Raw genomic sequence first — 72,089 nt, forward strand, 5'->3', positions numbered from 1 at the left:
GCGGCGGAATGAAAGAGTCCTTCCTTCAGTTTATCGAACTCTTGTATCCTTTCTATCGCAGAGTATTATCAAGAAACTGAACCGTTCTTCTAATTTCTTCACAGTCTTCCAATGTATCCTTAGAATTACCTAGACTAGTGTGGGCAATTCTTAACACATGAGATAGATATAGGGAGAAGAAGAGAAAAGAATAATAAAGAGGCTTAGAAAAGGACTTATGTTTAGAGAGAATCTAAAATCTATCAGAAAATCTGACTTGTGACTTGTTAAACTTGTGTTTTGACTTCTCTCTAAGCACTCCTTTTATAGACTCAATTAGGTCATTTAATTTAATTAAAAAATCAATAAAATAATAGCCAATTAACAGCCCTAAGTCAAAATTATCATAGGCTTTAGGCCCGTGAAATTTCCTATTTGATTATAAGCCCATTGGACTTAAAATCAAGGTCTGTATTATTTTCTATTAATTTAATTAATTAAAAAATTATTTAAATACTTTATCAAATTAATTATTTATACTTTGAACCTTGATTTAAACTTATTTATTAATTTAGATACAAATTTACCTTAAGTAATAAATCTGCCATAATTTATCTTTTCTTCTCAAAATTACATAACTCTGTGAAACTATCCAAAATTGACCTGGTGAACTTTAATAATTAAATCAATTAATTGAGACTATCTAGATAATTTTATCCAAGGTACAATGGGGACCATGGGCCTATGAAATCAAGCTCCAATAAGTTATCATAAATCTAACAAATAAATTTACTGACTTATTAATTCCTCGTGACTCCACTATAGACTCGGAATTGCACACTTGAATTCATAGAATGCTCTATAACAAATATAGAGATGCTATTAATTATCCATTGTTATAACAATAATTTTCACTTAATCCTCTATAGATGGTCTACAATGAGATAGGACTAAAATACCGTTTTACCCCTCATTGTATTTTATCCTTAAAACACTTAGTTCCTTGTAAATGATATTTCAGTAAACTAATTTAATTACTGAAATGAGATCTCTATCATTTAACACCTTGAACCAAACTAAAAGGAAACCATCGTTTCACTTCTTCATCAGAAGCTATAGATGTTCATATCTATGATTAACACTCCCACTCAATTATACTACCGAGTTCCTAAGATGTAAGTATGGGCTAGTCCGTAGGGTAAGCTGGTAACGAACAAGTCAAAGAACTCAAATAATACAATCAGTTAGAATACTAACCACTCAGAATTGAGATTGAATTGACCTATGATCAACTATATGATATGACTAGAATAGATAATAACGGTATGTTTACTTATCTTATCAACTGTCAATATCGGTCTTGTGCGATGTAACAAATACATCCGATCTTATCTACTTTGCTAATGTTCTGGAAAGAACATAACACCACAATGTGTAAGTAGATCATATCGTAGATTGGCAAGTCAGTGTAAATCCTGTGCACTGACTAATCTTAGGACTAACTTATTTTGAACATATAATCATATTTATATTCCACTGTGATTACGTCACTTTAAATAAGATTAGCTATATGCTCGGGATTTAATAGAAGTTTATATTAAACAAATAATAATGAAAATAAAATATGTGAGCAAAGTGATTGACCAAGTCAAAAAATGATTTCTATTCTTTTATTGATAATAAAATGAGATTACAAAGAATTTGGGTTTTAATTAGGGCATAAAACCCCAACAAAAACTTGCACTAATTGAAACTAATGCCTTAATTATCCTAATCTCATTTCCTTGATATGCTTATCAAATGTAGCTTCTAGTAGTGTCTTTGTAAACGGATCTGCAAGATTGTATTCAGATGCAATCTTCATAACCTTCACATCTCCCCTAGCCACATATTCTCGAATAATGTGATACTTCCTTTCTATATGCTTACTCCTCTTGTGACTTCGAGGTTCTTTCGAGTTGGCTATCGCTCATGTGTTGTCACAAAACAACACAAGCAGTTTATCCATTTATGGAATAACACCAAGATCTGAATAGAACTTCTTTAGCCAGACTATTTCCTTAGCTGCTTCTGACGCGACTATGTACTCAACCTCCATGGTGGAATCTGAGATTACAGACTGCTTTACGCTTCTCCAAATCATAGCTCCACCCCCAAGAGTAAACACCATTCAAGAAGTAGACTTCCTGTCATCGACATCAGTCTGAAAATCTAAATCGATGTAGCCTACAGGGTACAGAACACCACCCTTGTAGACTAAAATATAATCCTTAGTACGTCTCAAATACTTCAGGATATGCTTAACTGCTATCCAATGTTCCAGTCCTGGGTTCGACTGATACCTGCTCACTACTCCCACTACATAGCAGATATCTGGTCTAGTACACATGTCATACATCAGACTTCCAACTATAGATGCATAAGGAACTTTTCTCATTGCATCTTCCTCTTCAAGAGTCTGGGGAGACTGCTTCTTTGAAAGATGGATTCCATGGCGGGACGGTAGATGCCCTTTCTTTGAATTTTTCATTGAGAAATGTTCAAGCACTTTATCAATGTAAGCTGCTTGAGAAAGAGCTAAGAGTCTGTTCTTTCTATCCCTAGTAATCTGGATACCTAGAACATAACTTGCTTCACCCAAATCCTTCATCTGGAATTGAGTGCTCAGCCAATACTTCACATCTAATAATTTCTTAACATTGTTTCCAATGAGTAAGATATCATCCACATATACAGTGGATTAGTATGCAGAGTTATATGTGAGGGAGATCGTACGTCTCCATGGGGTTCCTAAGTCCATAGTGTCAAACCGAGATCCTACTTTACCTTCAAGTTTTGGGATAGTTTGCAGAAGGCTATGGGGACTCAGTTGAAGTTCAACACGGCCTTTCATCCTCAGACTGATGGACAGTCTGAGAGGACGATTCAGGTGTTGGAGGATATGCTTCGAGCGTGCGTGATTGATTTTGAGGGAACGTGGAGTAAGTATCTCTCATTGATTGAGTTTTCATACAACAACAGTTACCAATCAATGATTGGAGTGGCTCCCTATGAGATGTTATATGGGAGGAAATGTAGATCACCCATTCATTGGGATGAGATGGGTGAGAGGAGGTATTTTGGGCCGGACATGGTTCAGAAGACAAATGAAGCTATTGAGAAGATCCAAGCTTGAATGCTCGCCTCACAGAGCAGACAGAAAAGCTATGCTGATCCTAAGCGTAGAGACATGGAGTTCCAAGTTGGGGACCACGTGTTTCTGCGAGTTTCACCACTGCGAGGGGTGAGAAGATTTGGGAAGAAGGGCAAGTTGAGCCCTAGATTCATTGGACCTTTTGAGATCCTGGACAGGATCAGACAGGTAGCTTACAAGTTAGCTTTGCCACCGTCATTGTCGGGAGTTCATGACGTATTCCATGTTTCTATACTCCAAAAATACGTCTCTGATACGACACATGTGTTGAAGTATGAATACTTGGAATTGCAGACATATTTCTCTTATGAGGAACGACCGGTTCAGATTTTAGACCAAAAGGATAAGGTTATACGGAATAAGACGATTCCTCTGGTTAAGGTATTATGGAGGAATAGTAGGGTCGAGGAGGCGACCTGGGAGCTTGAGTCAGCGATGCGGGATCAGTATCCCGAATTATTCAGGTAAATTTCGAGGACAAAATTCTCATTAGGAGGGGATAGTTGTAACAACCCAAAATTACTAATGAGGCTTAAGGGCCTTGATTAGTGTGCCGGGAGTGCATAATTGATTTATGTGTTATTTAAATGATTAAATGCATGATTATGTGATAAGCATGCCTATATGATTATTTGGATATATGAGATGCATGATTATGAGTATTAGTATGCATGTAGGCCCTATTTAGATTATAAGGGCATATTTTTAATTTTGGCCTGTTGAGGGCATAAACATGATTATCTATGATAAATTGTTGAGACCACATTATTATGTGGATATATTTGCAGCTTATGGCACGAGGCAATCTTTGTGAGTGGTTTAGCGAAATAGTCACAGCGGGGTTTATACTCGGTTTGGGGGGAGCCTAGGGGTATTTCTGGGAATTTGGGAAATATATTGGAGACTATTTGACATTGGGAAAAATAATTGGTGATTAGTTAGATTACAAGGTTTAAGCGGTAATTATTAGGGACACTCGAGGAATTAGCGGGAATTGGGAACAAATGACCAAAATTCCCTTGGAATGTTTAAAGGCTTAGGTTTTAATGGGAGGGCAAAATGTTCATTTGATAGTAAGAAAAGGATAAGTGTTACTCTGCCATTTAGCCTTAGTGGAAGTTGTAGAATATGTTGAAAGCTGAAAGAAAAGAAAATAAGAAGGAAAGAAAAAAAAAATAGAACACTTGAGTTACCTCTCTCTTTCTCCCTCACGGTTTGCCTATCCCTCACCATTTCTTGTGGACTTTTAAGCTGTAAACTCAGAGGAAGCTTAGGCTAGAGCTTGGGGCTTTAGTTCTTGGAGAAGTTAGGAGGTTCAGCTGGAGTTAGTGTCCAATTAAGGTAAAATTTACAAAGTTTGGTTTGAATTTTCTGTCTTGGATGAAGTTGTTTCTGAATTTGAGTTTTGAATGGAAACCAAGGGGCTTGAGCTTGGGGAATTGAGGAGCTAAATGCTGGAAGGGTACTAAAGGCAACCTAGGATCGAATTCTCCATTAAAGGTAAGGATTTATGGGTTTGATCATTTGGATTTCTAGGTAGTTTCTGGTTTTTCTGATGAAGTTCTTGAGCTTCAATCTCAATTCTTATTTTCTATGTTTGATGGTGCATGTGGCCAAATTTGATGTTGTTGGGCCATGTGGGATGAGATGTAGTGGATGGTAGGCTTATTTTGAAGTGTAGTGGAAATTTGAAGGAAGAAGTCAGAGTACTAATGGCGTTGTTTGTAGCATTGTAGTGCTAGCCTTAGAGCGCTACAACACTATGCTTGGTTCTGGGGGGCGTTTTTGCTTTTGTTTGTAGCGCTGTAGCACCCACCTTGTGGCGCTGTAGCGCTACCCTGCCTCCAGAATAGGGTTTTGGATATTTTTCTTAGGGTTTTCCCTTGGGGGCTCGGGGGTCGATTCCACCACCCCGTTTGGTCGAATTGGGGCTTCCCGAGGGCTCGGGATTGGTCCTGAGGTTAGGTTACATAATTGAATGTTAATGAGGGTACTATGTTACGTTTGTGGCTTGGTGTACGCTAGGGCTCAGACGGGATCGTGCTCGAGGATCATTTCAACTAACCGAAGCACTCGGAATCAAAGGTAAGAAACTACACCTGGTTATGTGATTGTATTGGGACTAAGGGTTCCCTATATTTGTATGTGATGTCATGAGATAGTATTATGCCATGGGGACATATGATAAACGGCCTAAGAGTCCCGGAATCAATATTTGTGCACAGGGCGCGGCTCGGCCACTGGTAGCCGAGGTTAAGTACATAAACACTGAGCTCAACCTAAGTGAGCCAGAGTCAGTGGGCTAATCAGAGGGTGCGGCCTAAGGGCGTCGACCCTGGATTTGGGTGTGATATGTTTATTGTTGTTTAAACTGATGATTATGACGAGTTTGTTATCTGAATAACTGATTGATGACTTGTAGGTTGTAGTCATTGTTTATGTGAGCAATATGTCCTGTTGTATATCTGATTAATGATTTGTGAATTATCTGTCTGTTGGTTGTCTCTTATGCTATGCATTATAGTTTTCTTGATGGGCCTTGGATCAAAGGTGCTATGTGGTGCAAGTAAAGGCAAGGGCAAGGTGGACCAGTCTTGAGTTGGAGAGCTTTGAGGCTAAATGTACATAGTCAGCTGATCGACCGTCGCGACCGAGGAGTGGTACAGGCAGGAGAACCTTAAATGTCTATTTTTCCCTTAGAGAGGCCAGTAGCTGTATATAACCTGGAATTTTTTTGTAAACTGTCTTTTAGACTCTATTTCTTTTGGGATCCCATGTACGAAATGTTTATTTAAAGGAAATGTATCTTTTATGACCAAAATCTTTTAACCCTAGTTAAATTATAGTTTCGGTAACACGTTTCTAATTAAATGACTTGATTAGCAAGTCTTGTACCTTTATAAACACACAATATAACGGTCTTGGCTACCCAGGGCATTACAAATATACTACTAAAGAATTCCCTACAAGTAAAAGGAGTTGGATCAACAACACTAGAATAATTACAGTTGAAAATATTTCTTATGTATAATATCATATCAGACAATATTTCTTACAAAATTCCAATCTCTTTCTTCTTTTGATCTCTGCATTTGTTAAAGTTGAAACAAACAAAACCTTTTTCCAGAAACTTGTTGTTTTTCACTAAGAGAATAAAGCAACTTTTTATTTTTTCACTTGGCCCAATTTTGAGAGATTTAACATCAGAAATTAATAAATGAAAATAGAGATCATTTCCATATGCATGAGATTGTTCAATAGGATTTTATGATCATGTTATGTACTCTTAAGCAAATTTAGTTATAAAAAAAGGAAATAAACAAGTACGTTGCTTCCATTGAGTCCCTAAGTATAACCGATATATATCCCATTGTATCCAAATAGTACTAGGTTTCGAATAAAAACACCAATTGGAACCTAGGACTCCAAATTATATTAAGCACCAAATTTATATCTTCATCAGGTGGTATGTCCAAGAGTAAACTATAAAGTAATAAAATATATGATACTTTAATACACATCTAAATTCGAAAAATTTCCCAACGGGAGTCAGGAATAAGAAATAAGATTAGGTGATGGAACGAGAGGAATATGTCTAGGGATCTATCGGTAGCGAGAACGGAGATCACACTTCTTTTTTGAGCAATTCTTTCAAAAAAAAAAATCAAGTAGATAATTGATGAATAATAAGACAATTCATGGTTCAAGTGATTATTAAGAATAGGAAAGGATAACCGAATCGAGTTAACTTGGTCGGGTTACAGACCAATAATTTTTTTTATATATTAGAAACCCATTCGAAAAAAAAAATCATACAAAAATAATAGAAGCCTCAACCACTCTGAAAACAAAATCGAGTGTTTGAAAATGAAATGGTTGAAGCAGTTAAATAGGAGGATCACTATGACTATAGCTCTTGGTAAATTTACCAAAGACGAAAATGATTTATTTGATATTATGGATGACTGGTTAAGTATGCACTATAATCAACCATAATATACATCAAATACTAACATACAACATAGATATTAGTTTATTTTATAGAAGATAAATAAAAAGGATGAAAGAAAAGTATATTAACCGTGATGCATACCAAACACAAAAGTGAGCACGAATTGATTAAAAAATAAATAAATCTTTTGGTCTAAATCATCATCTTGATTACTTAGTCATTCATTAGTCATGGAACCTAAGCACTTCAGTTACCCTAAAACACAGGTTAAAGTCGCATCTTTTTCAGGGAAAATCAAAGCAAAACATTTACTCTCTAGTTTTTTCCCCATAGCGTCACGGATATGCCAAAGGAAAACATTAAAAATGTAGAAAATAGATAAAAAAATGGGGATTAGAGAGAGAAAATAGAACAAAAGAATGGGTTTCATATATATATATATATATATATAGGGTATTTCTTCTGTGCGAGCGTACGGAACGCCCGCACATATACGGTTTAATTTTTTTTTTTATATCTGACACACTATCAGTCTAAAAAATATTTTTATATATATTATATCACATGTGAGACTGACACACTTTTTTTCTTTCTATTAAATTATAATTTTTTTTTCTAAAGTCTCAGCACATCTAATAGCCTAAAAGCTAATGCAGTTGGTTCAAGATATCTGACCACAATATTTGACTCAAACCACTGCTCTAGACTACCATGTGTGCTCTATTCAAAAGACACGTGGAGAATTCTACTGTGGTTAAAAAAAGTGAATATATTTTATATTTTAATTTGTTAAATATAATAAATTAAAATTTTGTTAAAATAATAAATTAAAAATTACTATTTTTGTTTTACGTGATTATTTATTTGATAAAATCTACCAAAATTAATCTATTATTTGATTTGCTCAACAAAAAAAAATATAAGTTCTATGTTTTTTTAGTTATTTTTAATCCAATATTTAAAAAAAAAAAAAATCTTATATGGCACTTTTTACTCAAAATTATTTTTAGTTATTATTTTAATTTTAGTTTCAAAAAATAAAATAAAATATAATTAATTAATTAAATTATATTAGTCATAATAAAACATAAGTAAAATATAAAAAATGTGTAGATAACAGAAATTGTTTGTTTTAACGGTTTTTTAGTTTTTTTCTATTAACTTTAACATAATATTTTTATTTTTAACATAATATTTTTATAATTAATGGCAGATTGTAAACATGACTTAAACTTAAATAAAATTAAATAAATTAATAATTAAACAAATTAAAATATAATATTTTTGAGATATTTTACAATGATAATTATTTAAAAATAATAAAATCATATATTTTATAACTTAAATAAAATCTAATTAAACTTAAACTTAATATTATATTAAACATATAATATATAATTTTTTGTTGTCACTGCCAAAATAAAAAACTAGAACAAATCATATTTCGTTACCCTTTAATTCCCGGCAACGTTCTAATCACCAAATTACCCCGACACTCACCTTGAGCCCCGAACTTAATCTCATTATGACCAAACCGCTAACTTACACTCAAAGATTTTCTCGTGCCGAATGGCTCGAACAAATCCACATTATAATGTGGCTTCATCAATGATTCACCAACATGCATACAAATATACAATTACGCCCTCAACGGGCCAAATTACCAAAATGCCCCTATCATGAAATGTGGACCCGCATCCATGCATTTAACATCATATTATAATATAATTCACATAAACATGCACATAATCATTTAATGGCATACTAAATCAATTATGGCCCTCCCAACCTACTCATCCAACCATTAAACCTCATTAGGGATTTTGGGGCATTGCAGGTGTGTTATGTTTTAGAGTTAATTGAATGTATTTTATTTTAGTAGTGTAATATTTAAATAGGAAAATGTAATGTGTTATTGTAATTTGTCAAGTTTTAATACTTATGAAATAAGTTTCATGTAATTAATAATAGCATTTTTACTTAATAGATTAATTAAATAAATAAATGATAAAATAATATATAAAAAGAATATACTTTTTGGTATTGTGGTTGGAATGTGAAAAAAATATGGTGCTAAGATTCCTTAGTTTTAGTGTTGGTGCAACACCATTTATGGTTTTATAGGTTGTTGTCTGGATGACTGATTATTGGCTTGTAGATTGATGTCTTTAATTATGTGAGCAATATGACCTGTTGTATATCTGAGTGCTGATTTGTGAAATATCTGACTGTTGATTATCGTTTATGCTCTGTATTATGGATTTCTTGCTGGGCCTTGGCTCACGGGTGCTACGTGGTGCAGGTAAAGGCAAGGGCAAGGTGGAGTAGCCCTGAGTTGGAGAGCTCTGGGGCTGAATGTACTTAGTCAGCTGATCAGCCGCCACGGCCGAGGGATGGTACAGGGATATGAGAACCTAAAATGTCTATTTTTCCCTTAGAGTGGCCAGTAGTTGTATATATCCTGGAATTTTGTAAATTTTCCTTTAAACTCTATTTTGTTTGGGATCCCATGTATGAAATGTTTATTTAAATGAAATGTATCTTTTATGACCAAAATCTTTTAACCCTAGTTCAATTATAGTTTTTGTAATGCCCCAAATTTCCTAATAAGGTTTAGGACCTTGATTAGGAGGCATGGAGGACCATAATTGATTTATTATGCAATTAAATGATAATAAGCATGTTTAGGTATATTAAATATGCATGTGAACCCATTTCTGATTAATTGGGTGATTTTCATATTTTGGCCATTTTGGACATATTTGACATATGTGTGTGGTGCTTCATTATTATTTGGTTATGCTAGGGTTACTCAGCACGAGATGATCCTAGGAGGTAAGCTAGTGAAAAAGTCACAACGGGATTTGTACTTGACTCGGAGTCAGTCAAGGGATATTTAGCACATTACCGAGATATTGGGTAATTGGAATAAATATTTGATGATAAATTGGGAGTTAGTAAGATCAGGGGGAAATTCTGGGAGTTTTGACTAGTTTACCCCCGGGGGCATTTTCAGGACCCTGAGCATTAGGATTTGCTTGAGGCTACTTAAGCTTGAAGTAACCTGTTAAGAAATAAAAGAACGTTCAAAACATTGTCTCTCCCTCAAAGTTCCATTTTCGACACCCGGTCACATTTTCGAAGGAAACTTGAGTTCTAGGACTCAGATTCAAGCGATGATCGAAGCATAGCGATTCTAGAGAAGATTAGAAGCTTATTAGCCGGAAGATTTAGTTGTGAAACAACTCAATCAGAGGTAATCCAAGTTTTAAGTTCTAAGTTTTTAAGCTTGAATTGGATTTTATGTTTTGACGAGTTTTTGATTGAATTGAAGCTTGAGCTTTGTTGGTTTTGGATCATGGGAATGTTTGGGAACTTTGATTTTGGAATTTGGAGATGTTTGGGTAAGTTTTTGGAAGGTTTTAAAATGGTAAAAATGAGGGAAAATGGTTGGTTCGTGGTTGGGCCGCTGCCCTATTCTTGGGCGCCACGGCCCAGGCTCGATGAAGAAGGTGGAGGTTGCTGATGGGCTGTTAGGGCCACGACGCAAGGTGGTGCGTCGCGGCGCTAGGCTCAGGTAGAGAAGGGTTCTGCCTCTGTTTGGAGGCAGGCCACATCGCTTGGGAGGTGGGGCTGCGGTGCTAGAGGGCATTTTTGCCCAGATTTGGTTTTTAGTCGTGGGAACTCATACCTTAGGCATCGGGATCGTTCCTACTACCTGTTTTAGTAGGATTCGGTGTCCCAGAGGCTAGGTCTTGGTCCGGGAACCTTTTGTTACTCATTTTGATGAGGTTTTATATTATGGTTGTGACTAGGTTATCGCTAGGGGATTAGAATCAAGATTGTGCTTATGGCTCGTTTATTGGTAACCTGTGCTTGGACCAAAGGTAAGAAAACTGCACCCAGTATGTGATGCATGTGATGCATAAGAGACATTAGATTAGGGCATGTCATGAATGTTGAAATTAAAATTGATCAGAGCTTGAGTCTCTGTATTTGTACATGATTATAATTATGCTTTTGATTATTGATTAAGCATGCTAAATGCCTTATATATGAATATTTGACATATGATATATGTCTGTTTGCATTATCTCATTGAGGAAGCACTGACTTATTAGTCAGGGATCGACATTAGTGTCAGTATTGACTGTGAAGCTGTGACTTACTAGTCAAGTTCGGCAGTAGTACCGAGCACTGGTCGTATAGCACTGACTTATGAGTCAATGAAAATTTTAGCATGTTTAATGCAAGCTGATAAAGATTAGATCTAATCGACATCTGCATTGAATGACTCATCATGAGCATTAATGCCGGACCGACCTTAAGTTTGATGAAAACTAAAAGCGCTTGTGTAGTCTAAAGGCTAGTTACTTAGAGCCAAAGCTGGAAAGGCTAAGGTGACCTACACGTCATATGGCTAGGAGGGTATGGGACCTCTGAGATAGACTTATTAGGCATCTGACCGAGATAGACTTATTAGTCATCTGACCGAGATAGATAGACTTATTAGTCTTCTAATTGGGATAGACTTATCAGTCATCTGACCGAGATAGACTTATTAGTCATCTGACCAAGATAGACTTATTAGTCATCTGACCGAGATGGACTTATCAGTCATCTATTTAGAGAGTGACTTATTTGTCAACTGATCAAGGAATGACTTATTAGTCATCTACCTCAGAGCGAGAGATTTAGTTACATGATTATGGCCAAATGACTCGATTAGCGAGTTTAGCACTATTTAAAATGCACACCGTAACGATCCCTGGAGTTTAGGGCGTTACAGTTTTAGTAACACGTTTTCAACTAAATGACTTGATTAGCAAGTCTTGCACCTTTATAAACACACAGTGTAATGGTCTTGGCTACTCAGGGCGTTACAAAATTATTCTAATACATAAAGTTTAAGTTCAATTAAATTTGATTTAAGTTATAAAATGTATGGTTTTATTATTTTGAAATAATTATCCTTGTAAAATATCTTATTTTAATTTGTTTAGTTAATTATTTATTTATATTTAAGTCATGTTTACAATCTATTGTTAAATATAAGCATATTCTATTAAATATAAGAATATTCCGTTAAAGTTAACAGAAAAAAATAAAAAATTGTCAAAATCAAGAATTTCCGTTATTTACACATTTTTTATATATACTAGGTGCAAGCAACGTGCAATTGACGTTTACCTAGTTTTAAAGTTGTAAATAATGTCTACATTTTTAATAAAAACGGGTTCACTATTTAAAAAATATATATATATAATAGAATGAATTATAATTCTATAGTATATATAAATATTTATATCAATAATATCTACATATATGATATCTAAACACAACGTTGACATAGATATATATTTATATGGCTACACGGCATATATATAAAATACAATAATATTTTAAAAGAAATTAATAATAGAAATAAAATAAGGATAGAAAAAGTCATAGTGTAGATAGTAGTATATATGCATCAACTATTTTTAATTTATAATGTATCTCACAATGTCCTTTGGTGAATTTGATGAAGAAAAAGAGTTTCAATCACATGATAAAAAACAAACTATCACACAAATTTGTAAGATAAAAAAAAATGATATGTATGCCTTTATTATTTTTAAATAAATATGAATTAATTATTTAAATTATCATAAAATATCTTAAAAATATCATATTTTAATTATTATTTTTTGTTTAAGTTTATGTTTGTTCTAGTTTTTATTTTGGCAGTGACAACAAAAGATTATATATTATATGTTTAATATAATATTAATTTTAAGTTTAATTAGATTTTATTTAAGTTATAAAATATATTATTTTATTATTTTTAAATAATTATTATTGTAAAATATCTCAAAAATATTATATTTTAATTTGTTTAATTATTAATTTATTTAATTTTATTTAAGTTTAAGTCATGTTTACAATCTACCATTAATTATAAAAATATTATGTTAAAGTTAATGGAAAAAAAATAAAAAACCGTTAAAACAAACAATTTCTGTTATCTACACATTTTTTATATTTTACTTATGTTTTATTATGACTAATATAATTTAATTAATTTATTATATTTTATTTTTGAAACTAAAATTAAAATAATAACTAAAAATAATTTTGAGTAAAAAGTGCCATATAAGATTTTTTTTTAAAAGAAATATTGGATTAAAAATAACTAAAAAAACATAGAACTTATTGAATTTTTTTTTTTGTTGAGCAAATCAAATAATAGATTAATTTTGGTAGATTTTATCAAATAAATAATCACGTAAAACAAAATTAGTAATTTTTAATTTATTATTTTAACAAAATTTTAATTTATTATATTTAACAAATTAAAATATAAAAGATATTCACTTTTTTTAACTATAGTAGAATTCTCCACGTGTCTTTTGAATAGAGCACACACGGTAGTCTAGAGCAGTGGTTTGAGTCAAATATTGTGGTCAGATATCTTGAACCAACTGCATTAGTTTTTAGGCTATTAGATGTGCTGAGACTTTAGAAAAAAAATTTGATAATTTAATAGAAAGAAAAAATGTGTGGCAGTCTCACATGTGATATAATACATATAAAAATATTTTTTAGACTGATAGTGTGTCAGATATAAAAAAAAATTGTAAACCGTATCTATACGGGCGTAGGGCGTTCTGTACGCCCGCACAGAAGAAATACCTCATATATATATATATATATTAGATACAAACAAGGTGTAATAGACTTTTGTTTACTTTTATTTATATAATTTATTAATTATATTTATTAAATTTGTATTATTGTCTTATAAATATTTCAAATAAATAAACAATATTATATATAAAAAAATAGCATAAACATATTAAATGAAAAATTAAACCTTACAATTTTTTTTTAAATATATATAATATGATAACATTTTTAAACACAAATGATAATTTTTTTAATAAAAATTAAGATTATGTATTATATATTACTATTATAATAATATGTTATAATATTTAAATTTATATTGATATAAGTATTAGATATCTAGTCTTGTATTAAATATTATTATAATAATAATTTATAATATTTAAATTCATATTAATATATTTAATAAAAAATATGATTATATATTATTATCATAATAATATTTTATAATATTTAAATTTAGGGTAAATACCATTTTGGTCACTATGTTTTACAAAAGTTACCGATCAGACCATGTGCTTTGTTAAATGACAATTTTGACCCTACGTTTGCAACAAAAGAGTACCTTGGACTAGATTTTGGTCAAACTTTTTTTAAATATGACCAAAATGCCCCTTGTTTTATAAATTAATGAATTTAATAATCTCAAATAAAATATTATTAAATTAAAAATTAATAAAATACTGATATGAATTTTAAAAAATAAAAAATCATATTTTAATGAATTAAACATAAATTATAACATTAATCAAAATCAAACCAAATAATCAAAACATATTCACCCAAATTTAAGACCCAAAAATAAATCAAAACACGTTCTTGAGTTCATATACTAAACCCAGATTCAAGTATCAGCACAACAACTTCTATCAAAAAGTTAAAATTCAGAAATCATTACAGATCCAAACACCAATTTTCAATCCAAACTAGAAACCATTACAGAATTAAACCCAGATTTATTCGAAGCTTTTCCTTTTACTTCTAACAACAAAATCAAATTAGAAACATCAATTTTTCAACACAAAGAACCCATATATCATAATATATACCATCTTTAAATATTCATCAACATGTATACAAATAAACTCCAAATCAATATACTTTACTCAATAATTTCAGGAAAAGAAAAAATCAGAATTAGAAAGGGAGATTTACTCCAAAACTATGGTAGTCCTCACGAGCCCCAATGTCAATCAGTCCTGCCATGTTTGAGGCTTGGACTTCCGTCCTCGTTCTTGAAGCCCAAACCCACACGTCCTCGTCCTTGAAGCCCAGAACCTTTGTCCTCGAAGCCACGAAATCATATCTGAAACAACACCCACAACCCAATCAAAACCCACACCCATAGTCGCCGGTTGTAGCAGATCCACCCCATCCATCAGTCTGTCATCGCCTGCACATCCCTTGCACCCCCAAGTTCTAGACCTGCACCATTTCCTCCGTGTCTGACCATCTGCAACGAAAAAGATGAGGAGTGCCTCACATCGTTTCGCCTCCCCCATGCTGCCCCAAGCTTCGGATCTGTGTCTCTAAGATGCCCCTGTGCTGCCTCACGTCTAGAAGCAAGAAGAAGAAGAAGAAGGAGACGGAGAAGAAGATGAAGAGGGTGAAGATGAGTTTAGGGTATTTAGTTTTTTTTTTATTTTGTTTAAGTTTTTTCTTTTTAATTTTAATGTTGTTTGATTTTGTTTTAGAATTTTAGAAAAAATAGGTTTTAGGTTTTTTAATTTTTTAAATTAAAATTTTTAATATTTTTTGATTGATTAAAATAATTTTTATTATTTACTATTTTCAAAATAATTTATATATTTTTATAATTTATTTAATTCATTAATTAATAAAATATGAGGGCATTTTGGTCATATTTAAAAAAAAAATTGACTGAAATCTAGTCCATGGTACTCTTTTGTTCCATTTTGCAAAATTTAGGGTATTAAATATTATTATAATAATAATTTATAATATTTAAATTCATATTAATATATTTAATAAAAAATATGATTATATATTATTATCATAATAATATTTTATAATATTTAAATTTAGGGTAAATACCATTTTGGTCACTATGTTTTACAAAAGTTACCGATCAGACCATGTGCTTTGTTAAATGACAATTTTGACCCTACGTTTGCAACAAAAGAGTACCTTGGACTAGATTTTGGTCAAACTTTTTTTAAATATGACCAAAATGCCCCTTGTTTTATAAATTAATGAATTTAATAATCTCAAATAAAATATTATTAAATTAAAAATTAATAAAATACTGATATGAATTTTAAAAAATAAAAAATCATATTTTAATGAATTAAACATAAATTATAACATTAATCAAAATCAAACCAAATAATCAAAACATATTCACCCAAATTTAAGACCCAAAAATAAATCAAAACACGTTCTTGAGTTCATATACTAAACCCAGATTCAAGTATCAGCACAACAACTTCTATCAAAAAGTTAAAATTCAGAAATCATTACAGATCCAAACACCAATTTTCAATCCAAACTAGAAACCATTACAGAATTAAACCCAGATTTATTCGAAGCTTTTCCTTTTACTTCTAACAACAAAATCAAATTAGAAACATCAATTTTTCAACACAAAGAACCCATATATCATAATATATACCATCTTTAAATATTCATCAACATGTATACAAATAAACTCCAAATCAATATACTTTACTCAATAATTTCAGGAAAAGAAAAAATCAGAATTAGAAAGGGAGATTTACTCCAAAACTATGGTAGTCCTCACGAGCCCCAATGTCAATCAGTCCTGCCATGTTTGAGGCTTGGACTTCCGTCCTCGTTCTTGAAGCCCAAACCCACACGTCCTCGTCCTTGAAGCCCAGAACCTTTGTCCTCGAAGCCACGAAATCATATCTGAAACAACACCCACAACCCAATCAAAACCCACACCCATAGTCGCCGGTTGTAGCAGATCCACCCCATCCATCAGTCTGTCATCGCCTGCACATCCCTTGCACCCCCAAGTTCTAGACCTGCACCATTTCCTCCGTGTCTGACCATCTGCAACGAAAAAGATGAGGAGTGCCTCACATCGTTTCGCCTCCCCCATGCTGCCCCAAGCTTCGGATCTGTGTCTCTAAGATGCCCCTGTGCTGCCTCACGTCTAGAAGCAAGAAGAAGAAGAAGAAGGAGACGGAGAAGAAGATGAAGAGGGTGAAGATGAGTTTAGGGTATTTAGTTTTTTTTTTATTTTGTTTAAGTTTTTTCTTTTTAATTTTAATGTTGTTTGATTTTGTTTTAGAATTTTAGAAAAAATAGGTTTTAGGTTTTTTAATTTTTTAAATTAAAATTTTTAATATTTTTTGATTGATTAAAATAATTTTTATTATTTACTATTTTCAAAATAATTTATATATTTTTATAATTTATTTAATTCATTAATTAATAAAATATGAGGGCATTTTGGTCATATTTAAAAAAAAAATTGACTGAAATCTAGTCCATGGTACTCTTTTGTTCCATTTTGCAAAATTTAGGGTATTAAATATTATTATAATAATAATTTATAATATTTAAATTCATATTAATATATTTAATAAAAAATATGATTATATATTATTATCATAATAATATTTTATAATATTTAAATTTAGGGTAAATACCATTTTGGTCACTATGTTTTACAAAAGTTACCGATCAGACCATGTGCTTTGTTAAATGACAATTTTGACCCTACGTTTGCAACAAAAGAGTACCTTGGACTAGATTTTGGTCAAACTTTTTTTAAATATGACCAAAATGCCCCTTGTTTTATAAATTAATGAATTTAATAATCTCAAATAAAATATTATTAAATTAAAAATTAATAAAATACTGATATGAATTTTAAAAAATAAAAAATCATATTTTAATGAATTAAACATAAATTATAACATTAATCAAAATCAAACCAAATAATCAAAACATATTCACCCAAATTTAAGACCCAAAAATAAATCAAAACACGTTCTTGAGTTCATATACTAAACCCAGATTCAAGTATCAGCACAACAACTTCTATCAAAAAGTTAAAATTCAGAAATCATTACAGATCCAAACACCAATTTTCAATCCAAACTAGAAACCATTACAGAATTAAACCCAGATTTATTCGAAGCTTTTCCTTTTACTTCTAACAACAAAATCAAATTAGAAACATCAATTTTTCAACACAAAGAACCCATATATCATAATATATACCATCTTTAAATATTCATCAACATGTATACAAATAAACTCCAAATCAATATACTTTACTCAATAATTTCAGGAAAAGAAAAAATCAGAATTAGAAAGGGAGATTTACTCCAAAACTATGGTAGTCCTCACGAGCCCCAATGTCAATCAGTCCTGCCATGTTTGAGGCTTGGACTTCCGTCCTCGTTCTTGAAGCCCAAACCCACACGTCCTCGTCCTTGAAGCCCAGAACCTTTGTCCTCGAAGCCACGAAATCATATCTGAAACAACACCCACAACCCAATCAAAACCCACACCCATAGTCGCCGGTTGTAGCAGATCCACCCCATCCATCAGTCTGTCATCGCCTGCACATCCCTTGCACCCCCAAGTTCTAGACCTGCACCATTTCCTCCGTGTCTGACCATCTGCAACGAAAAAGATGAGGAGTGCCTCACATCGTTTCGCCTCCCCCATGCTGCCCCAAGCTTCGGATCTGTGTCTCTAAGATGCCCCTGTGCTGCCTCACGTCTAGAAGCAAGAAGAAGAAGAAGAAGGAGACGGAGAAGAAGATGAAGAGGGTGAAGATGAGTTTAGGGTATTTAGTTTTTTTTTTATTTTGTTTAAGTTTTTTCTTTTTAATTTTAATGTTGTTTGATTTTGTTTTAGAATTTTAGAAAAAATAGGTTTTAGGTTTTTTAATTTTTTAAATTAAAATTTTTAATATTTTTTGATTGATTAAAATAATTTTTATTATTTACTATTTTCAAAATAATTTATATATTTTTATAATTTATTTAATTCATTAATTAATAAAATATGAGGGCATTTTGGTCATATTTAAAAAAAAAAATTGACTGAAATCTAGTCCATGGTACTCTTTTGTTCCATTTTGCAAAACACAGGGTTCAAACTGTCATTTAACAAAACACGGGGTCCGATTGATAACTTTTACATAACACATAGTCCAAAATAGTTTTTACCCTTAAATTTATAATAATATAGTTATTAAATATCAGTCTTGTATTATATATTATTATAATAATGATATTTTATAATATTTGAATTTGAATTTATATTAATATAATTATTATATATGTAGTTTTGTTTACCCAAAAAACGGCTCCTGATGACGTGGTAGGATTGACTTACATGTGGCGGTTTCAAGTGAATGAATCATGTTCGACCATCGACCAAAGATTTATTGATTTATCAAGCCCCACGCTTAGGTGCGACTAGTCTGGTCACATACTTTCATTTACTTTCTTCTGGATATGCAATCTTGTAATATTAGCATTTATTATATTTTCTTTTATTACCTTGATACGCAATTCTTAATTTTAATTAAGGCCCGTGTGTTGGGAGTATGTCCTAAAAGCATGTAAAATAAATTTATTATTTTGATGAATAAATAAATACAATGGTTTATTATTGTTATATTTAGATTATTAAATTATTGTTTGAATAATTTTGTAAATATCAGAAAAATTCCATATTCATTATTGAGGATGTGATCTTGTATTAGTACGAGAGAATTAAGACCACATAAATGAATAAAAATAGTCAACAACAACAAATTGAAGTTATGGAATTCTTTTATTGGGGTTGTAAGTACGGTTTGCTGAGTATCATGCTGATACAAATAATCTAGATTCGGATTATTGATGTGGTAAGACATCTTAGTAAATATGATTTATATAATATGATTATATATGACAATGACCGATATGAATAAAAGTCTTTATCCAAAAACCATTTAATAATAAAGACTTGTAATTCATATCATAACTAATGATCATTTATAGATCAACCTAAATCCTGAGTGTTCATGAACTCCTGTTCATGTTTATTAAATATTTTGATTCATTCGTTAAGGTCTCTTCAAAGAATGAGGCTAATGACTTTTGTTTTGGAGATTTAATATCATGGATGGCTGAGAACATGTATCAACAATACATAATCTAATATTTTCTAACGGATCGTATGTTAGTTTCCTTAAGGGTTAATTCTGGAACTGAATGATTTTGAGCTCAAATCTATAATTAGATTATAGATTAATTATTCACTAGTGAATTAATGGTACTTAAGGAATAATAAGTAAATTAGAAAGGTAAAATGGTAATTATTCCATTCTAATTTATGAACTAATTAATTAGAGGGTTGAACTATTGTAAGATGGTTATATCAATGGACAGCTTAGAATAAGATTTCTGTAAAAGTATATCTATAACATAAAGAGTGCAATTCTGAATTTATAGTGGAGAAATATCAGAATTAATAAATTAATTATTATAATTAAAGAGTTTAATTATTTAGTTTCCATTTATTGGAGCTTAATGTTATAGGTCCATGGTCCCTGAAATGGCTCAAACAAACACTGACAAAGATAAATACAAAAATGGGTAAAAGGACTTATTTGATAAGTAAAATATTTTTCTATGCACTAAACATAATTATTGTATAATTATGTGTAATTAATTAATTGAGAATTAATCAATTATTTGATTTAACAAAAATATAATTAATTTATTTTTGAGATTTTTGGTATTTAAATAATAAGAAAAATTGGGAAAAATCACATACCTTCCTTGGCATATGGTACACGTGTAGCACATTGCACAGTCACTATGCTACACACACAAGAAGCTTCAAGAAGTTTCTTTGTTCCACAATTTTAGTTATTTAAATGTTAAATAAATAATGAGATATTGTAATATAATTAAAATATTACTATTTAAACCAAATCTGATAACTGATTAGTTATTTTCAAATTGTTTAAAATAACTATTATTTTATTTTTAATATATTGGATATATTAAATATAGGAGATCAGTTTTTCAGAATGACACTTTTTTCAGTGATAGAAAATATATCTTGAAATCTTCCTGAGAGAAATAGAATAGTGATACAAGCATAGGTCACTATTCTTCAAAGACTTAGGTCCAAACTTTATCAAATCTCATGTGTTGAGAACATCTGATAAATAGATTTTGCCTATTGTTTTGTATAGCGAGCCCACACTCGTTCCTTGAGTGTTGAGAATATTTTGGAAGATCCTGGTGTGAGATCTCAAGGATTTTGCCCGTACAAAAAGATAGCAGCAAGAAAGGACTTGAGGTAATTTTCTATTTATATCTTTGATTCAATATATATATATGTATGTGAAGAAGTAGATCTAGAAATCTTGTGGGGTTAAATTAACAATTTTGATTGGTTTTCCGTTGCGTATAATCTCTGATTTGATCTATAAAACCAACAAATGGTACCAGAGCCATCTTCACACACACACACATATATATATATTGAATCTGTGTGGGTTTAGTTTTATGCATTTATTTATTTTTGATGAATGAATGGATGACTTAATATGATTGAATGCATGGGAATGTTGAATTGTCAATTGTATGGTGTTTTTGGGTTAGGATTTGTTTATGATTAGATCATTGTGTAAGCCATTAAAGGGCATAGGATTTATGTAATTTTATTTGGTTTTTGATACCATAAAATTGTAATTTCGATCACACAAAGTCAAAACGGAGCCTGGGATCAAAATTCAGCCACTGTTCCTCTAAGGCCACCCTCCAAGCCGCTGCCTGGGACGTCGTACGGACGGGTCTGTACGGATCCATACGGTTCCGTACAAATGTGCACCGGCAGCACCGTTTGGTGCCATGTGTCCTCGTCTTGCTGGTCCAGAATTTTTTTTTTCTGAAATTATTCTATTATTTTTTTAATTTTAAAATGTTAAATATACTATTTATTAGAAATTTGATATTTAGATAATGAGATAATTTTGTTATCCTAACAAAATTTTTTGAAAATATTATTTAAAATTGTTTTTTAAAAAATAACATATTTTAATTAAATTTATTTGAGTTTTTTAATTAAAAGTTGTTTTAATTAAAAAGGAAAATAAAATAATAATTATTTAAAAGTTTTGTTTTAATTAATCAAGATAATTAGAAAATTGTTTTCTTATTATTATTCTAGATCAACAACGACACATATCCTACCGAAAGTAAAGTAAAGAAGCCCGACAGAGATCAATGCGGTTTTATTTTATATAGAGGTTGTAAAATTGGAAATACCCAAAAGCACCCGGCTCAACATTTATTGATTATTTATTTAAATTATTATTTTCATGTGATTGATAACTGTTCGTGCATTTTGTGTCATACATAAAAAACCCACACAATCATTATCATGCATCTCATTGGTAGAAACATGATTATTAGGATTGTCCTATATGTTTATATGAATTGTTTTGCGAAACCAATTGCATATAAATTACTTAGTTTTATTCTTTGAAAACTTGGTAAAATATCACACCTGTTTTAAGTCTTTATGACTTAATTTCTTTAAACCAACATTATTTTCAAATTCTTTTTTTTAGTAAAGTTTAGATGAACATAATTGATAATTTAAAATTGGATGTGGACCTAGAAACTCGCTTTCTTTCCAATTTTAATTATGTTCATAAAGTTTAAAGAATCTATAATTAATTTGGAATTAATTAGGTTAAAAACACTTATTTTAAAATAGTGAGTGGGAGAGGGTTGATATCTCAAACATAACTCGTGGTCTCCATTATTAATATAACACCATGAGATGTGAATAGCGCCTCGCGACAGCTTTGTTTTCGTCCCCCTAAGGAAGGTGTCTAGACATGTCAATTGCAAGGTTATATTTCTTACAAAGATAGGTACTAATGATGTTTTAGGTTTGACCGACCCTAAGGCGGCATGTCCTAAGTTAAGTGATAAACTCCGAAATAATGGGTTACACTCACAAAGTTATGATTAAGCTTTTGCAGTGGATATCATAACTTGACCAAACTAAGCGGTACTTTAATGTTTAAAAGAGAAAATAAAGAGTTATTTTAAGTTTTAAATAATAAAGATAAGAACGTCTTATAAGTTCTCTAAGATTAATTTGACCGACCCTAAGGCGGCACTTTAATTGTTAGAAAGTTTTATCGTGGAAATTAAACTTTATTTTATGTGTTTTAATTGTGCCCATGCATCATGTTTAATTTCCGAAACTTTGATATTTATTTTTTCTAAATATAATAATAATATTTGTATTTATTTATTTATTCAGAGAAAAAATTTCTATTGGTGAATTACATACCAATGCTTTTCTCAAATCCTTGGTTTTTGAACCTGAAAATATGCAACACTAGTTTCGAGGCATGTTGACCATTTTTTCTTATAAAAAGATGATGTCAACAGTCTGTGAAAAACCTCCAACAGAACTACCTTTGGCTACTAGCTATGAAGCAGAAGACAAATATGCAAATTGGATGAAATCCGATCGGTTGGCATGTTATTGCATGCTTTCAACCATGCTTGACGAAACAAAGGAAAAATATATATACTATGACTCAGCACATGAGATGTGGCGAGCAATGATAGAGGAAGTCTTTGCTGATTGTCATCGTTTATATCAAACAAAAAAGGTAAATAAGATTTACATATATTTTTCAACTTTGAATAATAGATTCAAATACTATGGATATCAGATTCAAATTTTTGGATAGTAGATTCAAAAATATATGCCACTAATCTATTTTTCTTTTGTTTTTCCTTTCGCAGAATTAGAACCCTGAAAAGGAGGAAGAGACTGATGAGGATTTTGATAGCGAGTAAAGAGCTGGAGAAGTTGGAGAGTAGTTTTATTTAGTAATTTTCTTGTTAGTTGAACAATTTAAATTTCTTTATTTTGTTTTAGAAATGTTAGATTTCTTTAAACAAAGAAAACTACAGTCTAGAAATTTAGTTTATTATTAGTAATTTTGATTATTAATGTTTAGAAACTTATTTATGTTTTTGCATAACATTTATTTCTTTATTAATAAAATAGTTATTATTTAAAGAGATCATCTATTTACTTGTTATGCAAATGCTTTGGGATAAACAAAGTTTACATACTTATAATGAATGACAAATTTTTTATAATTCTGAATTATTTAAAACAACTAATCCTAGATCTATTAAACTGATTTTGATAGTGAGACATATTTGTAGCACTTGAGATTGGGCCATATTGGTCTAGACAGAATAAACAGGCTTGTAAATGATGGTCCTTTAAGAGAACTATCTATTGGATCTCTCCCTGTTTGTGAAACCTGTCTAGAAGGCAAAATGACCAAGAGACCTTTCTCTGCTAAAGGTTCAAGAGCCATAGTACCACTTCAACTAGTACATACGGATGTTTGCGGTCCACTTAATGTACAGGCAAGAGGAGCTTATGAATATTTCGTCACTTTCATTGACGATAATTCAAGATATGGTTACCTATACTTAATACAAAGAAAATTTGAAACTTTTGGAAAGTTCAAAGAATTTCAAGCAGAGGCTGAAAAGCAATTAGGTAAATCATTAAAAGCTCTTCGATCTGATCGATGAGGAGAGTACTTGGACTTTGAATTCGAGGACCATCTACGTGAGCATGGCATTCAATCCCAACTCACAGCACCTGGAACGCCACATCAAAATGGTGTTTCAGAAAGACATAACAGAACGTTATTAGATATGGTTAGATCAATGATGAGTTTTCTCATCATTACCACTGTCATTCTGGGGCTATGTGATTCAATGTGCTCTAGACATATTGAATGATGTTCCATCTAAGTCTATCCAAAAGACATCCATAGAATTATGGAATGGTTGTAAACCTAGTTTACACCATTTTCAAATTTAGGGGTGTCCTGCACGCGTGCTCAAAGGAAAGACCGGGAAGTTGGAATCACGCTCTGAAGTGTGCATGTTTATGGGATATTCCAAAGAGACTAGAGGTGGAATTTTCAATAGTCCAAAAAGAAAATAAAACATTTGTATCGACAAATGAAATTTTTCTTGAATATGACTATGTTAATAACCACAAACCTCGCAGAAAGGCTGTTCTGGAGGAGATGTTCTCGAATGAAGTTGCAAAGTCACCAGCAACAACCAATGAAAAATGGCAAGAGGAAACTGCTAGTTCCAGTCAGAATAGTAGAGAACCTTGTTGTAGTGGGAGGGTTAGTAAGCAACCCACACGCTATGAACACGAAGTTCAAATGCTTGTGTCTGACACAAACAAAGACGATCCATTGACATTTAAAAATGCAATGAATGATTCTGACAAGGAAAAATGGCAAGAAGCCATGAACCAAGAAATGGAATTGATGTATTCCAATTATGTCTGGGTTCTTGAAGATCCACCTGAGAATATTAAACCCATCGGTTGCAAGTGAATATTCAAGAAGAAAAGAGGAGCAGATAGGAAAGTAGAGACTTTCAAAGCAAGGCCTGTAGCCAAAGGTTACACACAGAAAGAAGGGGTTGACTATGAAGAAACCTTTTCTCCTGTAGCCATGCTAAAATCCATTCGTATACTCTTGTCCATACCTGCGTGCATGGATTACGAGATCTGGCAAATGGATGTCAAAACAGCTTTTCTGAATGGCTACCTTGACGAAACCATTTACGTGTCTCAAGCAGAAGGGTTCAAATTAAAAAGGTCAAGAGCAAAAGGTTTGCAAGCTTCTTAGGTCCATTCATGGACTCAAACAAGCTTCTAGATCTTGGAATCTTAGATTTGATGACACAAGTAAAACATTTGGTTTTTGAACAAAATGTTGACGAATCTTGTGTCTATAAACAAATCAAAGATGGTATAGTAGTATTTCTCGTTCTTTACGTAGATGATATATTATTGTTGGATATGACATAACATCATTATCAAGAGTAAAGACCTGGTTAGCTGAATAATTCCAAATGTAAGATTTGGGAGAAGCCAAGTATGTTCTGGGCATTAAGATTCTTAGAGATAGACAGAACAAAAACTTTGGCACTGTCTCAAGCAACTTATATTGATAAGGTGCTAGAATGCTTAAATATGAAAATCTCCAAAAAGGGTGATATGCCAACCCATTATGGAGTATTCCTTTCCAAGGAGCAGTGTCCCAAAACACCTCAGGAAGAGGAAGACATGAGACAGTATCCCTATGCCTCAGCAGTAGGCAGTCTGATGTACGCCATGTTGTGTACAAGACCTGAAATTTGTTATGCAGTAGGGATAGTCAGCCATTATCAATCCAATTGTGATGCCCCGAATTCTCCGATGTGTTTAACGGCATGAATAGTAGGCCGGGAGGGCCATACTTGCTTAATTATGTTATTAATTGATAAAATGCATGTATATGTTGATTATATTATGATATGATGTGAAATGCGTGCATGTGCGTCCATATTTCTTATTACAGGGGTGTGATGGTAATTTGGCCCGTTGAGGGTAAATTGTGTATTTGGGTGCATAACTTGATTTGTAAATGAGATTCCATTATTATGGAGATATATTCGAGCTATTTGACATGAGACGGTCATTTTTAGTGGATTAGCGGTTTTGTCATAACGGGGTCAATTTTGGGGTAATAGAAATGTTCATTTGGTGATAAATTGGGAATATTTGAGATCAGGGTGGAATTCTGTAGGTTTTGACTATAATGTCCCCGGGGGTGTTTTCGGGACCCCGAGCATTAGGTTTTATTTGAGGTTACTTAAGGTTGAAGTAGCTTATCAGATAGAACATACGATAAGAAAACCTTCCGTTCTCCCTTTTCAAAGTCCGTTTTACCGTTTAAGCCTTTTTAACGAAATCTTGAGTTCTAGGAGTAGGAATCAAGTGAGGATCGAGGCATAGCGATCCTAGGAAAGATTAGAAGCTTCTTAACCGAAGGATTCGACGGAAAACAACCCAATTGAAGGTAATCGAAGTTTAAGTTTTGAGTTTTTTCCGAGTTTCTAAGCTTTGAATTGATTTTGTGAATTGTTGAGTTTCCGGTCCACCGTTCACCGTAACTGTTCTGGGGTAACCAAGGCGTTACACCAATCCTGGATTGAGTCATTGGATTGCAGTGAAGAATATTGTCAAGTATCTTAGAAATACTAGAGGTTATATGCTTGTATAGTCAGGTGGAGACCTGAACCCCACTAGTTACACTGATTCTGATTTTCAATCAGACAGAGATAGTCGGAAATCGACTTCTGGATTAGTGTTTATTCTTGGAGGAGGAGCATTAGTCTGGAAAATTATTAAACAAACCAGCATTGCAGACTCCACCATGGAAGCCGAGTATATAGCGGCTTGTGAAGTAGCTAAGGAGGGTGGCTCAAAAAGTTCTACTCCGATCTGGAAGTTGTACCAGAAGTGGAGAAACCACATGTTCTTTATTGTGACAATAGTGGAGCAATGGCTAACTCTAAAGAACCAAGAAGCCACAAGAGGGGAAAGCATATAGAGCGCAAATACCACTTAGTAAGAGAAATCATACATAGAGGAGATGTGTCCATTCTGAAAATCGCATCAGAACACAACCTGGCAGACCCGTTTACGAAGACGCTTCCTACAAAGCAATTCGAGGGTCATGTACGTAACATGGGATTGAGAGAAATGCCCTACTTTCTTTAAGTACAAGTGGGAGATTGTTAGGAGTATGCCTTAAAAGCATGTAAGAGACATTTATTATTTCAATGAATAAATAAATACAATGGTTTATTATTGTTATATTTAGATTATTAAATTATTGTTTGAATAATTTTGCAAATATCAGAAAAATTCCATATCCATTATTGAGGATGTGATCTTCTATTAGTACGAGAGAATTAAGATCACATGAATGAATAAAAATAGTCAACAACAACAAATTGAAGTTATGGAATTCTTTAGGGTTGTAAGTACGGTTTGCTGGGTATCATGTTGATACAAATAATCTAGATTCGGATTATTGATGTTGTAAGACATCTCGGTAAAGGTGCTTTATATAATATGATTATATATGACAAGGACCTAAATGAATAAAAGTATTTATCCAAAATCCATTTAATAATAAAGACTTGTAATTCATATCATAATTGATGATCATTTATAGATCAACCTAAATCCTGAGTGTTCATGAACTCTTGTTTATGTTTATTAAATCTTTTGATTCATTCGTTAAGGTCTCTTCAAAGAATGAGGCTAATGAATTTTGTTTTGGAGATTTAATATCATGTATGAGTGGGAATATGTATCAACAATACGGAATCTAATCTTTCCTAACGGACCATATATTGGTTTCCTTAAGGGTTAATTCTGGAACTGAATGATTTTGAGCTCAAATCTATAATTAGATTATAGATTAATTATTCACTAGTGAATTAATGGTACTTAAGGAATAAGAAATAAATTAGAAAGGTAAAATGGTAATTATTCCATTCTAATTTATGAACTAATTAATTAGAGGGTTGAACTATTGTAAGATTGTTATATCAATGGACAACTTAGAATAAGATTTCTGTAAAAGTATATCTATAAAATAAAGAGTGCAATTCTGAATTTATAGTGGAGAAATATCAGAATTAATAAATTAACTATTATAATTAAAGAGTTTAATTATTTAGTTTCCATTTATTGGAGCTTAATGTTATAGGTCCATGGTCCTTGAAATGGCTCAAACAAACACTGACAAAGATAAATACAAAAATGGGCAAAAGGACTTATTTGATAAGTAAAATATTTTTCTATGCACTAAACATAATTATTGTATAATTATGTGTAATTAATTAGTTGATAATTAATTAATTATTTGATTTAACAAAAATATAATTAATTTATTTTTGGGATTTAAATAATAAGAAAATTGGGAAAAATCACATGTCTTCCTTGGCATGTGGTACACGTGTAGCACAGTGCACAGTCACTGTGCTGCACACATAAGAAGCTTCTAGAAGTTTCTTTGTTCCACAATTTTAGTTATTTAAATGTTAAATAAATAATGATATATTGTAATATAATTAAAATTTTACTATTTAAACCAAATCTGATAACTGATTAATTATTTTCAAATAACTATTATTTTATTTTTAATATATTGGATATATTAAATATAGGAGATCAGTTTTTTAGAACGACACTTTTTTCAGTGATAGAAAATATATCGTGAAATCTTCCTGAGAGAAATAGAATAGTGATACAAGCATAGGTCACTATTCTTCAAAGACTTAGGTCCAAACTTGATCAAATCTCATGTGTTGAGAACATCTGATAAATAGATTTTGCTTATTGTTTTGTATAGCGAGCCCACACTCGTTCCTTGAGTGTTGAGAACATTTTGGAAGATCCTGGTGTGAGATCTCAAGGATTTTGCCCGTACAACAAGGAAGGACTTGAGGTAATTTTCTATTCATATCTTTGATTCAATATATATATATGTATGTGGAGAAGTAGATCTAGAAATCTTGTGGGGTTAAATTAACAATTTTGATTGTTATTCCATTGCGTATAATCTCTAATTTAATCTATAAAAACCAACACTGTGAGGCCATGTAACCTTCTTTAGGCTATAAATAAGAATGAAAGGGCTCAAGGAAGGGACTTTTGGACTTTTGAACTTTTTCCCTTGTACTCAGAGAGAAAAAGATAGTGTGATTATTTCACCGAAGTTGTAATTTGCCAAGGCTTGTGAAACTCGTGAACCCTAGTTCATTGATCATAGTGTTGGGATTCAATATTAATAAGAACACTAAGTGGACGTAGGTCATTACCATCCAATTGGGGCCGAACCACTATAAATCGTCTGTGTCGTTTGCTTTCCATTGGATTCTTCTTCTTGTTTTCATCTCATTTCCTATCGTTTATCTGACTCCATGTCGTTGACCAATTCGAGGGTCAACCAAACCATTTATGGTTAATCTGGCGAAGGGCTTGCGCCAACAGGATCGATTAGGCTTCCGGTTACAGCAGGAATTGCGCCCACGAATAGGACATTACTCACTACTTTTATAGTAGTTGATTGCCCTTCTGCGTATAATGCTGTAATTGGAAGGACTATTCTAGTCGACCTGTGAGCTGTAACCTCGGTTTGGCACCTTGCCATGAAATTCCCAACTGATGTAGGGGTAGGATGCGTGTTGGGAAACTAGCGAGGAGCGAGGGAATTCTATAATTCCTCGATATCTAAGGCAAAGAGAGGTGAATTGAGGGAAGACGCTAGGAAAGAGTTGCAATTGGCCAATGAAACACAAGCCCAATCAGGTGAGCACGTCGCCAAATAGGGTGTAGGGATTTGGATCCTCGCTTTGGGGATTTTGATGAAGTAGGACCAATCGAGGACCTCAAAGAGGTCCAACTCGATGAAGCAGATCCGACCAGGGTTGTGAAAGTCGGTAAAAACTTAGAGATGATGACGAAACAAAAACTGGTGGAATTTTTGAAGAAGAACTAGGAATTCTTTGCCTGGTCGCATAAAGACATGGTTGGAATTGACCCAGCAGTTATCAGCCATGTCCTGAACATAGATAAAAGCTTTCCACCAGTGCAACAGAAAAGAAGGCTGCTCGACAAAGATAGATTGAAAGCTTTAAAAGAAGAAGTCGAGAAGCTAAAGGAGAACATATTCATTAGGGTAGCGTTTTATCCATCGTGGGTCTCTGATTCCGTACTAGTACCCAAGCCGAATGGCAAGTGGAGAACATGCGTGGATTTCACAGACCTTAATAAAGCCTGCCCGAAAGATTGCTTCCCACTCCCAAGGATTGACCAACTGGCGATGCCACTTCAGGGCACGAGATCCTATCGTTTATGGACGCATACTCTGGGTACAATCAAATCACTATGCACCCACCTGATGAGGATCACACTAGCTTTCAGAACGATACAGGGCTTTATTGTTACAAAGTAATGCCCTTCGGTTTGAAAAACGCTGGTGCAACTTACCATCGACTAATCAATCACATGTTTAAGGAGCTGATCGGTAAAAATATGGAGGTATATGTTGATGACATGCTCGTTAAGTTGAAAAAGGCAGAAGAACACGTAGGGGACCTGCAAGAATGCTTCAACATCTTGAACAAATATCAGATGAAGCTGAATCCCCTCAAGTGTTCCTTCGGAGTTGGATCAGAGAAATTTTTGGGATTTATAGTGAACTCGCGAGGTATTGAAGCTAATCTCGAAAAAATCAAAGCCCTGGTCGATATGAAATCTCCAACAAAGATAAAAGATGGCCAAAGTTTAACCGGGAGAATTGCCACTCTAAGTAGATTTATCTCCAAATCGACGGACAAGTGCGTCCCATTTTTTAATCTACTTAGGGGCAATAAGAAATTCAAGTGGACGGAGGAGTGTGAACAGGCTTTCCAAGCACTGAAGTATCATATGTCGTAGCCACTGATTTTATCTAAACCATTTGAAAAAGAAACTTTGTTCATCTATTTGGCGATCAGAGAATATGCTGCTAGTGCTGTTCTAGTAAGATAGGAAGAAAATGTGCAAAAAGTCGTATATTATGTAAGAAAAAGGCTGATAGGAGCAGAACTGCAGTATCCGCCCATTGAAAAATTAACCTGCTTCTTGATCTTAGCCTCCAGAAAGCTGTACTTCCAAGCTCACCCCATCACAGTATTAACCGACTAGCCCCTACGGCAAGTTCTGCAGAAGGCAGAGGCCGCTAGTCGATTATTGAAATGGGCAGTCGAACTCGGGCAGTTTGAAATTTCTTACTTACCATGAGCAGCAGTAAAAGGGCAAGCTCTGGCCGACTTCGTCGTAGAACTCACTGGTCTTCCAGACAGTGAACAAACAGAAGAGCCTGAACCTCAAAGCCAAATTCCCTCTTGGAAGTTGTATATAGACGGTTCTTCTAATGAACATCATGCTAGCGCCGGAGTGATTTTGGTAACACCTGAAGGACATCGTTTCCACTACGCAATCAGATTCGACTTCACAGCGTCCAACAACGAAGTCGATTATGAAGTCCTGCTCGCAGGTTTACGATTATCCAAGGACATGAACATAAAGTCGCTTGAAATCTATAGTGACTCCCAGTTGGTGGTTAATCAGATTATTGGAGAGTATCAAACCCGCAGACTGAAGATGGTTGCTTACTTGAACAAAGCAAAGGATTTGTTGGCACAGTTTGAAAGATATACTCAACTGCAAGTATCTCGCGACCAAAACGCAAATGTTGATGCCTTGGACAAGTTAGCAAGTGCAAAGGATGCCGACACGCTGAACATAGTGCTTATTGAACGACTGTCCGAACAAAGCATCAGAACAGAAGAAACCTCTTTGGTAATTCAAACAGCAAATACATGGCTGGTACCTTTCATTGAGTACATGATGCATGGAGTATTTCCGACAGACAGAAACAAAGCAAGGGCCCTTCAGAGGCAGGCTGCTCGGTTTATCTTGGTCGATAGAATTCTATATCGAAGGGGGTACTCAATTCCACTCCTAATATGTGTCTCATAAGAAAAGGCCAAAGAATTAATGCGAGAGGTCCATGAAGGTTTCTGTGGAGATCACGATGGGGGGCAGAGTTTATCAAAAAATATCCTAAGGCAAGGATACTTTTAGCCAACAATGAATGAAGACTCGACAGAATTTTTTTGAAATGTGACAAGTGTCAGAGATTCTCCAAAATTCCGCGAGCAGCCCCTAATAAGCTAAAGCAGATGCAAAGTCCATGGCCATTCGCAGTATGGGGGATAGACCTAATCGGGTCTTTGCCACAGGGAAAAGCGGGGTCAATTATGCCGTGGTGGCTGTCGATTACTTCACGAAATGGGCCGAAGCTGAGCCACTTGCAACCATAACGACCAAAAAAAAGTGCTGGATTTTGTAGTCAAGAACGTAGTATGTCTCTATGGATTGCCAAGAAAGATTGTCTCAGACAACGACACGCAGTTTGATAGTGATCTGTTCATGGATTTTTGTGAACAACATGGAATTATCAAGAGCTTTTCTTCAGTAGCTCATCCGCAGGCAAACAGACAAGTCGAGATTGTCAATAAAACACTAAAAGATACTCTAAAGAAAAGGCTTGAAGAAGCAAAAGAGGCATGGCTAGAACAGCTGCCTGAAGTCCTCTGGTCATATAGAACGTTGCATCGAATAGCAATAGGTCATACTCCATTTTTCTTGGCTTATGGATATGAAGCTATGTTGCTTGTTGAATTAGATCCACCATCACATCGACGGATGGCATACGATCAAGACACTAATAGCTAATTATTAATGGAATCTTTGGATTTGGTCGATGAAAGGCGCGAGCAAGCCCAACTCCGAGTAGTAGCTTACCAGCAAAAAGTCTCCCGGTATTTCAACTCTAAAGTGCGTGAAAGAAAATTTAATGTGGGAGATCTGGTACTTAGAAGATTTTTCCTTAACACCCACGATCAAGCTGCTGGAGTACTCGGACCGAACTGGGAAGGACCATACCAAATCGAAGAAGTCCTCAATCCATGCACTTATAAACTTGCTCACTTAAATGGAGATCTCATTCCTCGCTATTGGAATGGAGAACACATGTGCAAGTACTATCAATAAACAATTCTTCTTAAAGAATTAGCTTGTATTAATTTTACTTTCTACAAGTTTGTGAACAAAGGTTAGTCAATTTTGTGACTGATCGCTTATAAGTGTAAGATCATATCTTTGATCACTCGTACAGACTCGATTGTCCATTTATGACGAGAATAAAATGGACTGTGCGCAGCCAGTCAATCTTGCCAACTATTGTATTTATTACAAGTATTTGCTCATTACGTGTGTTGTTTTGCTCTATTATCATTTTTACAAGTATCTATTCCGAGCAGTTATGTTCGAACAAGTCTTGGTCAAGGCAAGTGACCGAGGGCCCAAAGCTCCTCAATCACTTGGGGGGCATATAAGGTATCTAGTGAGTAAAGCATATCAATAGGTATGTAAACACACGAGCAAAATAAGTGAAAGCATATACGATACTTAGAGTATTTTTCAAAATTTTTGTTATTTTGTTAAATCAAACCAAAGTGCTATGCTAAGTTCGGTCATGCGAACATATGTTATAATAAAATGCAAAAATATTATAATATCAAAAGTGAAATCCTTTACACCGTGAGCAGTTACTGCTCGAATGCAATTGTCTATTAAAAGGAAAGCTGCCCATGCAGCAATAAAAATATAAATTGTTTTGACATCACAAACCGTAGTTCATGTGTCTTAAACTACTTGTTAAAATTAAAGAAAAATAAGTAAAATTATGAAGCGGCAAGAGGGTCCTGAGGTGTTTGTTGGTCGACAGAGGCCCCAGCTTCCTCTTCCGCGCCATCAATGCCTGTAGCCAAGGAGATTTCGGGGGAGGCTGGGATTTTTGCTCTCTCCTCTTCCTCCAAGCGAGCAAGGCACCAGTTTATTTCAGTTTGCCTCATGCGCTCCGAGAGATAGCTGAATTCTGCCTCGCAGTTGTGTTTCTAGAATGCGTAGAAGCAATTGGTTGTGGCTCCATTATACCTCTCCAAGTTGCAGGCATTAGTCTCCTCGAGCTCCTTGATGCGTCCCTCCAGCCCTTCAGTTTCCTTTCTGCTAGCGACCAGGTCATTCTGAAGCTTTTTGGCTTCCTGGAAGTTAAGTTTAGAAGCCTCCTTATACTTCTCTTTTTCTCCAATGGCTTTGGTCAAGGCAGCCTGAAACTGCTTCAACTCTTCGGCTAGTTTGGTGTTCTGCTCGAGTAGTTCTACATTTTTCTTCTCAGCCATCTGGGGCTCCTTGGCATGTCTGGCCTCGGACTCTTTGAATTGAGTAATCAAAGCTCCCGAGCGACGCCAGCTCACGATCATAGTTAGCATTACCTGCGATCAGACAAAAAGATAAGGTGATGGCAGAAAATGACAAAATAATAAAATAAAGATCAACCATAGATAGCATCTTACGCTGGCTATTTTGTTCAGTGCGCGATTAATTATCTGGTCAACCTCCATGGAGTCGGTGCTGACGATGGCCTCTTGGCTGCATCAATGCCTTGAGAGTTTGGTCATTCTCTCTTTGGCCGAGCTAAGCATGACATTTGTCAGGACATCTCCAGTTTGGTCAGGAGGTGTCTGCTCGGCAGGTGCTGGTGGAGGAGGGTTCTGTTTGACTGGTGCTGGGGGAGACGTCTGGTCAAGGGGAGACGGAGGGGGTGTTTTTTCCTTTGAAGGAACCACTGCTGGAGGGTCCCCAGTCCGAGCCTTTTTCGTCGGAGGGGCTTTGCTGCTCTCTCCACGGTGTTGACCGTTCTCCTTCTTCTTGCTTGAAGAAGCAGCGGGTACGCTATAAAGCTTGAACATGTCTTCAGATGACATATCTACAAGTAAGAAAACATACGAATAGTTAGACAATATGAATAGATGTACTTACTACATCAAGGAAATAAGAGCAAGGAAATTGTAAGTAAAATACCTGAGCTACAACTACTGGTCGCTACATTATTTAATGTACTACTACTACTACTACACTTACTCACTGCCTTGAAGAAATCTGAATTTAAATTGGGTGTGTATTGAAAATATCTGTCCCCGTCAAATAAATGACAAGGAATGGGCAGACTGTCTAAAAGTGAGAAGACAGTACCGTTCTCATCTGAAGATTCATCAAAGGGAACAGGGTGTTTGGAAGCTTTCTTTTTGCCCTTTCCCGAAGGAGCAGGGGCAGTGGCTGCTCGCGGTGTACTGGAAGGTTCCCTGATTGTCTCCCCAGTTGTCCTCGTCCTCGGAGGTTGTGACATGTCATGGTGCTGCTCGGGAACTTCTCCACCAGTAGCACTCCCTGCCGTTGATTCCCTCACATCCTGGTGAGGTGTCAGAAGGCCGACCAGCCTTAGATTGGCCTCTGTGACCAGCTCTTTGGCACTTTTTTCTATGTCAGTCATGCTGGCCAGGGACGCTGCTCGAATCTCCATCTCTGGAGTAGGAGCTGGTTGTTTCCATGGACTTAAAGAATACTAATTTTCTAAGGAATGTGCAGAAAAGCTAAAAGGAATTAAACGACCAGAGAATAAAGAAATTACCTCCTTGAGTGAAGGCCATATTGTTGGTGACCAAGTCTGGTGTTAAAAAGTACTCCTGGAAATACTTTCCTACGTTGGACTTGTAGGTGATCTCACTCAAGAAGGTACGAGCAAATTCCTGGTGGTAAAAATGGAAGAACCCCGTGTTGTTATGATAAGGATTGGACTTGAGATCAAATAAGTAATTGATCTCATGCGGCGTAGGCACATGCCACTTCTTGTAGCTGTACAGGATATAGAGAGCAGAAAGCACTCTATATAAATTTGGGGTGATTTGGAAGGGGGCGACCTCAAAATAGTTGGCCACCCCCTGGAAGAATGGATGAAGAGGCAAGGTTGCCCCTGCCTCAATGTGGTATCTCGACCAGGCGCTGTAGGAGCACCCAGGCAGGTTTGCCCTCTGGTCGATGGAAGGTTTGTTTAGGGTAATCCCAGAAAGTCCATACTTTTTGAGATAATTCCCTATCATCCTAGCTATAATGTTGCTAGGAGGAGCAACGTACCATTCGACGTCTGGTCGAAGGACGTCCCGGGGTTGGGCCTTTGTTTGGATTTCTGGCTGAGAAGTGTTTTCGGCTTGTCTGCTGGTCGAAGGAATTTCAGCTCGAGGAGCAGGCTGATTTGCAGGTGGGTTGGTTGGTTTCTTTTTCTGGGCGGTGGATTTCACTCGACCCATGTTTGATGGACTCGTTGAAGGTCTGTTAGAGGGGGTACGGGAAAAAGGAATTTTTGGGATAAGTAACGACGACTGATCTTGATCTTCAAGCAACTGGGCGAGCAAGTCTTCGTCGATCGACCTCTCACCTCCCCACGGATCGTGCATGAAAATCCGCGAACAGAGAAGGGGAGATGAGAATATACGACCAAAAGACCAAGAAGTGTAAAAGTTGGAATAACGTTGCTCATGTATAAAAGTTAAGCTTTTATACGACTAGCACCATTCTAACAAGGGTTTATACTTTTTTGGACCTTGTGTTTTGTCTCATTACCTGTTTGGACCCTGTGTTTTGACAAATTATTTTTTGGACCCTATGTTTTGTAAAATAGTTCAAATAGAACCCTAAACTCGATTTTGATCAAAGTTTTCTCAACTGAAATCACAAATAATTCACCAAACTAACAATTAAGAACAAAAATAAAATCATTCTGCTTAAAAACTGTGTTGTTATATTCAATTTTTTCTTCATTAAAATTGAGTTTAAGGGTCTATTTGAACCATTTTACAAAATATAGGGTCCAAATATTAATTTTTTAAAACAGAGGGTCCAAACAAGTAATCGGAAAAAACACATGGTCTAAAAATGTATAAACCCTTCTAACAAAAACACTAGATTCTATGCGAACAGTTTGGAAAACAGATTAAAAAGCAAAAGTGAAAAGTTTTTCAAGAAAAACTTTTCAACTCTGAAGGGGCGGGAGAAACCCAGTTTTTCTACATAAATCAAAATTTTACATTCGATTTTACGCCCTAAATCAATAATCCTAACTCCAAAGCTGATTCCTAAGCCCCATATAGTGTTTTTTCCTTACCCTATCATGCTAGTATCTATATGTCCATTTACCCCAAAATAATTTCTTCAAGAACGTTCAAGAACTCAGAATCTGAAAGGATATAAAACAGATATTGCATGGAATATCAATGACTGAAAAGTTTGAGAAACTTACTTGGATAAAGGTTGGAGTAAATTTCTGAGACACTAAGTTGATTTGGCTGGGCAGGAACTTCGTGGATCGTCAAGGTCCTATGGGTTTCTGAGTTTTTTACGCCTTGTTCTTCAGTGTTCTTGGGGAGAGAGTAAAAAGTAAAAAGTGAAAAATGATTCTGAGGGGTTATTTATATTAATCAAGGAGCAGTTACCAAGGTAATTATAAGGGGTAACTTTCCAAGGCATAGGTAAGTATAATAGCCATCATACCACTTTTGGGAAACCGCAAAGATATGATTAGTTGTCTTTTTTGAGAAGGCATGGGTGGCTCTGAGAAATTTGATAGGACATACGAAAAGTCGGTCGCCTAAGTTTACTTTATGTTGGTCGTAGTAAAATAAACTTGAGGGGCAAATGTTTACCCAAAAAATAGCTCCTGATGACGTGGCATGATTGACTTACACGTGGCGGTTTAAGTGAATGAATCATGTTCGACCATCGACCAAAGAGTTATTGATTAATCAAGCCCCACGCTTAGGTGCGACCAGTCTGGTCGTATACTTTCATTTACTTTTGTTGACGTGGTTTTTCGCCAGCAGATAATTATACGAATAAGTAGGATGGATTAGGGCAAATTGGTAAACCGTAATATGAAAATGATAGTAATCTAGGATGTGAGAATTAATTGCAAGGAAACAATAGTCACTCCTTTTTTTAGGTGGTTCAGAGGTTAAAATCCCCTTAGTCCACCAGTCGATATTATTGATATCTCCTCACTATTTCTTACAAAGTGTTTGTTTTACAAGAATAAGCCAGCCCCTTGCACTATCCAGGGTTTCAGTATTTATAGGAGATTGATCTCTGAGTAGGTATTGGGGTCATCCCGTGACCTCTTCATCCATCAAATCATTTATGTGACATCGATGATTAATTCCTAAACCTTGCAGTGAAGTGAGGTCTAATCAACAGGTAAGGATGGGTAATGGGTTGCATGGCCCAAATCAGATGCGGGATGTCCGAACACGCACGTTTATACTGTGCATCCAAGAAATCAGGAATAGAATAGACACGTGATGTCTAATATATGCACGTTTATATTGCGTGGTTGACTTTACAAGGATTCGGGTGTCAGATCTCTGCTGCATCACAAGCTTAATGCGGCGCTAGCTCGTGGCACTCATATTACTGACACGATGGCTCCAATTAGTAGATAAATCTCTAACCAGCTCGAGCTGGCTAGATAGAGGCCTGTGATCAACAGCTACGGGTGGATGGTTGACATGTGGCATATCGAATTAGGCCCTTCTCTAGCTCGCCAAAGTGTGCAAATATTTAGGGCGTACATTTGCCCCCCAAGCCCCTGCTCGTGACCCATGACGTCATCTGTGACTTTCATAGTGGGGGCTTTTAAGCTTCCCTTTCGACTCTTCATGTCCTGCCCACTGCGTGGGTACTGGACACGTGGAGTGTCGTGGTTGGTGACTGCTCGGTTTCCGAGAATTGCATTACATGGCCTAGCCAGATTTCTGCCGTCGTTTCGCCTCTCGAGTTATGACCCTCATATCTTGCATTAATCTAATCGAACGGTCCTCGTTTCTTTATGCCTCTTATGTATATATAAGGTTGGCAATCTTCCGTATCAGCCACCCTTCATTTGAAACTTTTTTCCTCATTTTCTCTCTTCTTAGTTTTAGAAGCTCTTCTTCTTCCGGTCATCATCCCAGAAATCCCCACGTTCTCGCCACAAGAGTTTCTTCATTAGTCCAGCATTAAGGATTCCACTAGGACTCCGATTCCTACGCTTTCTGTGACTTTCACTCAGAAATTACACTATTAGTTCTATGCCTGTTGCATGTTTTGATTTTTCCGTTTCTCTGTTAGGCAAACCTCTTTCTTAGTCGCACACTATAGGTTGTTTTTGGCTGGTTTTTGGCGCATATGTTTTGATCCTAGGCATATTTATAATTTAAAAACATGTCTAGGAACGCGACATTCATGACTAGGTAATTTCTGTGTAATTTTCTGGGTAAATTTAGGAAATGCTTGTTCAAAATACGGAAGGTGAGAGGTTTTTAGGGTGCAAAACCAGGTAGCTTAGGGGTCACGCTTCCTAGGTGGTTTTCCTTTCGAAACTTTCCCTCCAAGGCAAGCAATAACCTGACCCTTCTGACACACAAATCCCGAGAAATCGGGGATCTGTTGGAAACGTGGGCGCGTGACCATGGCAACGCGTGGCTTCACACACTGCGGGCTGAGACTACCTCAGCCCGTGTATGAAAATCATTTCTTCTCGCGTTGTTTTCCCTTTTCTATTTTTAGGTCGCCTATTTAAGCTTTTCCTTGTTCTTGTTCGTTAGGCGACCAGATGGGACCCAGGAAGAACGTGCCCAAGAAAAGCATGGTTGGCTCGTCATCCCAGCAGTCCAGCAAGGAGAAATGGATTGAAGTGGAGTCTCCCATGCCCTAATTCGGTCCCACAGTGGAGAAGGAGGTCGAGATGGGACCTGACGCTTTATTCGAGGCGGAGAGGATAGTCTCAAAGATTTCGACCCAAGGGAGCATCAACAAGATTCTGCTATCCCATAACATCGAAGTTGGGACTGGCGCTCTTGTAGCCTGACCTCCCCTCAAGGGTGAGAGGAGCTGTGTGCCTCTTGATGAGGAGTTCGCGGCCTGGAGCGACGAACACCTCAAGGTCGGGGCCTTCCTACCTCTGGACCAGTACTTTGCAAATTTCCTGAATTACGTGAAGCTGGCCCCCTTCCAACTGCCCCTAACTCATACCGTCTTCTCGCGGGGCTGAGGTACCTCTTCCTGAAGCACGAGTTGGAGGTCCCTACTCCAGTGGACATCCTTTATTTCTTTTGCCTCAAAGCCAGCCCGGATCAACGGGGACGAGGCGACGGGTTCTACTACTTGACTCGTTTCCCAAACTCTCCTGCAGTCATCGAGCTGCCCAGCCACCCCAACAACTTAAAGGACTAGTTCTTCATGTCGACCGGGTTTCGCAACTGCGAGTACCACTACTTCAACTGTCCTCGTAAGCTTTCCATTTTCAGCCCGCAGTTAAAAAAAACTTTTTTCTTCTTTTTTTTGCGTGTATACTGACTTGAACAATGTCGTGCAGCCATCTTTGCGAGAACGACCAAATCAGTGATCCTCGGGGTCAATATTACACCTTGGCAAGGCTTCCGTTGAGTGAGAAGGACTACCGCCAGCTCGTGTCTGATGAGACAATGCTGGCGTGTAAGCTGATTTATGCAGGCCAGGCTCTGGCCTTGAGGAGGGCGCGGGCCAATCAACCAGCAGCCCTTGGGATGGAGACCATTCCTGAGGTCGAGGTCGCAGCTGGCGACGACGACGAGCAGGAAGATGTGCCTGAGGTGCCCCTTGTGCGGAAGAGGAGAGCTCCGGAGGCTGCCCGGGATCCAGACTTGGACCGAGCTCAATCAGGGGCAGCAGCCAGCCCCTCCGACCAAGGTAACCCCTATCTCTTTTGGGATCTAGATAGGGCAGCCACGAACCTTAGGTTAGTTAGGTTTAACCCACACCAGCTCGTGCACCGCCACCGAAACGACCCAGACCTCAATGTAACCCTGCTCCAATGCGTAGACCAGTTAGTACTGCGTAATGACGTGGGCCGTCCTAGGGGTACTGTAGTAGTAGACAATACATTGTCCTTTAGGTCGGCCTTCTTTGAGGAGTACGGGACCAACCTTAGGTCGTGGCCCTCCCTCCTAGAGGGTACAGTTGCCCCTGGACTTAGGCAATACGTGGAGGAATCTAGCCCCGAGGTAGAGCCTGAGTCGACACCTCCCACAATTCAAGAAGTGGTTGTTTTAGATTCTCCTTCCCCTATAGCAGCTCTGAGGTCGGAGTTCGTGGAAGTAGACTCTTCCTCTAGCTCGGAGAGTAGGAAATTTTTTTTACTGTGTTATTGCTAATAATTTTCTTTTGAGGAATGTGCATGTATCCTTAACGTATTTTTCATTCTTCTTTTCAGGCGAGGAGATGGCAGAGAGGGGAGGACCTAACATCCGTTCGATGTTCCCAAGAGGGAAGGCAATCGAGGTTCCCCTCGTAAAGAGGCTTCGGCCTTCTTCTAAGAAAACGTCACCCCCGGCTAGAACAACCTCTCAATCCCCAGCTAAGGGGAAAAGCTCGGGCCCAGGAGCTGCACTTGCTGCCGGACCTACCGCGACATTTCCTCACCCTCCTCCTCCTCCTGCTCGGGAGCCAGTAGCACCGGTTGGTCCCCCAGCTTCGGTGGTGCCTACTGCCACAGTCCATATCCCCATCAACCCTCGGGATCTGGAGCTGATTCCAGACACTTTCCAGGGGACCGTCTACGAAACGGCGAACTACTCGGTGGAGCATTTCTACAAGGCCAAGCCCACCGATCTGAGGGCAATCGAGGAGAGGAGCCCTGAGAATGTGATGGAATCTTCTCTCGGGATGAACCTCACAGTAAGTACTTATTCCGACCACTTTTTACATCTCACTTTTCGGGAATGCGTCTAACTGTTCCTTACTTTTTGCAGGCAGTCTTGACCCTCAACCGCAGCATCTCTCGGGCTAGGTCCAGGAATGAGGAGATTAAGGTCGAGCTGACCACGACCCAAGCTGCTCTCGCCGCATTGGAGCAGAACGGGCAGACTGTTAGGGCTGCCTTGGTGGTGGCCCAAGTGAGTGAGCAGGAAGCGTAGTCTGCCCTCACTATTGCCCAAGTAGCCGAGCAGGAAGCGAAAGTTGCCCTCACCACAACTCAGGCAGGTGAGCAGGAAGTGAAAGCTGCCCTCACCGCTGCCCATGCAGGCGAGCAGGAGGCGAGAGCTACTTCGGTAGCTCTCCAAATCGAGCTTGAGGGGGCCAAGGCAAAGCTGTTGGAAGCCGAGGCGGCCATCCAGGAGGAGAAGGAAGCGTCAACATTCTCCATGGAGAGTATGTTGTACCATTGCTGGGCCTTTAGCCAGGATGACAACTTCTCATTCATGGCCCTCAATGCATGGGGACACTACCTGGAGAAGTTCAAGGCTCGGCTACAGTCGGAGCTACCAGCTACAACTGAGACTGGGGAGACCTCTGCTGCCGGTGAGCAGGATGTTGAGGAGGTGACATCCTCGAAGCGACCTGGGGGGCTTAGGATTTTTCTATTTCATTTTTATCTTTTGTAATTATTTATTACGAGGTTTTTCTCCTCAAGACAGTTTTATGATTTTAGTTATTTCATCATATATTTTTCTTTTTAATATGATGTGTTTGGTAAAAACTTAGTTTGTGTTAGTTTATTGACTGTTTTTATTTGAGACTGCAAAGCATTGTGTAACGACCCAAAATCACTAATGTGGCTTAAGGGCCTTGATTAGTGTGCCGGGAGGGCATAATTGGTTTATATGTGAATTTATTGATTTAATGTATTTGGGGCCAGACATGGTTCAGAAGACTAATGAAGCTATTGAGAAGATTCGAGCCAGAATGCTTGCTTCGCAGAGTAGACAGAAAAGCTACGCTGATCCTAAGCGTAGGGACGTAGAGTTCCAGGTTGGGGTCCACGTGTTTCTGCGAGTTTCACCACTGAGAGGGGTAAGGAGGTTTGGAGTAAAGGGCAAACTGAGCCCTCGGTTTGTTGGACCTTTCGAGATCCTTGAAAGGATTGGACAGGTGGCTTACAGGTTGGCCTTGCCACCATCACTGTCAGAGTTCATGATGTATTCCATGTCTCCATGTTGCGAAAGTATGTTTCAGATACGACGCATGTGCTAAAGTATGAGGACTTAGAGTTACAGACATATTTTTCCTATGAAGAGCGACCAGTTCAGATTTTGGATTGGAAGGACAAAGTTCTACAGAATAAGATGATTCCGTTAGTTAAAGTGTTGTGGAGAAATAGCAAGTTCAAGGAAGCGACCTGGGAGTTAGAGACAGCGATGCAGGATCAGTATCCCGAGCTATTCAGGTAAATTTCGAGGACGAAATTCTCAGTAGGAAGGGATAGTTGTAACGACCCAAAATCACTAATGTGGCTTAAGGGCCTTGATTAGTGTGCCGGGAGGACATAATTGGTTTATGTGTGAATTTATTGATTTAATGCATGATTATATGATAAGCGTGCTTGAATGGTTATGTAAATGTTAATGTGATTATATGCTTTTATTGTGAGAACCACATTATTATGTGGGTAAATCTGCAGCGTGTGACTTGAGGCGATCCTAAGGAGCTAGTTAGCGGGAAGTCACAACGGGGCTTAATATTTGACTTGGGGTTGGTCAAGGGGTAGTTTGGGCATTAGATGATTATTTGGGTTATCGGGTTATGGAAATAAATATATGGAGATATATTTGAGGTTAGGAAGCTTAGGCGGGAATTTTACCATTTTGCCCTCAGGGACGTTTCCGGTACCCCGAGCCTCGGGATTGATTTAATTAAATAAGATTAACTGAGTAAAATAGAGGTCACTGGAATAGAAAACCCAAACTGAACCTTTAATATTTCTTCTCCTCACTTCTCCTTTCTCCCTCAAGAAGGCTATAGAAACCTAGGGGAATTCAGCTGAAATTTTGTGATTTGAGCTGAAGTTTGAGGAATTAGCTAAGCTCTAACCAATGAACACTTAACCAAGGCCAAGGTAAGAATTGAGTTTTATTTTTGACTGTTAGAATTATGAGTTTTGGTTGAATATTAAGGGTGTTTATGGTTTGAATATTTAAGGACTGAATTGGAGCTGTGAAGCTTGGGTTTTAACTCAGGAGTTGTTAAGGAAGTGGTTCATCAAAGAAGGTAAGCTTCAATTCCTAATTTAGAGGTTAAAATCTGATTTTTCATGACTGGTTTTTGTGTTTTTGAGCTGTTGGGTTTCATAAATCAAAATGGGATTTTAATGGGTTTTTAAGCTGGATTTCTGTTGGATTATGCTGTTAGAATCATGTTAAAAGTCTTGTGATTAATGGCTTTTGGAATTAGGGTGCTTTGGGGTGGTTTTGATTAAGGTTAGGATGTTAGAAATGGTGGATTTTCTGGGCACGAAAGGTTGGGCCGCGGCTCTGTTCTAGAGCGTTGCGGCCCTACGAAGCAAAAGAGCCAGGGAGGCTCTGCCGAAGGGGAGCGCCGCGGCTCAAATGGGCATCAAAGAGGCTTAGCCTCTGTTTTTGGGGGCGGGCCACGACGCCAGTTCCTAGTGTCGCGGCTAAAAAGGGCAATTTTGGCTAAATGGAGGTTTTAAGTGTGGGAACCTAACCTAGGGTGCTCGGGATCGATCCCGCCACCGTGTTTGGTGGAATTCGATGTCCCGGAAGCTAGAACTATATCCGGAAACCTTAGTTTGAGTATTAATGGAAACCATTATCTTGGTTGTGACTAGGTGCTAAGCTAGGGCTCGGGGATTAGATCGTGCTCAGGAGGCATCGCTCGTAGTCAGTACACCTGAGAACTAAAGGTAAGAAAACTGCACCCGGTTGTGGGTTTATAATGGGACTAAGGGTTCCCTATCTTGTATGCTTTGAAAGGATGGTATTATGCCATGTAAACAGTAAACCAACGACCTAAGAATGTCAAAGTTTACACTAGCGCACAGGGTGCGGCTCGGCCACTGGTAGCTGAGGACAGCTTATTATGCACCGAGCTCGGTTTAAGCGGGCTGGAGTCAGTGAGGTAAACAGAGGGTGCGGCCTAAGGTGTCGACCCTAGTTATTGTGTGATTTGTTGTTGTTATTGGTTGATGGATTATTATACTGTGTAGCTGAGTGATGATTAGCTAATGCTTTGACTGAGACTTTATGCTCTGTGATTATTGTGATATGATAAGTATATGATCATGCTTAAAGGGGTGTCCAAATGTTATTGTTGCTTGTTATGTAGTGTGATATGTTTTCTTGCTGGGCCTTGGCTCACAGGTGCTACGTGGTACAAGTAAAGGCAAGGGAAAACTTGATCAGCCCTGACTTGGAGAGCTCTGTGAGCTGAATGTACATGACCAGCTGCTCAGCTGCCACGGTTGAGGGAAAGAAAGGAACAGGAGAAACTAGAAACGCTTGTTTTGCCTTAGAATGGCTAATGATTGTTTAAACTTTTGAAATTTTGTAAACTGACTTTCGAACGCTGTTCCTTTTTGGGATCCCATGTGTAAAATGTTTTGTTATATAAAATGTACACTTTTGAGACCAAAACCTTTTAACCCTAGTTTATTAGTGGGTTCAGTGTCACATTTTAACTAAATGACTTGACTAGCAAGTCCTGCACCTTTATAAGTACACAGTGTAGCGGCCTTGGCTATCCAGGGCATTACACACTATCAGTCAATTTTAACCAACTTCTAAGTTTTAGGACCTGGCCGTGTCCAGGATATTTAATTTAAAAACTTAGTTCGCGTTAGTTTTATTGATACCTTTGTGCCTTTAAGGAAAAACACTGATTAATCAATTTAACCAACTTCTAAGTTTTAGGACCTGATTGTGTCCAGGATATCAATTTAAAAACTTAGTTCGCGTTAGTTTTATTGCTGCCTCGTGCCTTTTAGGAAAAACATTGATTAATCAATTTAACCAACTTCTAAGTTTTAGGACATGGTCGTGTCCAGGATATCAATTTAAAAACTTAGTTCGCGTTAGTTTTATTGATACCTCGTGCCTTTTAGGAAAAACACTGATTAATCAATTTAACCAACTTCTAAGTTTTAGGACCTGATTGTGTCCAGGATATCAATTTAAAAACTTAGTTCGCGTTAGTTTTATTGATACCTCATGCCTTTTAGGAAAAACATTGATTAATCAATTTAACCAACTTCTAAGTTTTAGGACCTGGTTGTGTCCAGGATATCAATTTAAAAACTTAGTTCTCGTTAGTTTTCTTGATACCTCGTGCTTTTTGGAAAAAACACTGGTTAATCGACTTAACCAACTAAGTTTTAGGACCTGGTTGTGTTCAGAATATCAATTTAAAAACTTAGTTCGCGTTAGTTTTCTCGATACCTCGTGCTTTTTGGAAAAAACACTGGTTAATCAACTTAACCAACTTCTAAGTTTTAGGAACTGGTTGTGTCCAGGATATATGCCCGCCAAGTAAACAGAAAGAGATCTTTCTTAATTACTTTGAGCACACCCTTTTAAGCCTATACGCACACAAAAACATACAATGATACAAAGAATGTACTCTTACCTTGAATAGTGTTGATAGAGCCGCTATGGGGACCTATGGACCTATAATTCCAAGCTCCAACAAATTTGAGATTATTAATTAAACTCTTTAATTAAATAATCTTAATTTATTAATGTCATGAGTATTCCACTATAAATATGAGACGACACTCTTGTAATTATAGACATTTCATTTACTGAGTACTTTATAATTATAAAGCGTCCATTGATATAATCATTGCATACAAATTGACCCTCTAATAATAGTTCATAATTAGTCGGGAATAAATTACCACTTTAGCCTTTTAATTATCTCTTGTTTCCTTAAGTACCATTGGCTTTACTAGTGAAGGTTAATTCATAACTAAATTATGAATTTGAGCTCAATAACCTTTTAGTCCCAAAAGTCAACCCTTAAGAGAACCATTATTCAATCTCTTATGGGAAGGCATAAATTTCGTATCTGTATACTATGTACCCAGCCATCTACATTAATGAGTTCCCAAAACAAAAGTTTTTAGCCTGATCATTCTGACAGACCCTAACGAGTGAATCAAAAAACTCATATAACATAAACATGAGTTCATAGTAACTTCAGGATTAAGATCTATTTGTATATGATCATCAGTTGATATATTTAATTAATACTTCGAAACGGTATTTAACCAAGTATTAATAAACAAATCTGGTCCAGTTTTATATATTCTCTAATATATAAAGCACCTCCACTAAAGTGTCCTACCACACTAGTGATCCAGATCTAGATCACATGTATTCATAATACTAGAGGACCGTACTTGAAGTAATTAATCTAAAGATCCCATAACTTTATTTTACTGTGAACTATTCAAGTTCATTTATCTCAAACACAATCTTCCCGTACCAATACGTGTTTGAGATCACATATATGAACTTAGGAATTTTTCTGATATTTACATAATATTATCACAGAATAATATAGTACATAAAATATATGCATAACAAATTCAATTTATTTATTTATTTCATAAAACAATGTCTACTACATATGCTTTCAGGGCACAATTCCCAACATGTATCGGTTAGCTCTTCTTCAAGCCCTATCTCAAGTCCACGATGTGTTTCACGTATCATTGTTAAGAAAGTATTTGAACGATCAGACACATGTCCTTAGCTACGAACAGCTAAGTGTGGACCCTCAACTAACCAATGAAAAGAAGTCAATAGTGATTCTTGACCTGAAAGACAAAGAATTGAGGAATAAAATGGTTCCTTTGGTCAAAGTGGAGTGGTGTAACCACAGCGTCGAAGAAGATACTTGGGAGATAGAAGCCAAGATGAAGGAGTGGTACCCTCATCTATTTTGAGTTTCGAGGACGAAACTTCTATACATTGTAGGTATTGTAACGCCTCGCGTTTCGGGCACCTACTATTAACCTGTTCAGCCCAGTGAAAACTTGTATGAATATTATTTTGATTAATAATATAGGCTTGAGAAGCCAAAATGGTGTTGCTCATGATCACCATTAAGTTTGATGTGTGATTGTAGTGAAATCAGAAATTTCGGTCTCGGACTGACTCAAAAACCCCAATCGGGTAAAATCTCAAATAAAATTATATTGAAATTAAATAATTATGGAAAAAATCAAATGGGCATAAATTTGATTGGAGAATTGAATATAAGTTTTTTTTTAAAAAAAAAGCTTGGAAAAAGGAACTTTAAGAGCATTCTTGAAAAAGGGTTTCTTAATTATGTGTAGTTATGGAAATGAATGGTAAATAGGTTTTCCATAAAACAAAGTATAGTGTATTTCATTTAAATTAAATTAAAGTATAGTGTCACACATAATTTTACTACACCCCAAGTTGATGATACCAAAAACTAATTGATGTGATGTTGAAAAATGTGGGTAAATACAATTTTTGAGAGTAAATAGTTTTGAGAATTATTAATTAAATTAAAAATAAAAATTGGGGTAATTGTTGGGGTACTTGCTGGTCATTTTAGGCAGAGGTGTAAAGTGTTGATTGTACACATAGCCACTAAAGACTAAGAATTGCACTCTTGAATTCATAAAACACTCTATAACAATTATAGATACGTTATTATTTATACATTGTTACAACCATAATTATTACTCAATCCTCTATAGACGGTCTACAATGAGATGATACTAAAATACCATTTTACCATCATTGTATTTTATCCTTAAAACACTTAGTTCCTTGTAAATGATATTTTAGTAAAATAATATTAATTACTGAAATGAGATATCTATCATGTATCACCTCGAACAAAATTAAAAGGAAACCATTGTTTCATTTCTTCATCAAAAGCTATAGATGTTCATATCTATGATTAACACTCTCATTCAATTATACTAATGAGTTCCCAAGATGTAAGTATCGGCTAGTTCGTAGGGTAAGCTGGTAACGAACAAGTCAAGGAACTCAAATAATACAATTAGTTAGAATACTAACAACTCAGAATTGAGATTGAATTGACCTATGGTCAACTATATGATATGACTAGAATAGATAATAATGGTATGTTTACTTATCCTATCTACTGTCAATATCAGTTCAATCCGATGTAACAAATACATCTGATCTTATCTACTTTGCTAATCTTCTGGAAAGAACATAACACTACTATGTGTAAGTAGATCATATTGTAGATTGGCAAGTCAGTAAATATCCTGTGCACTGACTAATCTTATGACTAACTTATATTTGAACATATAATCATATTTATATTCCACTGTGATTGCGTCACTATAAATACAATTAGCTATATGCTTGGGATTTAATAGAAGTTTATATTAAAAAAATAATCATGAAAATAAAACATTTGACCAAAGTGATTGGCCAAGTCAAAATTGATTTCCATTCGTTCATTGATAGTAAAGTGAGATTACAAAGAAATTGAGTCTTAATTAGGTCATAAAACCCCAACAAACTCCCACTTGCACTAATTGAAACTAATGCCTTAATTATACTAATCTCATTTCCTTGATATGCTTATCAAATGTAGCTTCTGGTAGTGTCTTTGTAAACAGATCCGCAAGATTGTCTTCAAATGAAATCTTGATAACCTTCACATCTCCCCTAGCCACATATTCTCGAATTATGTGATACTTCCTTTCTATATGCTTACTCCTCTTGTGACTTCGAGGTTCTTTTGAGTAGGCTATCGCTCCTGTGTTGTCACAAAACAACACAAGCGATTTATCCATATCTGGAAAACACCAAGAAATGAATAAAAATTATTTAGCCATACTATTTCCTTAGCTGCTTCAGACTCAACTATGTACTCAGCCTCCATGGTGGAATCTGAGATCGCAGACTACTATATGCTTCTCCTTGTCACAGATCCACCCCCAAGAGTAAACACCATTCCAGTAGTAGAGTTCCTATCATCGACATCAGTCTGAAAATCTGAATCGGTGTAGCCTACAGGGTTCAGAATACCACCCTTTTAGACTAACATATAATCCCTAGTCTGCCTTAAATACTTAAGAATATGTTTAATTGCTATCCAATGTTCTGGTCGTGGGTTTGACTGATACCTACTCACTAATCCCACTGCATAGCATATATCTAGTCTAGTACACAACATAACATACATCAGACTTCCAACTGCAAATGCGTAAGGAACTTTTCTCATTGCATCTTCCTCTTCAGGAGTCTAGGGATACTGCTTCTTTGAAAGATGAATTCCACGGCGAGATGGTAGACATCCTTTCTTGGAATTTGTCATTGAGAAACGTTCAAGCACTTTATCAATGTAAGTTGCTTGAGACAGAGCTAAAAGTTTGTTCTCTCTAACCCTAATGATCTGGATACCTAGAACATAACTTGCTTCACCAAAATCCTTCATTTGGAATTGAGTGCTCAGCCAATTCTTCACATCTAACAATTTCTTAACATTGTTTCCAATGAGTAAGATATCATCTACATAAAGAACCCGGAATACCACTATTTGATTTGCCTTCAGTTGGTAAACACAAGGCTCATCAATATTTTTTTCAAAGCCATAGACTTTGACTATTTCATCGAACCTAAGGTTCCAAGAACGAGAAGCTTACTTAAGTCCATAAATGGGCCTATTCAACTTGCAAACTTTTCTTTCTTGTCCAGCTACTTTAAATCCTTCCGGCTGATCCATATGAATGACTTCATCAAGCTTCACATTAAGAAAAGTTGTCTTGACGTCAATTAAGTCTCGACCTTTCCATTAGCTCCTCTCTTCTTCTAGTAGATCCACTTGCACCCAATGGTGCTAAAGTCAATATGTTCTTCTACAAGATATCAGGCGGAGTTAGAGTACACGGACTCCATTTCCTGTTTCAAGGCTTCAAGCCATAGTTCTTTTTCAAGGCTAGAAATTGCATGTTTGAAAGACAATGGATCATCATCACTAGTGTCACAAAAACCATATTGGTTTCACTATCCAAACCATAGCAAATTGGGCTCCTAGAAACCCTCCCACTACGACGAGGCTTGGTGACTGTTTGCTCAGGAACAATGGTACTTTCTTCATTTAAATTGAATTGCATTGGTTGGACATGAAGAGTGGGAATTTCATCATCAACTTGCGTTGATGACAATTGAACATTGGTTGGAGTCAATTATTCAACCATCTCCTCTAAAACTACTTTGTTGTGCTGTTTGAAGTTTTGGACGTAGTCCTTTTCTAGAAAAGTAGCATCCATAGAAGTAAACACTTTCTTTTTTGAATGACTATAGAAAAGTCAACCACGAGTTCTTTTAGGAAAGCGAACAAACATTTTCTTCAAGACGTTGGTGGGACACTCCCAGATTCTATAATGACGTAAACTAGGTTCATGACTATTCCAGCGTTCTAAAGGTATTTTGGGGATTGATTTGGATGGCACAGTATTTAGAATGTCATTTGCAGTTTCAATTTCATGTCCCCAGAATGAAGTTGGTAGAGTTTAGTAACTAAGCGTGCATCTAACCATTTCCAATAAAGTTCTGTCCTGGCAAACCGCTACACCATTTTGTTGCAGAGTACCTGGGGCAGTAAGTTGTGATAAAATCCCAAGTTCAGTTAAATGATCTTGGAACTTCATATCCAAATATTCTCCACCCAATCAAATCACAAGATCTTTAACGTTTTACGTAATTGGCTCTGAGCCATAGCTAGGAATTCGTTAAACTTTGAAAATATTTATGATTTCCTATGCATTAGGTAAAGACATGAGTATCTAGAGTAATCATCAATGAAAGTGACGAAATACTCAAAACCACCCCTGGCTTGTACATTCAAGCTCCACAAACATCTGAATGAACAAGTCCAAGTGGTTCTTTGGCCCTATCACCCTTTGGAGAGAATGGATGCTTGGTCAGTTTGCCTTCTAAACAAGATTCACTAAATGAAATAGATATATTAGAACTTGTGAAATAAATAACAAATTGTTCTAATTGAAACATGGAAACTGAAACTAAATTTCTACTAAAATTCAAAATAAAAATTATATCTTTCAAAAATAAGTATTTATTTATGAATTTTAGGTGAGCTTTTCCTCTAGCTTGGACTACAACGAATGCTCCATTCCAAACTCTAAGCTTTAAGCGTCCTTCGTCCACTCCCTCCCATCATTCAAGAAATAGTAAAGAGTTACAAACATGGTTATAAGTATTGTCTAACCATCACGCAAGTCTACATATTGAAACTCGCTCTTTCAGGGCATTAACCGACGAATTTTTCCTTCCGGGCATTAAGGCCATCACACAAGTCTACTTGGGAAGTATCATCTCCCGAACTGATGGATCCAGTTCTTCTCAACATTTGTACCCTCTATGATCTTTGCTCACGGAGGCACTAGGATTAAAGGGTTTTTTCCATTCGTCCTGCAGGCGTTTCCCCTACGAATCGTTCGGATGATCCTGTCCTGGGACAGGATTCATCCCTTCTCTCCTAGGGAAGTGCCCTGGGTTGGCCCTAGTTTTTTTAATGGTATGAGCTTTCTTTTGGGGGTTTGATTTTCCCCCAGGATCGACCATTTTGGCTTTTCCTCTTTCCTGAACAGGATTTGATGGGCTGGCTCCGGGATGTGGTCCAGGAGGAGGGATAGGGCTACTATTGTGAGGCACACCAATCCTGATGGGTGGGATAGGCGACTGCGACCCTAGAGGCAGAACGATTGAAGGTTTGGCTACAAATCCTTGGGCAGCAATGAAGACCTGAAGAGCCAGGAGGGATTATTACATCCGACGAGTGGCTTCTTTTTGTTAAGCTATCATAGCTTCTTGATCTAGGGCCTGTTGTCTTAAGCGGACCACCTCTGGATCCTCCTGTTCAGGCTCCATATTCATTTCTTCAGGATCGACGAGATTTTCAGCCTCATAATCCTCGTATTACCCTTCATCCTCCTCATAATTACCATCGTCATAGTCACCCCCATCTCCGAAGCTCTGGGATTCATCGGGCAGGGACCCTTGATAAGGCATATTCTTAGGTTGGTCTTGAGGAAATGGTTGATCGAGTAATGGTTCTCCATTGTCTTGTTGTTGCTGGTGAGCAGGATCAAACACGGTATGTCTAATGTTCACCATTTTTGCAGATGTTCGAGATTGACTCAAGCTTCCTTCGGCTCTCAATGAAAGCACCAAAATATTTACCGAGTTTTTTAGAAACTAGAAATAGATTAAGAAATAAGAGCTAGGAAGAAAGGCTCAAAGAGAAACAAACAGAGTTTTTACGTGGTTGGGGCATTAATGAGCCTTAGTCCACGAGTCTATTGTATTAGATTTTAGAGAGCTTTTGACAATGGAATTTTCTTCAAGTTTTTGCAGAGTTATTGCTTACAAGAGAAAATCTCAGATCCCCACTACAATGCACATCTGATCCTATTTATAGGCATTCAAGTGCAATGGGCTTGGGCCGAACTAATCCTAGCCTAATAGGGATGTAATCATGGTTTACTCGCTAATGGAGTCATAATACAAAGGATATTGCTTAATTAAATATATTAATTAGGGCCCATTGGTTCGGCTTGGGCAGAGCCAAGCCTTAAAGCTACCAATAGTACATACCCTCAGATTGGTCCTCATGGGCTTCTAAGGGGATCCTGGGGACAAGATATGTCAGAATAGTGGCAGTACTATTTCCTAGGAACAGCGTACGTTCCGTGCGTAACCTCTTCTACAGGTTAGTTGAGGAGACCAACTTCCGTGTTTCTTGGGGACATGTCAGCGTTAGGAAAGACCAAACTTTCCCTTTTCAGATGTCTGGCCTGGGTTCCTTTACTAATGTCCTGGTTCATTTACTAGAGTCTTGGTTCGCTCACCAGGACGGGTTCATTCTTGACAAGGTCTATTCCCATACTAGCAAGCCTGCTACCTCTATTGGTATCCTGGAGGATACAGATAGGTTGGGGCTGGGAAGATGAGTTGGGCCTTCATCTTGGTCTCGGTTCCCTTGTTATGGTCATGCCCATCAAATACTGTCGGGCTCATTGACTATTGGGCCGTTAAGACTTTATTCGTCCCTGTTCTTCGGCCTCAGGATGGGCCTGGATCTCTTTGAGGGAGCCCATGGATCCATTGCATCATGCCAAGTGTCCCGAGGGGAAAACAGGGATAAAATTTACCCTTAAGTCTTCATCTGTGTTTGCATGGTGTAGACTTGCCTCACTCGCCCATATCAAATCCAAATATCGCAGTTTTTTTCCTAGAAGACAGGTTCATTTACTTGGGGGCCAATTTGGCGATCCCCGTCCCTTCGAATCCATAATGTTTCGCACACATGTCTTCAAGTTGATGGTGCATCTGTACCACTCATGCCTCACAGATCTGGAAGGAATATTTTGATTGTCTCAGTGACCGATGGATGTTAGCGTAATTTCCGAGGCATCCCGTCTGTACGAGCAAAGTTGATAGGGTACTCGAGTGGGTTTTTTAATGTCTCTACACCATCTCGGACCATTGGATGGGGATAACTTTGAAATTTTCAATGTAGACCATTGGATCAGGTAGGTGTGGATCGTGGATTGACAAATCCATGATCTGGTGCTAATTAAAGCCTCTAAGTCATCTGGGACCATTGGATGGGGATAATCTTGAGATCCTCATTCTAAACATTTGGATCCCACAGTGGATTCCTGTGCTATAAATACCTCGACAGTTTCATTTCCAACTTTACACATTCTACATATTCAGAGCAAAAAACTGAGCTTTTTATGTCCCAACTTGTCGACGAGCTTTTCCAGCAATTAGTCCATTTCCGTAGCTGTCAGTTCTCGGCCAGGCCTCTTTCCGTTCAACCATCAGACGGTTTAGTCTTGGTTCATCCAGCATTTGAGTTGTTGTATCATCTTCTCAGATTTAAGGCTGAGATTCTGCCGACTTTGTCTCCTGAGATTTCAAAAATTTCAAACCCAACACCTCTCAGTAAGTTTTCTGGTCATTTTTCTTTCTCTGTTTATTTTTTTTTTTACTGTAATGTTTTTCCTGCGACCATAAAACTATTAGGGATGTGACCACCGTATAGGGTGGTCCTAGGTAGGATAGTGTAGGTCTGAATTGTAGATTTTCTAGGCGATAATTCCCATCTAGTTGTCCCGGATCAATTCGAACGTCCCAAGGTTGACTTGGGAGAATTAGAGAAAACCTTCAATTTTTTAGTTCCCGACCTAGGATCTTGGAACCTTCATTGATCCCAGATTCAGGTCTAGAGGGGACTTCTCCGAGAAATTTTAGGAGAACCCCCGTACCTAAACCAATTTTTTGGGTTTTGTGCTAACTGCTTGGCTATTGTTTTCTTTGTCGCTTCCAGGTCCCTAATCATGAGTGGTGGTGTCAGTCTTCATCCGGAGGACTTCGTTCAATCGGGCCCCATAGTCATAGAAGGGCACAAAATTCCCATGGGCAATACATGGGAAACAGATGGGGAGAGGGATGAATTCTAAAACTATCAAATGTTGGATGCCCTAGAGAAATATCTAGGAGTGGAGTCGACTCTAGGGCTCTTCTACAACCGACTGGCCCAGAAGGAGGAGAAGGCCCATAGCGGCATGGGCAAATTCAGGGCCTGGAGTATAGGCCACATCATTGCGGGAGCAACTCTTCCATTCCATAATTACTTCCCGCGATTCCTTAAGATTGTGGGGTTCGCGTTGTTTTAACTTCTGGCCCAAGCGTACATGCTACTTGCAGGATGGCGCATCTTTTGCGCATCGAAGGAGATCCTAGCGCCTACCCCCACGAAAGTGCTATATTTTTACAAGATGGAGCCGTAGCTTAACTCTAAGGACAAGACTCAGGAAAATTTTTATAGATTGAAACCTCGTGGTAACTATCTGGCTCCATTCAGCACCCCCAGATGTCAGACATTATTGGTTTATGACATTTGGGTTCCTCCTGGAGAAGAACTCGACATTGGCGCTGGACTTTCAGTGCGCGGGTAAGTTATTTTTCTTCTTTACTTTACTTAGTTTTTTAGTTTTGTATGCTCCCCACTCACGTTCTTGGAAAATAGGTCCGTACACCCAGACTTTACTCACCAAGTCCATTCTGGACCACAAGAAGTACTACGCCACCCTTAGCACCGAGGAATTGGAGGTAGGAGGCTTCGTGACCACGAACAACCTTCGGCTGGTCGGGATGCTTGCCGCTACCCAGTCAATTGATGCCCCTAGAGGGATCCCACCATGAGGGAGGAGCTGGCCTTGGTTCTCATCGAGGCTGTGGAGGCTGCGGCCAAGGCAGACGCAGAGAAGAAGAAGAAAAAGCAGGCCCGACAAGTGGAGAGGGTCGTGTCCGAAGAGCTAGACGCCATTCTCGAGGGGAGGTAGCCAAACATTGGAACTCCCGGAGCTAGCATTTCGGGGCAAGGTAACTGGCCTTCGATTGTAACTTATTGTTGACTGTGTTTTTAGCCAACGACGTGAGAACGTCAATAACGACAAACCTTCAAGAGAAATAAAAACGACAACAGACAGTTTAATCAAGAAAAGTAAATAACACAAGAGATTTTATAGTGGTTCAGCCCCGATTGTCGGTAATAGCCTAATCCACTTAGAGTTGTGATTATAGATCTGTACTCAAGATCAGATGGACTGAGCCAACTGAGTTTCTTTAGTACAGATTGCAAAAATACAAGAATTCTTCCAAATATCAGCACTTTCTCTCTCTAGAATACTCAGACCCAAATTTTCTCTCTCTAGAAAGAAGAAGCAGAAGAAGCCCCTCTCTCATCCCATAAGCCCTCTATTTATAGGCTTAGGGTCATACATACGGTATCCCCTAGAACCGGGATATTTTATTATATTTATTACATTTAAATTACAAAGAAACATTCAAAATTCAAAATGTAACAAACCCCCCATTTGTGGGAAGAATGAGAGATTCCCACATATCTTGTTGAAGTTGTTTATGGGAATCTTGACTTAGTCTCCTCTAGCTAGTTGATCCACCTCCTACTGACCACCCATGCAAGTGCTGGTCGGACATGTGCATGGTGGTAGGACATACACTTGTTGGTTGGACGTGCATGGTGGTAGGACATGCACTTCTCTCCTCATCCTTGGGGTCTCCTAGGTCCACTCTCTTGAGTTCTCCTCGGACCAAGGTCTCTTGGGCTCTCCTCCTTGGACCTCATCCTTGGGGTCTCCTAGGATCACTCTCTTGGGGTCTCCTAGGACCACATCCTTGGGGTCTCCTAGGACCACTCTCTTGAGTTCTCCTCGGATGCACTCTCCTTAGCTCTCCTAGGATGCACTCTCCTTAGCTCTCCTAGAATGCATTCTCCTTAGCCTCCTAGGATGCACTCGCCTTAGCTCTCCTAGGATGCATTCTCCTTAGCCTCCTGGGATGCACTCTCCTTAGCTTTCCTTGGACCAAGGTGCACTTGGCTTGGTTATGACATCTTTCAAGCAGTCCAAATTCTTCGTCAGTCTACCGGGTCACTTTTTCACAACTCTCAGGAGTCAATGTATTTATTGACTATTTAATGTGTCTTTTACGGACCATGTACTGCCATTTGTCACCTCTATTGCCACGTCATCAATCTCCATTTTTGGGGATAACACTTATGCACCTCATTTTGAGGACTTAGTTAGGCAACAATACCGGGACTATCTAGCCGGGACCATCAATAAAGTGGGGCTTCCTTGCCCCATTGTCATAGATACACTGACCTTCATGTACTCTTCCGGGTTCTTACAATACGGTAACTTTTTGGACTTGGATGACATGGGGGAACGAATTCATTCTTTCGCCCTAGGGGAGTTGAGTCGTGCTTGTTTTTTAGATAAAGGTTCATCTCGGAGGACCTTAGACTAATATTTCCCTTGTCTTTTTACTTCTATCCCCATTCGTATATTCGGCTGATCGGTTTGTTTGTCTATTTCAGGTGATCCGGAGATGTCCAACCACGTGGCCAAGATGAAGGAGATGATCGAGGCCAGGGCGGCCGTGGCCAACGCTTCGGCGAAGAGGGTCACAAAGGGACCGATCAAGAAAAAGGTAATAGAGCTGATCCTCAGGGATTCAAAGCCATTCCCGAAAGTTTCTGAGAGGGATTCAGCTGCGAGTTCCCCCTGGTAGCCCACCGAAACAATCCCACCCCAAGTTGTTCCTCTCCAGGTTATTAACTTATAACAGGAGACATTTGAAGGTGGAAGGAAGAGAAGAGGACAGCGGACTCGGTTGTCATAGAGTCCCCGAAGCGGGATAAGAGGGCCAGGACCAAGGATCTTGCGTTGGCCGAGGAGCATTCCTTAGGGAAGAGCCTAATCATCACACAACAACTCTCAGATGCACCCAGACTCCCCCTCAACCCAGCCCTTCCTGAGGAAGGGGATCTAGTCCTCCAGGAGGAGAGGATGAAAATGGTGTCCCGGGCTTGGGACGATGGCCTTACAAATAGGATGAGGTGTACCAGGCCCTGACCATCCGGCGGAAGGTGGAGTTTGCCAATCTTCCAGAGGCTTTCAATGCTCCCCAACCCATCGTGGATTGATTGGTAGCCGAGACCGAATTTCGGCCTAAGCTCAGTCAGGAAACGACTCCGTTGGCTGCGAATTTGCTGGCCCAGGTGGGAACTACCATGTCCACCCTCCAGCTGAAGCGGCGCTACCTTGGCCAGCCAAAATGCCTTGTTCATCTCCCAGGCCATTCATCACCAGGCTACCACGGTTAGTCACATGCTTGTATAAACTTTTATTTTACCATACTTATTACCTGTATATTTTCTAACTTTGGTTTGTTCCAGGATGCTCTGTTGGCCCATAGGAACGCAGATCTGGTGACCGAAATGGCAATGAAACTAGAGACGGCTCAGATGGAGCTGAAGGGGGTCATTAACCAGCTCAAAGCTGCTAAGGAGGCCCTAGCCAAGGAAGCTGCCCGGATTAAGGCTGGCTGTGAGGAGGCTAGCCGAGTTCAAGCCCAACATGAGGAGGCTTTTTCAAGTAAGGACGCTGACCATAAGAAGTTGGTGGACAACCTGGAGGCAGAGCTACATCATGTTCGTGGTTCCGAGGCATCGATCAAAGCCCTTCTAGAGGCAGCTGAGGCCTAACTTCCCCAGGAGCGGGAGAAGGTGGCAAACCTTGAGTCCTGGAACCAAGCCTTAGATGGCATGGTTCAATTGGAGATGAAGCGGAGCAAGGAGGCTTGTCAAGCGAAGGAGCAGGTTGATTAATTGCTGGAGGCCACCTTTGATGAGGCCATTTACATTGCCTAGCTCTAGGATAAAGACATGAACCTCCGCTTCTATCTGGATCAGGCTACAAAAAGGGCTAAATTTGAGGCCATGGAGAAATTTGATGTGGAGCTTTTGGCTGGGGACGAACAAGATGAGAATACTCCGGGTGTCCCGGGTCAGGGCGAAGCCTATGCCTGGGCCTTTGTATTTTAATTAGGGCTTCCTTCCTGCCTTTTTTTGTAATTGTACTAATTTTATGGACACGGATGCGTTTTAGAAAATTTTCATCATCCATATTGTTATATATTGACTTTATTTTCGACACAACAATTTCCCTTTTACATTCATCTGTTTTTCCTCGAAATTCACTAAGTGTTTTATCACTCTGTATGAATCTAGGTAGAATGTTGGGTCCTGGTTCCAACGGCCGAGACCACTAGGGAAATATTGTAAAAGATATTTAGCTTGTCCTAAGACCTATGTTTGGGTCTTGATAGCCTGGACAGTTTTGAACTTGTCAATATAACTTAACTGATTTACCTTGACTTTATAGTTCAGGCTCCAATGGCCTGGACCATTAGATTTCTTTTAGATATGACTTAATTAGCTAACTTGTTCTGAACTTGATGTTCAAGTTCTAACGGCCTGGACCGTTACGGAGTTAGTAACTGTCGTCTGATTTATTTGTCCTGACTCTGGTGTTCAGGTTCCAACGGTCTAGACCATCAGAGATTAGTTGATTAGCTTATTTCGAACCTAAGGTTAAGGTTCCAACGGCCTGGGCCATTTATAAGACTAATTTTAAACAACTTAAAGCTAAAACTCGTGTTCCAATGGTTCTGGGCCATTATAAAGGAAACATGAATAGGGATTTGGTTATTTGAGACCACGTTAGGTCAACCAATTTTTAGGAGTTATGTTTTGAACCCCCAGACCATATAGGTCTAGGTTAGGACTGGGCTTTGAGCCTTTCGTCCTATTGGGTTTTGAACCCTCTGGACCATGTATGTCCGGGTTAGGACTGGGCTTTTAGTCTTTCATCCTTTTTTGTTGGGAGTTGGGTTTTGTACCCCAAATCTATACTAGTCCAGATTAGGACTAAGCTCTGAGCTTTGCATCATGTTTTGTCTTTATTCCTGGACTTACTTGTATAGATGGTCATACCCCCCAAGTGATCAAAGAGTGTAGTCTTCGATCACTTGTTTGTGTAAAAAATTGAGATGGGTGTGAACTTTTTCTTTCCTTACAACATTCATTTATGATGTTCTATATACACCATTTTTATTAAATAAGAAATCACACTGGGGCATACATTGTTAAAAGGAAGAAAAATTAGGATGGAAAAACAATAGAATCAGATCCTCCCGACAACTGATAGTACTGGAGGAGGTGTTCTGCGTTTCAGGCCCTTGGGACCTCTGTTCCGTCTAGTCGCCTTAAGTGATACGTTCCCATACATGCTTCGTTTTGGATTTCATAGGGTCCTTCCCAGTTTGGTCCTAGAACCCCCACTCCTGGATCTTGGGTTGTAGGTGTAACGCCCTGGATAGCCAAGACCGCTACACTGTGTACTTATAAAGGTGCAGGACTTGCTAATCAAGTCATTTAATTAAAAACGTGTCACTGAAACCATTAATTTGCTAGGGTTAAAGGATTTTGGTCTCAAAAGATACATTTCATATAACTAAACATTTTTACACATGGGATCCCAAAAAGGAACAGCGTTCAAAAGTTAGTTTACAAAATTTCCAGAGTTCAAACAACCATTAGCCACTCTAAGGGCAAAACATACATTTATGGTTCTCCTGTTCCTGTCTCCCTCTCAACCGTGGCGGCTGAGCAGCCGATCATGTACATTTTGCTCTCAAAGCTCTCTGAATCAGGGCTGATCAAGCTTGCCTTTGCCTTTACCTGCACCACGAAGCACCCGTGAGCCAAGGCCCATCAAGAAAACATAACATTAAGCAACAAACAATGATAAAAATTGAATAACCCCCTTTAAACATGATCATACACTTAACATACCACATTAATCACATAGCACGTAGATACAACTAAAGATTCAGCCAATCAACACTCAGCTATTCAACATGAAAAATCCACCAATCAATAATAAAAATAAAATCACATGATAATTAGGGTCGACACCTTAGGTCGCACCATCTGTTTACCCCCACTGACTCCGGCCCGCTTAAATCGAGCTCAGTACATAATAAGCTGTCCTTAGCTACCAGTGGCCGAGTCGCGCCCTGTGCGCTAGTGTAAACTTTGGCACTCTTAGGCCGTTTGTTTACTATTTACATGACATAATACCACCCTTCACAAAGCATACAAAACAGGGAACCCTTAGTCCCATTATAAATCCACAACCGGGTGCAGTTTTCTTACCTTTAGTTTCTGAATGTACTTGTTACGCGAGATGCCTCTTGAGCACGATCCGTTTCCTTAGCCCCTAGCTTATACCTAGTCACAACCAAGATAAGGGATACCATTAATAATTGTAAAAGGGCTTATAAATAAGGTTCTAGTCTCCAGAACATCGAATTCCACCAAACACAGTAGTAGATTCAATCCCGAGCACCCTAGGTTAAATTCCCATGCTTAAAATCCAAAAACCCCTAATTTTCTTAAGGCTCACGGCTCAAGCCTCCCATGTCGTGGCATGGCCCCTAAACAGAGCCCATCCAAGCTCAGAATCAGACACGAGCCGCGACCCTACATAGACCATGTCACGGCCCACCCTCCATCTCCAACACCTATCAACTTCAGAGGGTCGCGGCTCACCAAGAACTATGCTGCGGCCCGACCCCTTCGAACACAAATAAACCTCCATTTTTAACTCTCAAACCTCACTCAAAACTATCCAAAACCATCTCAATTATATACCACAACTATCACAAACATTCATGCATGATTTCAGAAGCTTAAGCCAACAGAAACCTAATCCAAAAACTCATCAAAACACCACTTTGATTTCTGAAACCCACACACTCTAGAACTCTAAAATCAGCCAAGAAAACATTAGAATTCAAACATTAAATCATAAATTCGAGCTTACCTTCACTGCAGAACCACTCCTCTAAGCAAATTCTGAGCTAATTCCCAAGCTTGCTGTCTTAATTTAACCTTGAAGTTAAGAACCTAAGAACTCTTATAATTCAGCCCCAAAACTTCATAATCAACTGATCAAAAAATGTAATTCAATGCTTACCTTAGTTTCTAGTTAGATTCCCTATCTTCCATTGTGTTAATCCTCCAAATCTTCATCTCAAATCACTGAATTCCCAGCCAAATCTCCTTAGTTTTCAGTGATTTTACTTGAGAGGGAAGAAGAGAGAAGGAGAGAGAGAGAGGGAAGGGTCGGTTCTTATTGTTTCCACTGTTTTCTAAGTTTTATCCATCTATCCTTAAGCAATTAAGTCAATCCCGAGGCTCGGGGTGCTGGAAACTTCCCCGAGGGCAAAATGGTAAAATTCCCCAGTATTCCCATCTAAGCTTCCTAACCTCAAATATATCTCCAATTATTTATTTCCATAACCCGATAACCTAAATAACCATCCAATACCTGAAATACCCCTTGACTTTCCCAAAGTCATGTATTAAGCCCCGTTGTGACTTCCCCGCTAACTAGCTCCCTAGGATCGCCTCAAATCGCATGCTGCGGATTTACCCACATAATAATGTGGTTCTCACAAATATAACATATAATCGCATTTTCATTCATATAACCATACAAGCATGCTTATTATATCATCATGCATTAAATTAATAAATTCACACATAAACCAATTATGCCCTCCCAGCACACTAATTAAGACCCTTAAGCCATATTAGTGATTTTGGGTCGTTACAGCAGGGAAGACTCTTCTAAGGACTAGATCACCAGTTTTGAATTTCTGGCTGTTATCTTAAGAGTTAAAGTGCCTGGCGATCTTTCCCTGGTAGATCTTTAGTTGCACTTGCGATTCTTCCCATATCTCTTCAATGAGATTTAAGGATTCTTGGAGTAAGTCGTGGTTCTGGGCGGGATCATATGTGTCCCGTCTGTGAGAAGGGGTCGTTGTTTCTACTACGATGACTACTTCACATCCGTACACCATTGAATAAGGAGTATGTCTGGTTGACGTTCTTTCTGTGGTCCGGTATGCCCATAGGACAACGGACAGTTCTTCCGGCAACTTACTCTTGCAGGCTTGTAGCTTTTTCTTTAATGTCCCCTTCAAAATCTTGTTCACGACCTCTATTTGCCCATTTTCTTCAGGCCTTGCAACTTCAAAGAAGCTTTTGATGATGCCAAGTCTTTCACAGAAGTCAGTGAAGTGGACACTGTCAAATTGCTTCCCATTATCGGACGATTTTGTGAGGGAGGCCGTATCGGCACACAATGTTATTGATGACGAAGTCCATGGATTTTTTGGAGGTGATAGTGCTCATTGGTTTCGCTTCAACCCACTTTGTGTAATAGTCGACGGCCACAATGGCATATTTTACTCCACCCTTCCTGGTCGGGAGCGATCCTACTAGAACGATTCCCCATATTGCAAAAGGTCGGGAGCGATCCTAACACTTAATTATCTGAGTTTATGCTGGGTTTTGCAAGAGTTACAAGTTTATGCATGTGAGCTAAGTGGTGGATCACTCTTGATTATTTAGTTAAGGCTTGGGGATAGTTCTAAGCTAGGTTTTGTTGTTAGGATCACTCTAGAATTGCTGTGATGATTGAATTAAGTTGTTAGATTGATTTTGGGGTAAATTGGCTTGGTTTTAGTTGTGAAAATGGGAGATTTTTCTGGGTTTGAAGGGTCGGGCCGCGACACCCTATAGATTGGGCCGCAACACGCATAGGCTGAAATTTGAGGGTTGGGTTTCTGGTTGAGACGAGCCGTGGCATAGGGCTTTGGGGCTGCGACACTTAGTGGGTTTTTGGACCCCAAGAAGGTTTTAGGCTCGGGATTCCAAAAGTTAAGGCTCGGGATGGATTTAATTACCCGGATTGATAGAATTCAAGGTCCCAGAGACTAGAATTATAACCCAAAGATATTAAATGGATTAGAACCTGATGGATGGATGTTGTTGATATGTTGTGACTAGGTTTTCAGCGAGGCTCAGACTAGAGGACTGTGGTCGGGATATCGGAGCTAGGGAAGCTTGGGACACAGGTAAGAAAACAGATGTACCCATAGAGCAGGGCGTGGCCCTATAGTTTGTGTTGCAGGGCGTAGCCCTATTGTGTATGCTTGTATTTGCTTAAGTGTTTGTTAAGTTTATGCTATGTGTTGCATATTTATAAATGTACGGCAAGGGCCGGGAACGGCGAAGGCCGAGAACGGCAAGGCCGGGTACAACAAAGGGCCGGGATCGGCATCAAGCACGCGGAGTGCAAGGCCGAGTACGACAAGAGGCCAGAAGATGTGTTAAGCACGCGGAGGGCAAGTCCCTAGGGTGAGACCCTTCTCGGATGCCTAAGACATCCTCATGGTATAGACTATGAACCCAGGGCCTGGTAAAGCGCCTGGGACGACGTGGACGTTATGTGTTTAGCCTGTTGGCAGCTTTGTTATATGTTGGTTAATAGTTGTGCATATGTTGATTGCTTGTGTGGAGTTTTCTTGCCGGGCTTCGGCTCACGGGTGCTCTATGGTGCAAGTAAGGGCAAGGAAAAGGTCAATCAACCATGATTACGGAGAGCGTGAAGCTGCGTGTACATCTTCGGCCTGGTTGCCACGACCAAGGGTAATTTTGGGAGATGTTTTGTTTTAAATCTAATTTTTTCGTTTAGTCAACTTTAAACATATTTTGAGTTGTAAATATTTCTAAACAGTATTTTGGGATCCCAAATGTATAATGCTTTATAATTTTCAGTGAATGACTGCATTTTCAAATTACAAGATTTTTATTACAATTTAGAAACACTTTTAACCTAAAACCTCGATTAGCGAGTTAATTGCACGTTTTAAACTCACTTAGTAACGGCTCTAAGGAAGTAGGGCGTTACATAGTCTTAGAAGGTTTACTCAAGACCATGGTCCTAGAGGGTTCGCATACTCATGACTAAGGTAAGTAGTCCGACTTGCTACCATGATGACTATGAACTTTGTCTAGCCACCGGGAACTAAGTAAGAAACTGGTTTTCCATTGGTGATTATGTAACTAAGTTCGGTTGGCCACCGCAATACGTAAGAAGTCTTGCTTAACACCCATGACACAAGAGTCTGATTAAACTCCATGACACATAAGTATGTTAATTTAGAAATATGTAAGAAGTCCAACTTAACACCCGTGACATAAGAGTTCGGTTAAACTCCATGACACATAAGTAAGTTGATTGCGCAATATGTAAGAAGTCTAGTTTAATGAGTATGTAGGAAAACTAAGTATGCATGTTAAGAATGTTAAGTATGTTAAGAATGTTATGTACGTTACCAGTTAAGACTGTATGTATGCTCTAGGATCTTCTTCGTGCAGGTGTATTTTCAGGATATGAATTTTTGTTATGAGGCATGACCATAAGTTTTCCAGCACGTTCTTAAATTGTATATTAGGGTTCAACTTCACCAGAATCCTATTCTATGTTGGTCATCTTCCTAGTTACAGTTGATTTAAGTTCTTGCTCCATTTATGTGGTTATGTTTGTTAAATTTTTCTTACTAAGCGTTTTGCTTGCCTAGGTAAGCTTAAAGGGAAAGTGGATCAGTGAGCGTTGGAGTTTATCTGCGATGATATACATGTGGACCGACCTTTTGGGAATTTTATGTTTTGGGGACTAGAACCAATATGATAATCAAGAATTTACTTTGGGCATGTTGCTTGTTTTTAAATTATGAGAATGTAAGTCACTCTTAAGTATGCACATACTTCCGAACTATTGCATGTTTTGAAAAGTTTTTTTATATGGATTTTTGGTTACCTTATTTTTAGCAAACATTTATATTTTTCCGCAAATTATGTTAAGAAATTTTATGGGACATTACAATTGGTATCAGATCACTAGGCTAAACCGGTTATGTAGACAAACCCACATGTACATTTGCAAAGATAGACTGGTACTCATTGTAAGTAATGTCTTTTCATATTTTTTCTCCTTGTTTTCTTTTATTTACCTCAATTCTATAAATTGTAGGTTATGAAGGATATATCTGAGATAGGTGACCCTGTGATAGGAAACCTACCCATGACCCCTACTCGTAGAATCAATTACTATAGAGTCTTTAACAATGAGAATCCTCGACGCTTCGAGTACGATCAACGATATTGACGTGTTTTTTTGGCATTGGATGCATTACATGACAAAAGTCTTTGATAGGACAACACACCCAAGCGACGGAGATTGCGATATGACAGCACTTTTCTAAGAGGCTCGATACAGATATGGTTTCGTCACAGATGTTGGTGGCCGGTTCGCGACACATGGGATGACTTTCGTATGCAGATCGAGCTAGCGTTTGGGCCATGGATTGGCCAATCTCCGTGGTTGATAGCATACCTTTAGGAAAAGCGGTAGATCCCTAGGAGAATCTTAAGCAGACTAACGAGGATATCGACATAGAACTGGATATGTTAATGGATATCCTAGATTAGGTTATGTCGTGAAGGTCTTGTTGATATTTTTTGTAAAGACTTGGAAAACCTACTAGGTTGTACGAATTTTGTGCCATTGTAGCAGGCGTATGTGAAAACCCAACGAGTACTTAGGGTTCTCTTTTGTACTTATAGTTTTGATATCTAAAACCTTGTGGCATGATCTATCATGATCATTTTTCATTGCTAGGTTATATCCCTGACTGTTATGACTACCTGCTTTGAGTTGAATCATTATGGTTCATCTTTCTTGTGTATGAGCAAAACTTGTATGCTCATTTAATAGTATGGAAGAATGCTAAACTAGCATTAAATGAGCATACAAGTTTTGCTCAACCGAGAGAGCAGTCATTGACCAAGAGGCAGATCGTGGCCGAGGCAGAGGAAGGGGTCGAGGTCGAAGGAGAGGCCGAGGACAAAGGGTACAGCTGGAACCAAATCTGGCAAATCAGATATAGGATTTAAGAAGGACTCTGCATGAGCAGAATGCAGCAAATGTTCGGATGTCCGAGGCATTGATGCAGAGATTTCCAAAAGCGCCACACAACCCCGTACCCCCAGCACCCCGGGAAGACGTTCCCGAACAACAGGAATTCTCGGCGCAAGAAACCCACTGGTGGGAGGAAATTCGCCAGCAGATGCATCTAGAACAGAACAACCGAAACCAATCTTGGAACAATTTAGCAGACAAAACCGACCTGTTTTCGAAGGGACTTCGGACCCCCTGGTGGCAGAAGAGTGGGTCAGCATGCTAGAGAGAATCTTTGAGTTTGTGGCGGCTACCAAAAGGGAATAGTTAATATGTGTGGTGTATTTGTTGAGGAAGAATGCCTGCATTTGGTGGGATATTGTTAGGAAGGGGCGTGAAGTTGCACAGATGGAATGGGCAGAATTTGTGACCCCGTTCAATGCCAAGTACTACAACTAGACAATGATAGATTGGAAGGTGGTTGAGTTTGCCAACCTAGTCCAAGGGTCAACTAGCGTACAAGACTACGTGCGCAAGTTTGACTAACTCTCAAGATTTGCTCCGGATCTGGTAAGTACTAAAGCCAACTAAATACGCAAATTTATGAAAGGATTGAAAAGGGAGATAGCTCGGTTCGTGGATATCGAGAAGACCAGCCCGGATACTTATGATGAAGCTATGGAGTGAGAAATTCGCCAAGAGTCATGGTTGGTACAAGAGAAGAATGAGCACATCTCTCCAATGACCAGGGAATGTACTCTAGTAACCAGAGCGGCCCTTCTAGAAGATTTTCATACAGAGACAATAGAAGTGTGGGAAAGACCAATACTTGAGGAAACTCTCGGTTTCCCAATGGTGGAAATAATAAACGAAGAATGGATCCACCAAGTCAAAGCTCAAACTTCAACAATCATCCCAGGAGAGAAAACAACTATTGGCCGCAATGCAATAAATGCAACCGACGCCACCAAAGCAAGTGTAACAACGATAATTGCTTCACCTATGGAAAACCTGGACATTTCTCTAGGCACTACCCGAATCTTGGTCAGAAGGTAGGGAAAGACCAACCAAAGCCAATTGGAACTGCACCATGAGTTTATGCAGTCACCCAGGGTGATAAAGCAGCTGCAACTTCCGACATGGTGTCAGGTTAGCTTCCTGTGGCTAATACCTCAACATATGCATGGATGGAGACTGGTGCATCCCATTCTTTTATGTCTTATGTTGATAAGATAGATAGGAAGCCTGAGCCTATGGAAACTATATGTGGTGTATCCTTACCTTCAGGGGAGGATATGATGGTACAGTCTTGGGTTAGAGTCGTATCAGTCTAGGTAGAAGGTTGGGAGTTGACCGTGGATTTGCTAGTTTTATATTTACATAAGTACGACGTTATTTTTGGTATGGATTGGCTAAACAAATACAGGGAGGTGGTGAGTTGCGAATGAAGAAAGGTGACTTTTAACCCACCCGGGGAAGAACCGTTCGTGTTCCAAGGTACAGCCCGTAAGAAGAATTTTGCTATAATCTCCCCCTTGAAGGCTAGGAAATTACTGGACAATGGATGTATCGGCTACCTGGAGAATGCAATAGACAAGGATATGGAGTCTAAGCTACAACCAACTAAGGTAGTAGTGGTGTGCGAATTCCCGGAAGTGTTTCCTGAGGATCATCCAGGGATACCCCCAAATCGAGAAGTTGAGTTCAAAATTGAGTTAATTCCAGGAACCATGCCTATTTCAAAGGCACCGTACCGGATGGCATTGGCAGAGCTCAAAGAACTGCAAGCCCAATTACAAGACTACCTGGATAAAGGATTTATACGACCAAGTCATTCTCCTTGGGGAGCACCAGTACTATTCATGAAAAAGAAAGACGGCTCCATAAGAATGTGCATAGACTACCGCGAACTCAACAAAGTGACGATCTAGAACTGATACCCATTGCCAGAATTAATGATCTATTCGATCAATTACAAGGAGCATCGGTATTATTGAAGATCAATTTGAGATCCAAATACCACTAGTTGAAGGTCAAGGAATTGGAAATTCCCAAGACCGCATTCTGGACTCGGTATGGCCACTACCATTTCGTGGTGATGTCTTTTGAACTCACCAATGAGTCTGTGACATTCATGGATCTTATGCATAGGGTACTAGGTGAGTATCTAGACAAATTCATGATTGTGTTTATAGACGATGTACTCGTATACTCGCAAAACTAAGAAGAACACACCAAGCACCTAGATCTGATCTTACAACGACTACACGAGAAAAAGTTGTACGACAAATTCTCCAAGTCCTATTTTTGGTTAACTCAAGTGAGTTTCCTAGAGCATGTAGTGTTAGGAGACGGAATTGCAGTCGATCTAGCCAAAATCGAAGCGATGAAACAATGGAAGGCCCCGAAGAATGCACAAGAAGTTTGTAGTTTCTTAGGCCTGGCAGGGTATTGTAGGCGCTTTGTGGAAGGTTTTTCCAAAATAGCGGCGCCTATGACCCCATCAACCCGAAAGAATGTCAAATTTGAGTGGACGAACATGTGCGAACAAAGTTTTCAAGAGTTAGAAACCAAATTAACAACTACTCCAGTGCTCACTATCCCAAAAGGCACAAAGGGTTATTCCATTTATAGTGATGCATCAGGTTAGGGACTCAGAGCCGTATTAATGCAACACGGGAAGGTGATCGCGTACGCCTCCTGACAACTGAAAAACTACGAGAGAAACTATCCAAAACATGATTTGGAGCTAGCAGCGGTAGTGTTCACATTGAAGATTTGGAGACACTATCTCTATGGGATCCACTACAACATATACGCAGATCACAAGAGTCTGAAATATTTCTTCACCCAGAAAGAGTTAAACATGAGACAACAAAGGTGGTTAGAATTTTTCAATGATTATGATTGCGATATACTGGACCACCCAAGCAAGGCTAATAAAGTAGCTGACGCATTGAGCCGGCAACCAATGGCTTATGTAATTTCGGTAAAAGAAATACCCCAAGAACTACAAACTGATATCTCCAAATTGAATTTGGAGATAGTAGTGGGAAGATTGGAAAAGTTATCTGTGCAACCAATGATCATGAAAGCAATCCAAGGGGGACTACTCGCAGATCCGTGGATCCAACGACTGGTGCATGGGACTAAAAAAGACATGCAACCAAGGTTTCACATCTCGGAGGATGGAGTGTTGGGTTTCAAGGGTAGATTATGAATGCCTGGTGATAAGGAGATCAAGAAACAAATAATTTATGAGGCTCATAATACTCCTTACGCTATGCACCCGGGAACCACTAAGATGTATCAGGATCTCAAAAGATACTTTTGGTAGGTAGGAATGAAGAGAGATGTAGCGAAGTACGGTGCACACTGTTGGACGTGTCAACAAACCAAGGCGGGGCATCAGCGACCCATTGGGTTATTGCAGCCGCTAGTGATCCCTGAGTGGAAATGAGAAATGGTCACCTTGCACTTTGTTACCGGGTTACTGTGAGGAAAACTTATACTGGATCTTATTTATTTTCATGTGAATCATATATTAAGCAAATTAATATAAGAAAACCTAGAACATATTTCATAATTTAATTTAAACAGAGATAATGATAAGAACAATTACATTATACGCAACGAAATGAATAAGTCATTCCTTCAGTTTTTCTAACCCTTGAATCCTTTCTGTCGTAGGGTATCATGAAGAAACTGAACCGATCTTCAAATTTCATCACAATCTTCCAAAGTATCCTTAGAATCACCTAGACTAGAGTGGGAAATTCTCAACACATGAGATGGATACAAAGATAAGAAGTGAAGAGAATATTGAGGCTTTGAAAAGGACTTTTGTTGTAGAGAGTCTAAAACCCTAAAGCATCAAAACTAGATCTTCTAATTATCTGTTCATCTCCAGATCTTCTGTACATCAGTTTTCAACTCTTACATAACATTCTTTTTATAGACTCAATTAGGTCACTTATTTTAATTAAAATATCAATAAAATAATAGGTAATATCAGCCATTAGGTCAAAATTCTCATGGGCATTAGGCCCGTGAAATTTCCCAATTAATTATAAGCCTGTTGGACTTAAAATCAAGGCCCAAATTATTTTATGTTGATTAATTAATTGAATAATTATTTAAATCCTTTATAAAATTAATTATTGTAATTTGAACCTTGATTTAAACTTATTTATTGTTATAGACAATTTTTTCTTAATTAATAAAGTTACCCTAAAATCTCTTTTCTTTTCTAAATTGCATAACTCTGTGAAACTATCCAAAAATGACCTGATCAACTTTGATAATTCTAATTGAGAATTAAATAAATTAATTGAGACTATCTAGATAATTTTGGGCCACTTTGGTATAGCTGTGTTGTGGGGAAAAACAGTTGTAGCTGTGTTATATGGAAAAGCAACTGCAGGTGTGCTATGGGAAAAAAGTTGTTGACTATTTGGTAAATTACAGATTTTAAGTGCTGTGAATTGAAAAGGTTGTATTAGTATGTCATATTTATTTTATTTAAACAAATTTACATGTTTGAATTAAATATATTTTTGATAAGAGACTATTAAAGTGATCATAAACAAAAATAGTATATTATATAATATATATATATTATAACTAGTCAATGTAGTTAAGATTCGAATTATAATTATGATAGTATTATAATCTTGTTCATGATATAATCAAATATGTAAAACTTAAGTTATCTCAAAACTCTCATTTTTTGTGTTTAATTATTTTCCTTTTTTTTTTTTTTTCCTAAAACATGAAATTGATAAGTTTTTGATAAATTA

The sequence above is a fragment of the Humulus lupulus genome, chromosome 4 (assembly GCF_963169125.1).
Source record: "Humulus lupulus chromosome 4, drHumLupu1.1, whole genome shotgun sequence".
NCBI classification, from domain to species: Eukaryota; Viridiplantae; Streptophyta; class Magnoliopsida; order Rosales; family Cannabaceae; genus Humulus; species Humulus lupulus.